The following is a 61,234-nucleotide window of genomic DNA, read 5'->3' as shown; positions in this document are numbered from 1 at the left end:
ACACCAGCCTCCTCCCACCCCTCTTCATCTCAGCCAGTCAACACCAGCCTCCTCCCACCCCTCTTCATCTCACCCATCAACACCAGCCCCCTCCCACCCCTCTTCATCTCACCTCATCAACACCAGCCTCCTCCCACCGCTCTTCATCTCACCCCATCAACACCAGCCTCCTCCCACCCCTCTTCATCTCACCCATCAACACCAGCCCCCTCCCACCCCTCTTCATCTCACCTCATCAACACCAGCCTCCTCCCACCGCTCTTCATCTCACCCCATCAACACCAGCCTCCTCCCACCCCTCTTCATCTCACCCCATCAACACCAGCCTCCTCCCAACCCTCTTCATCTCACCCCATCAACACCAGCCTCCTCCCACCCCTCTTCATCTCACCCCATCACCATATCCTTCTATTCCTTTCTCCCTCATGTGTCGATCTAGCTTCCCCTTAAATACTATTTGCTTCAACCACTCCCTGTTGGAGCGAGTTCCACATTCTCAACACTCTCTGGGTAAAGATATTTCTCCTGAATTTCCTATTGGATTTATTAGTGCCTAGTTTATATTTGATTTGCACCCCATCCACCACCTTAAACATTCACTCCCTCCACCACCGGCGCACCGTGGCTGCAGTGTGTACCATCTACAAGATGTACTGCAGCAACTCGCCAAGGCTTCTTCGGCAGCACCTCCCAAACCCGCGACCTCTTCCACCTAGAAGGACAAGGGCAGCAGGCACATGGGAACGCCACCACCTCCAAGTTCCACCTCCAAGTCACACACACCATCCTGACTTGGAGATATATCGGCTGTTCCTTCATCGTCGCTGGGTCAAAATCCTGGAACTCCCTCCCTAACAGCACTGTGGGAGCACCTTCACCACACGGGACTGCAGCGGTTCAAGAAGGCGGCTCACCACCACCTTCTCAAGGGGCAACTAGGGATGGGCAATAAATGCTGGCTTTGCCAGCGACGCCCACATCCCGTGAATGAATTAAAAAGAAAAATTGATGGTTCCTAATTCTTGTCTCGACCGCAGGTGGGAACATTAACTCGTGTATTTTAATCGGGTTAACGGCAGTAATCTAACTCCCGAGATACGCCAAAGAAAGTCTCCGGTTTTTAAGTTCTTTTCAATTTATTATGGTCTAGAAATTATTAGCATGTGAAAACGAGTGCATGTCCATCACCGAGGCCCGTGGTCTGTTAACTGTGAGCGCGAGTCTTTATAAAGCAGTGGTCAGTAAGACCCGACGGCAGCTGTCTGTCTGTGGTCTGGACCCATCGCAGGTACGGAGGTGAGACGTTAGTGTGAATGAGGTTCTCTGAACTCAGCCGTCCCTCCGGTCCTCCTCTGCCCTCTGCGCCAAGAGGCCATTGGTCCGTTTGTTCCCGGGCGGGTTTCCCTTTGCTACAGTCAAACCTAATCGTGCGGCCGCCTTCAGCCTCCGCCCGCTTTACGTCAGGGCTGCTTTCCCAGTGTCGGTTCTCTCCTGAGCCTTTCCCGGAACTGGGAATTAGGGTGTTCGGGGAGGTGCAACGTGACGACTTTAATGTGACTGGCGTGGATGGGGCAGAAAGGCTTAACACACCCCGTGCCCAGTGATACAGAGACACACCAGCAGAGGGCAATAGAGAGCGGAGTGACTGAGCACATTCAACCCCACAGCACTGGAATTGTGATTCAGCAAATATTCTGCTGAAAGAGTTAAGATGACTATCAGACACCAGCAGCAGCTCTGAATTTACAGCCTTGCATTGAGGTTTTAATATATTTCGCCAGCAAAAAGACAGCGGGGCATTGGGGTTAGTTTGGGATTGATACAGGGCTATGGGGAGAGAGCGGGGCAGTGTGATTAGTTTGGCGATTGATACAGGGCTATGGGGAGAGAGCGGGGCAGTGGGATTAGTTTGGGGATTGATACAGGGCTATGGGGAGAGAGCGGGGCAGTGGGATTAGTTTGGGGATTGATACAGGGCTATGGGGAGAGAGCAGGGCAGTGGGATTCGTTTGGGATTGATACAGGACTGTGGGGAGAGAGCAGGGCAGTGGGATTAGTTTGGGGATTGATACAGGGCTATGGGGAGAGAGCGGGGCAGTGGGATTAGTTTGGGGATTGATACAGGGCTATGGGGAGAGAGCAGGGCAGTGGGATTCGTTTGGGGATTGATACAGAGCTATGGGGAGAGAGCGGGGCAGTGGAATTAGTTTGGGGATTGATACAGGGCTATGGGGAGAGAGCGGGGCAGTGGGATTAGTTTGGGATTGATACAGGGCTATTGGGAGAGAGCGGGGCAGTGGGAGTAGTTTTGGTCTGGCTCTAACAAAGAGCCGGTGAAGAGACGAGAGGAATGGGGTGAAGGGTTCCTGTCTGCAGGAGATTGAGTGAGTCCATCAATCAGCTTGCCAAGAATTTGAGCGCACAGAGCAAGCTGGGATTCTCTCTCCCAGCGACACTCGCACCATCCAGCAGTCAAGGGGGGCTGTTGAGGTGACGCGTTCCGTTTAGAGCACAACTTTTAGAAAGACCAGCAAGAGGGTGGTGCCAATGGAGGCATTGAGCTGGGTGGAAATGCCAGCTTTGCTGGTGGTTGAGGGGAGGGGCGTGGTGGAGCGGGTGAAGTTCCGCGACTCAATGTTGCACAAGTTGTCCTTGCAGCAGTAGAAGGCGTTGGTCGGATAGACGCCGTAGATATTGAAAGAATCTGGTTCTCGGCAAACGAAATCAGAAGCACAGCCTTTGAAGACGTACGTCGATATGTCCACTGTTCATGAAAAAAGACAAACCCGTTGTTATGAACCTTATGATCGATGAAGAAAGACTCATGAAATAACACTGGACGGCCAGCTGGTGGCGCTGTCCAAGGAGTATAAATACTCGGGCGTGGGCCCAGCATGCCCAGGACATTTTGTAAACAGGAACTAGTGAAAGATAACTAGACCTCCATGTTTTGAAACAAGTTGATTAAAGCCTTGCTTTATACTCGAACCAAGTGCGTAGTGAGTTTTATTACATCACCCTTCATTTTAACACCTTCGTATCGATTGCATTCCATTGAGTCAACCGGCATTGCCACCATCATTTTCTACCTGTGCAGTTTAACCTTTCTCATCATCTCAACGATACAGTTGGCCACATAGAAACAGGAGGAGGCCATCCAGCCCCTCGAGCCTGTTCCGCCATTCAGTCAGATCATGGCCGATCTGTATCTTAACCCCGTCAACCCGCGTCGGTTCCAGATCCTTTAGCACCTTTTCCTAACAAAAATCTACCAATCTCAGTTTTGAAATTTTCAATTGATCCCCCTCCAGCCTCAACAGCTTTTTTGGGGAGAGAGTTCCAGATTTCCACCACCCTTTGTGTGAAGAAGTGCTTCCTGACATCACCCCTGAACGGCCTGGCTCTAATGTTAAGGTTCTGCCCCCTTGTTCTGGACTCCCCCCACCAGAGGAAATAGTTTCTCTCTCTCTACCCTATCGAATCCTTTAATCATCTCAAACACCTCGATTAGATCACCCCTTAATCTTCTAACCTTGAGGGAGGACAAGCCTAGTCTGGGCCAACCTGTCCTCATGATTTAACCCTTCTAGCCCGGGTATCATTCTGATTAATCTACACTGCACAGCTATGGAAATAGTGGATGCATTGATTGGTATCTTCCAAAATTCAATTGATTATGGAACAGTTCCTGCAGATTGGAGGGTGGCAAATGTAACCCCATTATTTAAAAAAGGAGGGAGAGAGAAAACAGGGAACTACAGACCGGTTAGCCTAACATCAGTAGTAGGGAAAATGCTAGAGTCTATTATAAAGGATGTGATAACAGGACACTTAGAAAATATCAACGGGATTAGACAAAGTCAACATGGATTTATGAAAGGGAAATCGTGTTTGACAAACCTACTGGATTTGCAGGTGACACAAAGCTGGGCGGGAGGGTAAGCTGCGAGGAGGATGTCGGGAAACTCCAGTACGATTTGGACAGGTTGGGTGATTGGGCAGAAACATGGCAAATGCACTATAATGTGGATAAATGTGAGGTTATCCACTTTGGCGGCAAAAACAGGAAGGCAGATAATTATTTGAATGGCAATAGATTGGGAGAAGGGGAAGTGCAAAGAAACCTGGCGGTCCTTGTGCACCAGTCGCTGAAGGTAAGCATGCAGGTGCAGCAGGCGGTTAAGAAGGCAAATGGTATGTTGGCCTTCGTAGCAAGAGGGTTCGAGTACAGGAACAAGGATGTCTTGCTACAGTTGTACAGGACCTTGGTGAGACCGCACCTTGAGTATTGTGTGCAGTTTTGGTCACCTTACCTGAGGAAGGACGTTCTTGCCATGGAGGGAGTGCAGCGAAGATTCACCAGGCTGATACCTGGGATGGCAGGAATGACGTATGAGGAGAGATTGTGTCGATTGGGCTTATACTCACTGGAGTTTAGAAGATTGAGAGGGGATCTCATCGAAACCTATAAAATTCTGTCAGGTCTGGACAGACTAGATGCAGGAAGGATGTTTCTGATGGCCGGGGAGTCCAGAACTAGGGGTCATAGTCTAAGGATAAGGGGTAAGACATTTAGGACTGAAATGAGGCGGAATTTCTTCACCCAGAGAGTGGTGAACCTGTGGAATTCTCTGCCACAGAGGGCGGTGGAGGCCAGTTCATTAAATATATTCAAGAAAGAGTTGGATATATTTCTTGAGGCTAAAGGGATCAAGGGATATGGGGAAAAGGCAAGGACAGGGTACTGAATTTTGATGATCAGCCATGATCACATTGAATGGCGGAACAGGCTCGAGGGGCCGAATGGCCTACTCCTGCTCCTATCTTCTATGTTTCTATTTTTCTATGTGGAGTTTTTTGAGGATGTAACTGGTAGAATAGATAAGGGAGAACCAGTGGATGTGGTGTATTTGGATTATCAGAAGGCCCACATAAGAGGTTAGTGTGCAAAATTAAAGCACATGGGATTGGGGGTAATATACTGGCATGGATTGAAAATTGGATAACAGACAGGAAACAGCGAGTAGGAATAAATGGGTCATTTTCGAAGTGGCAGGCGGTGGCTAGTGGGGTACCGCAGGGATCAGTGCTTGGGCCCCAGCTATTCACAATATATATCAATGATTTGGATGAGGAAACCAAATGTAATATTTCCAAGTTTGCTGACGACACGAAACTAGGTGGGATTGTGAGTTGTGAGGAGGATGCAAAGAGGCGTCAAGGCGATTTAGACAAGTTGAGTGAGTGGGCAAATACATGGCAGATGCAGTATAACGTGGATAAATGTGAAGTTATCCACTTCGGTAGGAAAAACAGAAAGGCAGAGTATTATTTAAATGGTAATAAATTGGGAAATGTTGATGTACAAAGGGATCTGGGTGTCCTTGAACACCAGTCACTGAAAGCAAACATGCAGGTACAGCAAGCAGTTAGGACGGCAAATGGTATGTTCGCCTTCATTGCATACCCCTTGATGCCTTTTGTGTCTAGAAATCTATCGATCTCCTTCTTAAATATATTCAGTGACTTGGCCTCCACAGCCTTCTGTGGTAGAGAACTCCACAGGTTCACCACCCTCTGAGTGAAGAAATTTCTCCTCATCTCAGTCCTAAATGTCCTACCCCGTATCCTGAGACTGTGACGCCTCGTTCTAGATCCCCCCAGCCAGGGGAAACATTCTCCCTGCATCCAGTCTGTCTAGCCCTGTCAGAATTTTATACGTTTCAATCAGATCCCCTCTCATTCTTCTAAACTCTAGTGAATACAGGCCTAGGTGACCCAATCTCTCCTCATACGACAGTCCTGCCATCCCAGGAATCAGTCTGGTGAAACTTCGCTGCACTCCCTCTATGGCAAGTATATCCTTCCTTCGGTAAGGAGACCAAAACTGCACACAGTACTCCAGGTGTGGTCTCACCAAGGCCCTGTACAACTAGTAAGACATCCTTGCTCCTGTACTCAAATCAGCCTAACCGTCTTCCTACCATCTACAAACTCCGAATGATATTGAGTTACTCTTCACAGAATGATATGCAATTTACAGCACAGAAACAGGCCATTTGACCCAACTGACCCATGCTCTACACCAGCCTCCTCCCACCCCTCTTCACCTCACCCCATCCACACCAGCCTCCTCCCACCCCTCTTCACCTCACCCCATCCACACCAGCCTCCTCCCACCCCTCTTCACCTCACCCCATCCACACCAGCCTCCTCCCACCCCTCTTCACCTCACCCCATCCACACCAGCCTCCTCCCACCCCTCTTCATCTCACCCCATCACCATATCCTTCTATTCCTTTCTCCCTCATGTGTTTATCCAGCTTCCCCTTAACTGTATCTCTGCTCTTCGCTTCAACCACTCCCTGTGGTAGCGAGCTCCCCATTCTCACCACTCTCTGGGGAAAGAAGTTTCTCCTGAATTCCCGATTGGATTTATCAGTGACTTTCTGATATTGATGGCCCTTAGTTCTGGTCTTGCCCACAAGTGGAAAGATCTTCTCTACGTCTACCCTATCGAACCCCTTCATAAGCTTAAAGCCCTCTATCAGGTCACCCCTCAGCCTTCTCTTTTCCAGAGAAAAGAGCCCCAGCCTGGTCAGTCATTCCTGATAGCTATAACCTTGCAGTTCTGGTTATCATCTTTGCAAATCTTTTCTTTGTAAAGCATCTTTGCCCAGAGAGTGAGATTGTGGAACTGGCCACCAGAGGGAGTGGTTGAGGCGAATAGCGGAGACGCAATTAAGGGGAAGTGCAGGAGGGAGAAAGGAATAGAAGAAAATGCTGATGAGGTGTGAGGAAGAGGGGTGGGAGCAGGCTGGTGTGGAGCATAAACACCGGCAGGGACAGGTTGGGCCGAATGGCCTGTTTCTGTGCTGTTAAATTCAACGTAATATTTCGTTTTTTGTCGGTGTTTCCATGTTCTTCACTAAGATGATGAGTAAAGACTTGAACCTACTCCATCTGAGTTGACCCGAATTGTGGACACAATGGTCTTGTTGTCCTCGACATTTAACTGGGACCATCGAATTTCTGCAACCGGCCTCAGTCAAGGTGAAACATCCAGCGCATTCCAGGCCATTGAGTGTGGCGTCTTCTTTCTCTGTAATGTGAACGGACACCGGCCATTAACGAGTCCCGTGCACTGAGGGAGTGCTGCACTGTCGGAGGGGCAGTACTGAGGGAGCACCGCACTGTCGGAGGGGCAGTACTGAGGGAGGGCCGCACTGTCGGAGGGGCAGTACTGAGGGAGCACCGCACTGTCGGAGGGGCAGTACTGAGGGAGCGCTGCACTGTCGGAGGGGCAGTACTGAAGGAGCGCCGCACTGTCGGAGGGGCAGTACTGAGGGAGGGCCGCACTGTCGGAGGGGCAGTACTGAGGGAGCACCGCACTGTCGGAGGGGCAGTACTGAGAGAGTGCCGTACTGTCGGAGGGGCAGTACTGAGGGAGCACCGCACTGTCGGAGGGGCAGTACTGAGGGAGCGCCGCACTGTCAGAGGGGCAGTACTGAGGGAGTGCCGCACTGTCGGAGGGGCAGTACTGAGGGAGCACCGCACTGTCGGAGGGGCAGTACTGAGGGAGCGCTGCACTGTCGGAGGGGCATTACTGAGGGAGCGCCGCACTGTCGGAGGGGCAGTACTGAGGGAGCGCCGCACTGTCGGACGGGCAGTACTGAGGGAGCGCTGCACTGACGGAGGGGCAGTACTGAGGGAGCGCTGCACTGTTGGAGGGGCAGTACTGAAGGAGCGCCGCACTGTCGGAGGGGCAGTACTGAGGGAGCGCTCCACTGTCGGAGGGGCAGTACTGAGGGACTGCTGCACTGTCAGAGGGGCAGTACTGAGGGAGCGCCGCACTGTCGGAGGGGCAGTACTGAGGGAGCGCCGTACTGTCGGAGGGGCAGTACTGAGGGAGCACTGCACTGTCGGAGGGGCAGTACTGAGGGAGCACTGTATTTTCAGAGGGGCAGTATTGAGGGAGCACTGCACTGTCGGAGGGGCAGTACTGAGGGAGCACCGCACTGTCGGAGGGGCAGTACTGAGAGAGTGCCGTACTGTCAGAGGGGCAATACTGAGGGAGCACCACATTGTCGGAGGAGCAGTACTGAGGCAGCGCCGCACTGTCGGAGGAGCAGTACTGAGGGAGCGCCACATTGTCGGAGGAGCAGTCCTGAGGGAGCGCTGCACTGTCGGAGGAGCAGTACTGAGGGAGCGCCGCACTGTCGGAGGGGCAGTACTGAGGGAGCACCGCACTGTCGGAGGAGCAGTACTGAGGGAGCGCTGCACTGTCGGATGGCCATATTTCCAGAATTTGGGATTGTGGCTGTTGTGAATGGTTGAAAGGAAATGGAATTGAGCGCAGGGCGAATGTGGATCCCTATCCATTCCGCCCACGCCCCCCGTATTGGTGCATATTGATGCCTTACCTGGCTCAATCTCATCGTTACACAAGTCGGAGTTGCAACACTTGGCGTGCAAGAATTCAGACAGCTGTCCACTATTGAAGGAAATGAGGCCAAAACAATGTCCACAGCCCTTCACAATGTACTCGGAGCGTGAGGTGCCTAGCAGAACAAGTCACATCAGTTTACATCACCAAAGTCACTGGGAGCTCATCGCCCCTGCCAACGTTAGGCGGGGAACGTTTTTTTTCTAATTCATTCTGGGGATGTGGGCATCGCTGGCGAGGCTGGTAGGCCTTCATCTTGAAGCACTGAGCAGTGGGCTTGACACAAACTGAGCAGCCATTTCAGCGGGGCATCTAAGAGCCAACCACGTTGGTGAGTGGGGCTGGAGCCACGTACCGGCCCAGATCGGGTAAGGAGTGTAGGTAGCCCCAATATCCCGCCACCAATGGGAACTGATGCATTACAACCATCCTCACCGCCGCTCCCCGAACTCTTCCCATCCCCGACAATGTATGTTTGAAGGTGGGAGGGTCCCAGGACCAATCGTAATCTGCCATGGGGGGAGGTGAAATACAACTTAGGCGGTGGGGATCTCGACACAGTCCGATAACTTGTCGGCCGCTTTCCTGTTTTCCTTGTCCCCCCTGACTGTTACCAGCCATTTCAGGGACACAGGAACAGGAGGAGGCCATTCAGCCCTTCGAGCCTGCTCCACCATTCAATGAGTTCACGGCTGATCTGCATCTGAACTCCATCCACCCGCCTTGGTTCCATAGTCCTCAATATCCTTACCCAACACAAATCTATCAATCTCAGTTTTGGCATTTTCAATTGAACTCGGCACCCTTTTTGGGGGAGAGAGTTCCAGATTTCCACCACACTTTGTGTGAAGAAGTGCTTCCTGACATCACCCCTGTAACCTCCTCCAGCCCCGACAACCCTCCCTATCTCTGTAACCTCCTCCAGCCCCTACAACCCTCCCTATCTCTGTAACCTCCTCCAGCCCCCTACAACCCTCCCTATCTCTGTAACCTCCTCCAGCCCCTACAACCCTCCCTATCTCTGTAACCTCCTCCAGCCCCTACAACCCTCCCTATCTCTGTAACCTCCTCCAGCCCCCTACAACCCTCCCTATCACTGTAACCTCCTCCAGCCCCTACAACCCTCCCTATCTCTGTAACCTCCTCCAGCCCCTACAACCCTCCCTATCTCTGTAACCTCCTCCAGCCCCTACAACCCTCTCTATCTCTGTAACCTCCTCCAGCCCCTACAACCCTCCCTATCTCTGTAACCTCCTCCAGCCCCTACAACTCTCCCTATCTCTGTAACCTCCTCCAGCCCCTACAACCCTCCCTATCTCTGTAACCTCCTCCAGCCCCTACAACCCTCCCTATCTCTGTAACCTCCTCCAGCCCCTACAACCCTCCCTATCTCTGTAACCTCCTCTAGCCCCCTACAACCCTCCCTATCTCTGTAACCTCCTCCAGCCCCCTACAACCCTCCCTATCTCTGTAACCTCCTCCAGCCCCTACAACCCTCCCTATCTCTGTAACCTCCTCCAGCCCCCTACCACACTCCCTATCTCTGTAACCTCCTCCAGCCCCTATAAGCCTCCCTATCTCTGTAACCTCCTCCAGCCCTCTACAACCCTCCCTATCTCTGTAACCTCCTCCAGCCCTACAACCCTCCCTATCTCTGTAACCTCCTCCAGCCCCCACAACCCTCCCTATCTCTGTAACCTCCTTCAGCCCCTACAACCCTCCCTATCTCTGTAACCTCCTCCAGCCCCCTACCACACTCCCTATCTCTGAAACCTCCTCCAGCCCCTATAAGCCTCCCTATCTATGTAACCTCCTCCAGCCCTCTACAACCCTCCCTATCTCTGTAACCTCCTCCAGCCCTACAACCCTCCCTATCTCTGTAACCTCCTCCAGCCCCCTACAACCCTCCCTATCTCTGTAACCTCCTCCAGCCCTCTACAACCCTCCCTATCTCTGTAACCTCCTCCAGCCACTACAACCCTCCCTATCTCTGTAACCTCCTCCAGCCCTCTACAACCCTCCCTATCTCTGTAACCTCCTCCAGCCCCCTACAATCCTCCCTATCTCTGTAACCTCCTCCAGCCCCTACCACCCTCCTGTTATGTTCATTAATAACTAGACATTCTTATTATGAACACAGCTAGCTTCTAGCTAGTTATTTATTCAGTACACGTTCTCTCGGTACAGTATCTGCAGAGGCTTCCATGTGTGCTCCTGTGTGCAGGCTGCCTTCTTGACTGTTGCCTTCTGGGTAGCCTAGTGCCTCATGGGTAATGTAGTCTTAAACATACAGCTATATACAGCTCTACACAGCTCCACCTAGTGTCCATTATAGAATGACATGCTATTGATCACTACATCCCCCTTTCTTTGAGGTTTAACAAAATCAATATCAATCAACTTTCAAGAAAACAATAAAGATAATATCAGTAACACTTTTGTTATTGCTCTATAAACATAACCATTTTCAAAACAGTCAACACATTTTCAAAGCTTTACATTGTACTCAAAGATTAAGTCTATCAGGCTCTTTTACTTCACGTGTGGATCTTCTCATGTGTCTTCATGAGATTGTTCTGGCGGTGAATGACTAGATGCAGTTGCGGCATTGTCATCAATCTGGTCTTGAATAGTCTCTTGTGTTTTTAGGAGGGAACGGCGGTTCCTCCTGAGAATCTGTCCTTCCTCAGTTCTAACAGTTTATGACCTTGGTCCTACTTCCTCAAGAACTGTAGCTTTCCTGTTCCATGTATCTGGATCCTCAATCCTGACAACATCATCCTTTGTCAATGGTTTTAGAGTTTTGGATGACTTGTCATAGTATGATTTCTGTTTCAGCTTTAACAGTTGAAGTCTCTGTCTCAGTTCCTCACTTTGCTGTTCTTTTGCACAGCAGGGTAGCGTGGTGCGCAACTTGCGACCCATTAGTTCAGCAGGTGAAGAACCACAGTCTAAAGGTGAGGCTTGGTAGCTCAGCAGGGCGAGATAAGGATCAGACTTGCTTTCTGTCACTTTCTTCAGTAGCTGCTTGAGAACTTGAACACCTTTCTCTGCCTTACCATTTGACTGAGCATACAAAGGACTGGATGTGATGTGCTGAAAGTCATAATGTGCTGCAAACTGTTGCCACTCCTTACAGTTGAAGCACGGACCATTGTCGCTAACGGCAATCCTGGGAATTCCATGTTTGGCGAAGATGGATTTCACATGCATTATGACACTGCTTGCTGTGGTGCTTGAGAGCAGTGCCATCTCAGGATAGTTAGAATAGTAGTCAATCACTATTAGATAGTCTTTACCATTTAAATGAAAAAGGTCCATACCAACCTTTTGCCATGCTGCTGTTGGTATGTCAGCTACTATCATTGGTTCCTTTTCTTGTTTGCTTTGGTGTTTCTGACATGTCTCACATTTGCCTATCATGTTCTCAATGTCCTTATTTATGCCAGGCCAATAAACAGTGTCTCTTGCTCTCCTTTTGCATTTTTCAATTCCGAGGTGACCCTCATGAATCCTTTTGAGCATGTCTTGATGTAGAGCCTGTGGAATGACTATTCTGTTCTGTTTTAGTAATAGTCCACTTGCGACACTCAATTCTGACCTTATGTGAAAATATTTTGGACAGGAACCTTTTGGCCAACCATCATGAATGTTCTCTATTACTGTTTGTAATACTGTACCTTTTACTGTTTCTTCTGCTATTTGCTTTGATTTTGTGTCTGACACGGGCAGCGCAGCAGTGACCATACTCACATGAACATCCACGTCTTCTTCAGTAGAGCTCACATGACTCATTGTGGGTGCTCGGAATAGTGCATCTGCTAACACTATGTATTTGCCTGGTGTAGATCAGTTCAAAGTCATATCTTTGCAGCTTCATCATGAGTCGTTGAATCCTTGGAGACATCTCATTCAGGTTTTTTTTTATGATGGCAACCAGAGGGCTGTGGTCTGTCTCAACTGTGAAGGTGGGAAGTCCATATATGTAGCCATGAAACTTTTCTAGTCCAACTACCAAGCCTAGACATTCCTTTTCAATCTGGGCGTGTCGACACTCAGTATCAGTCATACACCTGGAGGCATAGGCAACAGGCTTCCAATCTTTACCATCTGCTTGTAGCAAGACCGCACCTAGGCCATCTTTTGATGCATCCGTTGACGCTTTGATTCTTTCGGTTGGGTCAAAGAAGGTGAGTACAGGTGTGGTTGTCAGCACTGTTTTAAGGTTTATCCACTCTTGTTCATGTCTTTCTGTCCATGCGAACTCATTTGTTTTATGTAGCAGGTCTCGCAGACAGGCTGTCTTGGCTGACAAGTTAGGAATGAACTTTCCAATGAAGTTTATCATCCCCATGATGCGTAGCACTCCTTTTTTGTCAGTGGGTCGGGGCATTTTGAGTATGGCGTTTACTTTTTCCATATCTGGCTCTATTCCTTTACCAGATAGATTATCTCCTAGGAAAGTGACTTCCTGGATGCCAAACTGACACTTAGCTTTGTTGAGCTTCAGTCCATTCTGGCGTATGCTCTGTAGCACTTTAGTCAGTCTCTCATTGTGTTCTTTCAGTGTGGAGCCCCAGATGATGATGTCATCAACATAGACCCAAACTCCTTCCAGACCTTCAATTATGTGTTCCATCGCTCTATGAAAGATTTCAGATGCAGATACTATCCCGAAAGGCATTCTGAGGAAACAATACCTGCCAAATGGTGTGTTGAAGGTACAGTATTTGGTGCTCTCTTCATCCAGTTTTAGTTGCCAAAATCCTTGTGAGACATCGAGATTTGTAAAGTATCCGGCACCTGACATTTCACTGGTGATTTCTTCTCGCTTGGGAATCTGGTAGTGTTCACGTTTTATGTTTGCATTTAAGTCCTTTGGATCCATGCATATTCTTAGATCATTGTTCTTTTTCTTTACACATACCATGGAGTTAACCCAGTCTGTTGGTTCTTCGACTTTCCTGATGACTCCTAGTGTGGTCATTCTGTCCAGTTCATTCTTGAGCTGGTCACGCAGGGGTGCTGGAACTCTTCATGGAACATGTACCACTGGCTGAGCATCCTGCTTTAGTTGGATCTTGTAAGTGAATGGTAGAACTCCAAATCCTTTGAACACATCCTGGAAATTATTCACTACAGAATCCACCGAGTCATCTGGTCTGCTTATGGCACAGTTTATACGGTAGACTCTTTTGACCAGTTCTAAGTCCTCACAAGCTTTGTCACCCAGTAGTGAATCAAGCCTTTCAGCCACAACAGGAAACATGAGATGATGCACTTTGTCTTTGACTGTCACTTTAAGTCTGCATGCACCTAAGCTATCTATTTTCTGTCCATTATAGTCCTTCAGTAGTACTGACTTTTTCTGTATTTTGGGCTTTTCTTTCATATTGTTAATGTCACTCATACTGATTAAGTTTGCTTTTGCCCCAGTGTCCAGTTTCAATGTAACTAATGCTTCATTTATCTGCAGTGGGATCATCCATTTGTCCTCTTTTACTGCATTAACTTTATGTTCAGCATTGTCTATTTCTGAGGGCTGCACATTTTCTGTATCTTTTTTGATATCGTCACATGACACCATTCCTACAAAAAATGTTTCACTTACATCAGTGTCCTCAATCACATTAACTCGTTGCCCTTTCGTCGTTTTTACTTTTGAAAAGCATTGTTTGGCAAAGTGATTCTTTCCATTACACTTTGTGCACATTTTTCCAAACGCTGGGCATTGTCTTAACTGGTGTTTGTAACCACAGCGTTTACAATTAAAAAATTTCATCCTCCGATTGCTTTTCATTTCTGTTCTGCCCACGTTTCTTCCCCTTGTAGGACACAGCACCGACAGCAGCATTATCACTCATTACATTCGCATCATTATTGATTTCACTGAAAGTCTTCGCGTGCTTTCGAGCTAGCTCGCTGGCTTTTCATATTTTCACTGCATTTTCCAAATTTAGTTCGGTTTCTCTCAACAGACGTTCCCTGACTTTTTTATCATGAATACCAAACACAATCTGGTCACGAATCATGGATGCTTTGAGCTCAGAGAAATTACATGTCTGTGCTTTCAGTTTCAGATCAGTTATAAAGCTAACAAAAGTCTCATTTTGTTGCTGTGTCCGAGAACGGAAGATGTATCTTTCATAGGTCTCATTCTATTTGGGAGAGCAATGTGCATCAAATTTTTTTAGCACATCTTCTAATTTTTCTCTGTTCTCCGCTGGATTAAATACAAATGTATTAAATACCTCTATCGCCTGTGGGCCTGCAACTGTAAGCAGCAAGGCTATCTTCCTTGCGTCTGGCTTCGTACCGAATCCGATGGCTGCAATGTAGAGTTCGAATTGTTGTTTAAAAATTCGCCAATTGTAGTCGACATTTCCCTCGAGATTCAAACCTCCTGGTGGCTTCAAATTCTCCATGTTGCTTTTCACAATTTTCAGCAGATCTTCACCACCCTGGTACCATGTTATGTTCATTAATAACTAGACATTCTTATGATGAACACAGCTAGCTTCTAGCTAGTTATTTATTCAGTGCACGTTCTCTAGGTACAGTATCTGTCGAGGCTTCCATGTGTGCTCCTGTGTGCAGGCTGCCATCTTGACTGTTGCCTTCTGGGTAGCCTAGTGCCTCATGGGTAATGTAGTCTTAAACATACAGCTATATACAGCTCTACACAGCTCCACCTAGTGTCCACTATAGAATGACATGCTATTGATCACTACACCTCCCTATCTCTGTAACCTCCTCCAGCCCTCTACAACCCTCCCTATCTCTGTAACCTCCTCCAGCCCCTACAACCCTCCCTATCTCTGTAACCTCCTCCAGCCCCTACAACCCTCCCTATCTCTGTAACCTCCTCCAGCCCCTACAACCCTCCCTATCTCTGTAAACTCCTCCAGCCCCTACAACCCTCCCTATCTCTGTAACCTCCTCCAGCCCCTACAACCCTCCCTATCTCTGTAAACTCCTCCAGCCCCTACAACCCTCCCTATCTCTGTAACCTCCTCCAGCCCCTACAACCCTCCCTATCTCTGTAACCTCCTCCAGCCCCTACAACCCTCCGAGATCTCTGCACTCCTCCAATTCCGGCCTCTTGCCCATCCCCCGATTTCCATCACTCCACCATTGGCGGCCGCGCCTTCAGCTGCCTGGGCCCCGAGCTCTGGAATTCCCTCCCTAAACCTCTCCGCCTCTCTCTCTCCTCCTTTAAGACGCTCATTAAAACCGACCTCTTCCACCAAGCTTTTGGTCACCTGTCCTAATATCTCCTTATGCTGTGGCCCGGTGTCAAATTTTGTTTTATAACGCTCCTGTGAAGCACCTTGGGACGTTTTACTACGTTAAAGGCACGATATAAATACAAGCTGACATGCAGTAAAAGAAAAATACCAAAGATTACTCAGTACTTACCGAAGACTTCATTGGCAGTGAATGATCTGCATGTTGAATGCTGCGTTGTGTTGCACACGGTGGTATTTAGGGTACAATTCCCCGAAAAACTATTACATTTGTGACAGACCAGCGAGTAACCTGTAGGAACAAATGGGACAAGTTTATTTTTACTCATTCACGGGATGTAGGCGTCGCTGGCAAGGCCAGCATTTATTGCCCATCCCTAATTGCCCTTGAGAAGGTGGTGGTGAGCCGCCTTCTTGAACCGCTGCAGTCCCGTGTGGTGAAGGTGCTCCCACAGTGCTGTTAGGGAGGCGTGGTCAAAGCTTCGATGCTGGGGATGTTGGCCTGGGAAAGAACACTGATGTTGGTGCGCCCATCCTGCCAATGGATTTGCTCAATCAGCTCCGATGGACGGGTCACATTGTCCGCATGCCCGATACGAGACTCCCAAAACAAGCGCTCTACTCGGAGCTCCAGCACGGCAAGAGAGCCCCAGGTGGGCAGAGGAAACGCTTCAAGGACACCCTCAAAGCCTCCTTGAAAAAGTGTAACATCCCCCACCGACACCTGGGAATCCCTGGCCCAAGACCGCACAAAGTGGAGGAGAAGCATCCGGGAAGGCGCCGAACACCTCGACTCTCTCCGCCGGGAGCAAGCGGAAGTCAAGCGCAGGCAGAGCAAAGAGCGCACGTCAACCCAAGCACCCCACCCACCTGCCCCTTCAACCACTGTCTGCCCCACCTGTAACAGAGACTGTAGGTCCCGCATTGGACTCATCAGTCACCTGAGAACTCAGTTTTAACGTGGAAGCAAGCCATCCTCGGTTCTGAGGGACTGCCTAAGAAGAAGAAGAACAGTTAGGGAGGGAGTTCCAGGATTTTGACCCAGCGACAACAAAGGAACAGCCGATGTATCTCCAAGTTGGAATGGGGTGTGTGACTTGGAGGTGGTGGTGTTCCCATGCACCTGCTGCCCTTGTCCTTCTAGGTGGAAGAGGTGGCGGGTTTGGGAGGTGCTGCCGAAGAAGCCTTGGCGAGTTGCTGCAGTGCATCTTGTAGATTATACACACTGCAGCCACGGTGCGCCGGTGGTGGAGGGAGTGAATGTTTAAGGTGGTGGATGGGGTGCCAATCAAGCGGGCTGCTTTGTCCTGGATGGTGTCGAGCTTCTTGAGTGTTGTTGGAGCTGCACTCATCCAGGCGACTCATGTCAAGACACAACCGCAATTAATTACTACCAACGTGGCCTTTCAGTGGGGCAAGTTAATGGGTTGCGAATAACTTTTGGCAGAAATAGCACTCAGAGGAGTGGAATTATGGCGTGGGATAATTGTAGACAAACATTTAACACATTCTGAATAAAAATTCCAATTCTGTGTTTCAGGCGAGCAGCATAGATGCATTCAAGGGGAAGCGAGATAAACACACGAGGGAGAAAGGAATGGAAGGATATGTTGATGGGGTGAGATGAAGAGGGGTGGGAGGAGGCTGGTGTTGATGAGGTGAGATGAAGAGGGGTGGGAGGAGGCTGGTGTTGATGGGGTGAGATGAAGAGGGGTGGGAGGAGGCTGGTGTTGATGGGGTGAGATGAAGAGGGGTGGGAGGAGGCTGGTGTTGATGGGGTGAGATGAAGAGGGGTGGGAGGAGGCTGGTGTTGAGGGGGTGGGATGAAGAGGCGTGGGAGGAGGCTGGTGTTGATGGGGTGAGATGAAGAGGGGTGGGAGGTGGCTGGTGTTGATGGGGTGAGATGAAGAGGGGTGGGAGGAGGCTGGTGTTGAGGGGGTGAGATGAAGAGGGGTGGGAGGTGGCTGGTGTTGATGGGGTGAGATGAAGAGGGGTGGGAGGGGGCTGGTGTGGATGGGGTGAGATGAAGAGGGGTGGGAGGAGGCTGGTGTGGATGGGGTGAGATGAAGAGGGGTGGGAGGAGGCTGGTGTTGACGGGGTGAGATGAAGAGGGGTGGGAGGAGGCTAGTGTTGATAGGGTGAGATAAAGAGGGGTGGGAGGTGGCTGGTGTTGACGGGGTGAGATGAAGAGGGGTGGGAGGGGGCTGGTGTTGACGGGGTGAGATGAAGAGGGGTGGGAGGAGGCTTGTGTTGATGGGGTGAGATGAAGAGGGGTGGGAGGTGGCTGGTGTTGACGGGGTGAGATGAAGAGGGGTGGGAGGGGGCTGGTGTTGACGGGGTGAGATGAAGAGGGGTGGGAGGAGGCTGGTGTTGATGGGGTGAGATGAAGAGGGGTGGGAGGGGGCTGGTGTTGACGGGGTGAGATGAAGAGGGGTGGGAGGAGGCTGGTGTTGATGGGGTGAGATGAAGAGGGGTGGGAGGAGTCTGGTGTTGATGGGGTGAGATGAAGAGGGGTGGGAGGAGGCTGGTGTTGATGGGGTGAGATGAAGAGGGGTGGGAGGAGGCTGATGTTGATGGGGTGAGATGAAGAGGGGTGGGAGGAGGCTGGTGTGGATGGGGTAAGATGAAGAGGGGTGGGACGAGGCTGGTGTTGATGGGGTGAGATGAAGAGGGGTGGGAGGAGTCTGGTGTTGATGGGGTGAGATGACGAGGAGTGGGAGGAGGCTGGTGTTGATGGGGTGAGATGAAGAGGGGTGGGAGGAGGCTGGTGTTGATGGGGTGAGATGAAGAGGGGTGGGAGGAGGCTGGTGTTGATGGGGTGAGATGAAGAGGGGTGGGAGGAGGCTGGTGTTGATGGGGTGAGATGAAGAGGAGTTGGAGGAGGCTGGTGTTGATGGGGTGAGATGAAGAGGGGTGGGAAGAGGCTGGTGTGGAGCAAAAACACTGGCATGGACCAGTTGGACCAAATGACCAGTTACTGTGCTGTAGATACGTTGTAATAGTTAGTAATAAATCACCCCCCTCAAGGATTGGTCGATTAAAGCACCCCATAGTGTGGCACTGAGCTATATAACATTAGGAGGGTCCCAACTGCATCCTCGGTTTAGCTGGTGTGGACCATACATTTGACATCAATATCCCTCAGCTAGAAAGGAGGTGGAGATCAGCCTTTATTGCAAGGGGGTTGGAGAACAAGTGTAAGGAAATCTTGCTGCAATTATATAGGGCTTTGGTGAGACCACACCTGGAATACTGTGCACAGTTTTGGTCTACTTTTCTAAGGAAGGATATACTTGCCTTGGAGGCGGTGCAACGAAGGTTCATTGGACTGATTCCTGGGATGAGTGAGTTGTTCTATGAGGAGAGATTGAGTAGAATGGGCCTATACGCTCTCTGGTTTTGAAGAATGAGAAATGATCTCATTGACACGTATAAAATTCTTAGAGGGATTGACAGGGTAGATGCTGAGAGGTTGTCTCCCCTGGCTGGGGAGTCTAGAACTAGGGGGCATAGTCCCAGGATAAGGGCTCGGCCATTTAGGACTGAGATGAGGAGGAATTTCTTCACTCAGAGGGTGGTGAATCTTTGGAATTCTCTACCCCAGAGGGCTGTGGAGGCTCAGTCACTGAGTATATTCAAGACAGAGATCGATAGATTTTTGGACTCTAGGGGAATCAAGGGATATGGGGATCGGGCGGGAAAGTGGAGTTGAGGTCGATGATCAGCCATGATCGTATTGAATGGCAGAGCAGGCTCGAGGGGCCAAATGACCGACTCCTGCTCCTATTTCTTATGTTCTTATGTTCGGCCAGAGTTCCTGCCCCTGATCGCTTTCCAGTGACTCGATCTCTAGAAGCAAGTGAAAATAGGAACAGGCATAGGCCATTCAGCCCTTCGGGCGTGACGGGTACTGGGGAAGGACATGGCTGTGAGGTTGAAACCATTAATAGGCATGGCGCCTATTATCCAGATCATACTACATCTGAAAGGAACTGAAGAAGCTAGCACTGAAACAAAGTATTTCTCTTTGGGTCTCAGCCATCCTGCATTTAACCCATGCCAATTGTTGTGGAGTATTTTTAACCAACACTCGACACAAGGTTTCAGATCGATAGTCAAGTTGTCTTTATTACACCGGTGGGGAGACAGTCTGCTCTGTCTTTAGCCAGACTTCTCCAAATTGTTACAGCAAACACTACATTTTTATACATTACAATACACATGGCCAGCCCCTGCACAATTCATTCCTGCCACCTGATTGGATCTTGGCCCGCATGCACCTTCACGGATTGGTTACAAATCTTAAGGTAAACATGTGTAAGCTGCCTCCTCAGTTATTCACTCAAACTGCTGAACACTGATTAAAAGATAACTTGGAATGCGACCGAGATAATAAAGTTCTTACGGGCAGTTGAAATTCTAGACAGCCTGTCTCCACTTAATTACTTTTTGTTTAGCTTCCAAATGTCAGCTTATCTTGACCGCTTCTTTATGGATGTGGTCTTTCATGTTAGCCCCTGTCTTCCTTATGTGGCGTTGCCACATTGGGGAAACACTGTGTGTATGTAGATAAACCTGTATAATCCCCTTTTAACTGCTGTATTCCCCTCCCCCCGCAAGACAGTTGGAAGCTGAGAGGAATAAGGCATGTTCAGATTTGCCTGCTGCTGAGAGAAGGAAAACCAATCAGGTTCCAGCAGGTGACCAATCTGTGAGTCATCACAGGTTCGCGGGCTTTACGAATTCAGTACTGTATTGTGAGAGTTGGAGTAAAGACCTATTTCTTGTAGCTCGCTGTGTTGCCTATTTCTTTACGCGGGAGACCGTAGTCCCCCACATTGGTGACCCCGAATGTCGGCGGCCGAAGCCCCCGACTCACGTAGCCCTACAGAGGCCAGCAACGACCCGACGGCAACCAGCAGCAGCCCGATGTCGGCCGGCGCCGCGTCCTTGAAGCTCCCCACCTTCTGGGAACACCAAGCACCAGCTTGGTTCGCGCACACGGAGGCCCAATTCACCCTTCGCAGGGTTCAAGACGATGAAGAAAGGTACCTCCACGTAGTCTCAGCACTAGCAAGCTCCACCGCCGCCGAGATTCTTGACCTGCTGGGGAACCCACCATAGACCAGCAAGTACTCAACCATTAAGGGCCGCTTGCTGCAGGCTTACGGCCTGTCCAGGGAGGAGAGGGCCCGCAGGCTTCTCTCACTACCAGGCCTCGGCGAATCTACCCCGACCCAGTTGATGAGCCGGATGCTTGTGCTCCTGGGCTCTGAACCGCAGTGCTTCTTGTTTCGGGCCCTTTTCCTCAGCCTGCTTCCTCAGCAGGTACAGACTGCCCTCGCGGGGTCCCCAATTACGGACTGTGTACAACTGGCAGCCGCCGTGGACAAAGTCTTCGCCGTCGCTCAACTCGGCTGTGCAGCCGCGAGGCTCCCCGACACCACCGAGCGCGCGCCGCCACGCCAGGCCGCAGAACTATGCTACTACCATGCGCGTTTCGGCCACAAGGCCCAATGCTGCAGAGCACCCTGCTCTTTCGATCAAACCAAGAGGGCCACCCGGCCCAACGCACCAGGCCCGCGCCGCCGCCTAGGCCCGCTCGACCGCACCCCCGCCGCCACGATGGCCATCGGCACCGCAGGTAAACTGCTGTACATAACTGACTCCCTTTCAGGGCGCAGATTCCTTTGCGACACCGGAGCCCAATGCAGCATAATTCCTGCCTCCCAGCTCGATATCCAGGCAGGCCGCAGCGGCCCACCCCTCGTGGCGGCAAATGGCGCAGCCATCGCCACTTTCGGAAAGCGACGGGCCGAGGTCTGTTTCAACGGCCAGCGATTTACGTGGGATTTCGTGACGGCCTCGGTGGCACATCCCTTGCTGGGCGCCGATTTTCTTTGCGGCCATGGACTCCTGGTCGACGTCCGCGACAGGCGCCTGATCAACGCAGCAACTTTCGCTTCACTGGCCTGCCAGCAGAGCAACAGCCCGGCCCTCGTCGGGTCCTGCTCCGCCCCGGCGCATGACGACTACACCCGCCTACTCGCATATTTCTCGAGGCTCACACAACCGACCTTCTCGGCCGCGGCAGCCAAGCATGGGGTCGAGCACCACATCGCCACTACGGGACCACTAGTGTTCGCCCAAGCCAGACGCCTGGACCCAGCCAAGATGGCGGTGGCCAAGGAAGAATTCGCCACGATGGAGAAACTGGGCATCATCCGCCACTCGAACAGCCCCTGGTCGTCCCCCCTCCACATTGTGCCCAATCCGGGCGGTGGCTGGCGCCCCTGCGGCGACTACAGATGGCTCTGCACCCTCTCTAAGGCCTTCACATCCTTCCTAAAGTGTGGTGCCCAGAATTCATCATAACTTCCTTGCTTTTGTACTCAATTCAATTCAATTCAATTCAAATGCTTTATTGGCATGAAAGTTTACAGGGAACCATATTGCCAAAGCTTACATAACAAAAAGTACAGTTTTCCAACATTCTGTAGGTGTCAAACAATTTTGACCTTCGTTGGGTACATACAATATTACTTTAAACAATATTAATTTAAACAGTCTTTGTACATCAGTGGGTACATTCAGTATTAATTTTAAACAGTCCTCAGGTTGTGACATGTTGTTACATATTTGGCACCAAGGTATGGTCTGTCTCCTTCTCCCAGGACTAATCTTAATTTTGACAGGTCATCCAATTCCTTGAAATCTGGGGTTGTTTGGCTGAGCTTGTCAAATAATATGTTTCTTGATGTGTTGAATTTTTCGCATTTTAGGAGGAAATGCATCTCTGTCTCAACCTCGCCGGCCAGACATTGATCACATATTCTATTCTCTCTAGGCTGCCAGGATTTCTTGTATCTTCCTTTTTCAATTGCCAGTTGGTGGTCGCTTAGTCTGTACCTGGTGAGGGTCTGTCTCTGTTTTGTGTCTCTGATGGTCGAGAGATAGTCTGCCAGTTTATATTCTCTTTTTAGGGCCCGGTAACATTCTAATCTGCTTTGGCTTTTGGTTATTTTGTTCCAATGTTCCAGGTAGGTTTCTTTGCTTTGTTTAATGATTTGATTCACTCAGATTGGTGTTTGGACGGCAGTGTTGGTCTGGGACTGGTCAGGGTCCGGCTGAGTAGGAGTACTTAGTTTCAGTAGCAGCTGACTCAGGGGACTCTTTTCTGGGTTTAGCTCTTGGGTCTGGAAGGCTTTAAAATGAAGGGTGTCTGGGGAGCTAGATTTGAGGTGATTTAGGAAGTTTAGTGCTCGTTTTTGGATGTTTATTATCAGTGGGTATCTGCCTAGTTCGACTCTGCATGCATTTGTTGGTGTTTTCCTTTGGGTGCGAAGGATGCTTCGGCAAAATTCTGCATGTAGGGCTTCTATTGTGTGTTTTTCCCATTTAGTGTAGCTATGGTGATTGAGCGGGCCCCATACTTCACTACCGTACAGCGCAATCGGCAGGATTACGCTGTGAAATATTTTTAGCCAGATTTTGATTGGGATTTGGATGTTGTAGAATTTTCTTTTTATTGCATATAGGGCTCTTCGGGCTTTTTCTTTTAGTGCATTCACTGCTATGCTGAAGCTCCCTGATGCTGTAATGGTTAGACCAAGGTAAGTGTAGCTCATAGTGTGTCCTATGATGGTATCACTGAGCTATTTCTATTACTATGCCTCTATCACTATGCCTCTATTTATGAAGCCCAGTATCCCGTGTGCTTTTCTAACCACTTTCTCAACCTACCCTGCCACCTTCAATGATTTGTGCACACATACCCCCAGGTCTCTCTGTTCATGCACCCACTTTAGAATTGTACTCTTTAGTTTATATTGCCTCTCCTCATTCTTCCTACCAAAATGTATCACTTGGCACTTTTCTGTGTTAAATTTCATCAGCCATGTGTCCGCCCATTTCACCAGCCTGTCTATGTCTTCCTGAAGTCTAGCACTCTCCTCCTCGCTGTTCACGATACTTCCACGTTTTGTGTCATCTTGCTAGAGCCGTTCGAAATCATGAAGGGTTTAGATGGAGTAACTGAAGAATCAACAACCTGAGGCCATAGATTTAAGGTGATTGGCAAAAGAGCCAGAGGCGGCATGAGGAAATAATCTTTTTTACGCAGCGAGTGGTTAGGATCTGGAATACACTGCCTCATAGGGCAGTGGAAACAGATTCAATAGTAGCCTTCTGTGCTATATGGTTCCAGGAATAAACAGGAACAGTTACGCTGGTGATTGTAGAGACTGTGTGTCACTGTAAATGAAATACATGTACAGAAAAACACACATCCATAGATATAGTCACAATTATACATGCAAACATAATTAAATTCACAGGTATATATATATATATATATACACACATTCCTATGCTCACGCTATCTCTTGCACACTGATATACCTATCAATTCGTCCAATAAAAGGCGACGAGTTAGGAACGTAACTAAAGGTTTTTATTGACTAAATAACAGAGCCCACCCTCGTGGGTGATCGGGTCCAACAAGGAGGAATACCAGCCAGTCGACTACCTTTATACCTGGGCAGGTAGGTGGAGCCATGGGCGGAGTCGGAGGTGGTCAGCCCAGGTATAACAGCGCGACAAGAGGCGACCTCGTATCGTGATACAACGGTGATAACAATACAACAGTGATAACTATAGTGTAACGATAAAGTGGTTTACCACACACACATATACACACTCACATGTATGCACATGTACACATACCCCTACAGTGAGCTCAATCAAATCCCTGCTGACCACTCCTATGGCCCAGAAATTCGGGTCGGAGGCTTCCCGCGGGTGCAAGCCCCCGACCTGCACTTACCTAGCGCGCCGGCCGTTGTGCTGTGGGAATTCCGATCCTGGGCCTCCTCCAACTGCCGGCGCGCAGTGCTTGCATATCCCAGGGGCGCAGTTAGTTCGATGCGTCCCCTGGGATCACGTGGGCCATGGAGAGCCAATGGTAGCAGGGAATGCTTCATTCATAAGTTTGACAAGAACAGTTGTCAAAACTATAAATACCATAAGCCCCAAAACATCACTAAAACTTCAATTAAATTTTTTTTTTAAATCACATTTTTAAAATAACTAGAAATTACATAAAATAACTATTTTAAACAATAATTTAAATTTTTGAAAAAATTAATTACATTTTCTAACAGGGCTAAAAATAAACTTACCTTTCTTTAAAGTGTTTAAAAATAATAAACCTGTGGAAAAAATGTTTTAATTTTAATTAATTCACCACTTACCTTGTTAAAAGCAGGCCTTGCGCCTGCTTTTTAAAAGTGTAACTCCTGCAGACTTACCCTCCCGGAGAAACCTGGAAAGGAAACGTAAGTTCCAGGCGCACGCGCTGCCTCTCCGGCGCACGCGTTCGACCTCTGAACCCTTTCCTTTAAGGAAACGGAAGTTCCGGTTTCCCGCGTATGCGCAGCGCATGCACGAAACCGGCACTTCCATTGGGCTTACGGGTGAGCACCCAGTGCGTACTCACCCGTGGAGATCCGAATTTCTGGGCCATACGTTCCTGTGCCCTCTCGACCCACATTGATTGCATTTCCCCCAAATCATTGCCCAGTGTTCTGCGCGCCAAGCTAAGCGGTCCTAGGCTCCTCAATGTAAGCTCGAGGAACAGCACCTCATCTTTCAATCAGGCACTTTACACCCTTCCGGACTCAACATCAAGTTCAACAATTTCAGATCTCTGCCCCCTTTTTTTCAGATGGCAGCTGTTGATGATTCTGCCATTCCCTATTACACTTCTTCTAGACCCATCTTTAGTTTCTTTACTTCTCCCATTACCATCTCCTTTTTCTTTTGTCATTTAATCTCTCCCGCCCTCCACCTTATCGCAGACCCCTTTTGTTCTTTCCTCCCCTATCCTGTTTCCCCGCCTCTGCACTTGCTTAAAACCTGTTACATCTCCAACTTTTTTTCAGTTCTGAGGAAGGGTCATCGACCCGAAAGGCTGACTCTGTTTCTCTCTCCACCGATGCTGAGTGTTTCAGGCATTTTTCTGTTTTGATTTCAGGATTCCTCACTCCACGTTTGAATCCTCACTCGACACAAAGCCGACCACCATCGCCACTGATGGCGCAGGACTTGAACCCCAGGCACCTGGTGAAGTCTCAATCCCCCTGCTACCATCACTCAACACAACTCAGGAACACCCAGTTCCCAATGGGATACACTACTCGCTCATAAAAGACAGGAACACAAACTGCTTGCTGTAAAGGTTGACAAAATTGTCTTTTTCTCCCAAAAGACATTCAGAAATAAAACAAGCGCCCTTTGCCTGCAAACCTGGCACTATGCAATGTTTCTGCTATCAGAATAATCGACAACTCCTTGAGAGAATGAATAAATAAATAAATGAAGCGAGAGGCTGGGGGGGGGAGATTGATAATGCAATTTGCCCGCATAGACAAGCTTACCTTCAGTGACCAAGGCGATGAACAAGACTGCTCCAAGCAACACCTTCATTTTTCTCTCTGCCTCCTTCCAACTCTAGACTTCGATAGTTGGATCTGATCGATATTAAAGCAATCTTATTGAATTTATAGAGTTGGTGACGTCGACGAGAGAGAGAGAGGGGGAAAACCCTTGGAACAAGAACCAAATCATAGACGGTTCCGCCCCTTGGTCGGTAAGGCGTCTGCCTACCTGTCGACACATGGGCATCTGCCAAAGGTCCACTGTCATTTCTCAATGCGGGAGACGGCAATTAAACCCGGGGAAATTGGTGCTCAAAGAATGGACTGCACCTTCAGCGGGATGTATCTCCACACCGGACCCAGACCTCCTACATTGATCAAAATCTTCAGCCGTCGTGTCTGTCAAGATTATGGTGTGACTTCAAATAAAGCTGTTGGACTATAACCTGGTGTTGTGTGACTTCTTACACCTGTCAAGATTAGAGGGCGGGGGGGCTTCGATGGTCACTGAGCAGAAGCAACATAAATATGCTCAAGGGAATATCTTTCACTGAGCATTTCCTTGCCAGAGTTGACAGGTCTAACCAGGCATAGCAAGAGCCCACCTGAAGAAACAGCCGCTTATTTTATTGGGGAATAGGTGTTTCCGAGAGACCTCACACAATCCCTTGACCTCTTTCTTTCTTTCTCTGTCTCTCCTTCTATCTTTATTCTCTCATTTCTTTCCTTCCTTCTTTCTTTCTCTCTTTCACTCTTTCTTTCATTCTTTATTTCTCTGCCTCTCTCTTTCTCTCGCTTTCCCCTCCCTGGCTAGAAAGGGCGTGCGCAGTCACGAGTATGGGACAGGCTTACTCAAGTTCCTAGTGGGTATGGATCCACAGCACGAAGCTGCTCATAATTTATCACTAGCTCCACAATCCCACTCAGAGACGTAGCAGAAAAAGAATGGAGGAAGTAACAGTGGTGCAGCCAGAGTGCCCCTTCGAACCTGGGCTTCTTCAGCACTAAGTTTCAGATTGTCCAGCCATCTTCCTCTGGTGCTTCCTCTGCCCCTTGCCCACCTAGCCAAACCTCCCCTCCAACCCTGAAGCCACATCTACCTTTAGAATCTCTCCCATCTCCACTCATGCCTTCTCCAAGCTCACCTTGCCCATCAGACCCGCCTCCTGCTCCCTTGACTCCATTCCCACTAATCCGAGGATCATTCAATGACCCTTCCAGGCCCCCATGTGAGCTGACATTCTAAATAGTTCCCTCGCCTCAGGTACTGCCCCCACCTCCCGTGCCCACCACCCCCCCCCGCCCCCGCCGTCGTCACTCCGTTGCTCAAAAGAAACCACCTTGACCCCTCTCTCCTTGCAAACCACCGCCCCATCTCCAACCTCCCTTTCCTTTCTAAAGTCCTTAACATAGAAACATAGAAGATAGGAGCAGGAGTAGGCCATTCGGCCCCTCGAGCCTGCTCCGCCATTCAATGAGATCATGGCTGATCATCCAAACTCAGTACTCTGTCCCTGCCTTCTCCCCATATCCCTGGATCCCTTTAGCCTTAAGAAATATATTCAACTCCTTCTTGAATATATTTAATGAATTGGCCTCAACTGCCTTCTGTGGTAGAAAATTCCACAGGCTCACCACTCTCTGGGTGAAGAAATTCCTCCTCATCTCTGTCCTAAATGGCTTACCCCTTATCTTTAGACTGTGACCCCTGGTTCTGGACTCCCCCGCCATCGGGAACATCCTTCCTGCATCTAGTCTGTCTAGTCCTGTTAGAATTTTATAAGTTTCAATGAGATCCCCTCTCATTCTTCTAAACTCCAGCGAGTGTAAGCCCAATCGACCCAATCTCTCCTCATACGTCATTCCTGCCATCCCAGGTATCAGTTTGGTAAATCTTCGCTGCACTCCCTCCATGGCAAGAACATCCTTCCTCAGATAAGGCGACCAAAACTGCACACAATACTCAAGGTATGGTCTCACCAAGGCCCTGTACAACTGCAGCAAGACATCCTTGCTCCTGTACTCGAATCCTCTCGCTATGAAGGCCAACATACCATTTGCCTTCTTAACCGCCTGCTTCATCTGCATGCTTACCTTCAGCGACTGGTGCACAAGGACACCCAGGTCTCGTTGCACTTACCCTTCTCCCAATCTATTGCTGTTCAGGTTTCGTTAGCGAGTGCAAGTGCGATCCCTCCTATTGGGGATTGAGTATTCCTCCAATTCTGACCTCTTGTGCATCCCACACTTCCTTCGCTCCACCATTGGTGGCCGTGCCTTCTGTTGCCTGGGCCCTAAGCTCTGGAAATCCCTCCCTAAACCTCTCCGCCTCTCTCTCCTCCTTTAAGACACTCCTTAAAACCCACCCCTTTTGACTGAGCTTTAGGTCACCCCTCCTACTATCTCCTTCTTAGGATCGATGTCCATTTCTGTTTGATCACGCTGCCGTGAAGCACCTCAGGAAGCACCTCCCACTCCAAAGACTTCAGCACAAAAATGTAGGCTGACACTCCGGTGCCAGCACTGAGTGTTGTTTCAAAGCAGATGTAGTTCGCCCCGGTGTCCTGGGCCAAGTATTAATTCCACAACCAACATAACCTCAAAACAGATGATCTTGTTGCAGTTTGTGGGAGCTTGCTGTGTGCAATTTTTTGGCTGCCGTGTTTCCTACATTACAACAGTGACTACACTTGAAAAGCACTTCATTGGGTGTGAAGCGCTTTGGGACGTCCTGAGGTCAAGAAAGGCGCTACAGAAATGCAAGTCTTTCTTTCTAATCAGGCAAAAATGGACACCAAGCCAGAGATGGAGATAATTAGATGTGATGAGCACGAGCTTGGCCAAGGCGGAGGCGGAGAGGCGGAGAGGCAGTAATGACTTCATTGGCTGTTAGGTGCTTTGAGATGTCCTGAAGTTGTGAGGGTGCTACATAAATGCAAGTTAGTTAGTTAGTTCGTTCCTTCATTCATTCATTCATTCTCGCTTTCTTTCTTTCTCTCTCTCTTTCTTTCTCTCTCTCTTTCTTTCTCTCTCTTTCTTTTTCTTCCTTTCTTTCAGCAACAGGCGCTTTACAGCCTTTTGGACTCAATATTGAGTTCAACAATTTCAGACCATAACCTCTGCTCCCATTTGTTCAGACGGCAGCTGTTGGTGATTCTGCCATTCCCATACACACCTCCTCTTTTGTTTCTTAACTTGTCCCATTACCATCTCCTTTCCCCTCGCACCATCATCCCTTTTGTCATTTAATCTCTCCTGCCTTCCACCCCATCACAGACCTTCCCTTGTGTTCTTTCCTCCCCTCCCCCCCTCTCCCGGCCCCTACACTTGCTTAAAATCCGTTACATCTCTAAATTTTTCCAGTTCTGACGATAGGTCATCGACCTGAAACGTTAACTGTTTCTCTCACCACGGATGCTGTCTGACCCGCTGTTTCCAGCATTCGCTGTTTCTATTTCAGATTTCCAACATCCGCAGTAGCTTAACATAAGAACATAAGCAATAGGAGCAGGAGTCGGCCATTCGGCCCCTCGGGCCTGCTCCACCATTCAATCAGATCATGGCTGATCATCGACCTCATCTCCACTTTCCCGCACTATCCCCATATCCCTTGATTCCCTTAATATCCAAAAATCTATCGATCTCTGTCTTGAATATACCCAGTGACTGAGCCTCCACAGCCCTCTGGGGTAGAGAATTCCAAAGATTCACCGCCCTCTGAGTGAAGAAATTTCTCCTCATCTCAGTCCTAAATGGCCGAGCCCTTATTCTGAGACTGTGACCCCTGGTTCTAGACTCCCCAGCCAGGGGAAACATCCTCCCTGCATCTACCCTGTCAAGTCCTGTAAGAATGCAGCATGTTTCAATGAAATCACCTCTCATTCTTCTAAACTCTAGTGAATATCGGCCTAGTCTACTCAATCTGTCCTCATAGGACAATCCCCCCATCCCAGGAACCAGTCTGGTGAACCTTCGCTGCACTCCCTCTATGGCAAGTATATCCTTCCTTAGGTAAGGAGACCAAAACTGTCCACAATACTCCAGGTGTGGTCTCACCAGGGCCCTGTGTAATTGCAGGAAGACGTCTTTACTCTTATATTCAAATCTTCTTGTAATAATCTTGCTATTCAAGAAGGAGTTATATATATTTCTTAAGGCTAAAGGGATCAAGGGATATGGGGAGAAGGCAGGGACAGGGTACTGAATTTGGATGATCAGCCATGATCTCATTAAATGGCGGAGCAGGCTCGAGGGGCCGAATGGCCGACTCCTGCTCCTATCTTCTATGTTTCTATGTTTTCTTATTTAACAGTTGCCAGATACGTGAAGGAACCTGCTTCCTTCTAAAGCTCAGCTATGGGTTTTGGAAATCCCCAAAAACCTCTTGCGATTATATTTACTTCAGCAACAGTAACACCTCCCTTGACGGAGAATGAGGAAATGGTGATGTTTATTTCCTGCTCTTAAGTGCTGCACCATTCCAGCTCATTAAAAAAAAATACCCCCTTGCTAGCGTTCCGCGGTTGACTATCAATCCTCTTCCTTCACTGAGTTAGCCTCCTCTAATTCTGCCCTCTTGAGCATCACTGATTATAATCACTCCACCATTGGTGGCCGTGCCTTCTGTTGCCTGGGCCCCGAGCTCTGGAATTCCCTCCCTAAACCTCTCCGCCTCTCTACCTCTCTTTCCTCCTTTAAGACGCTCCTTAAAACCTGCCCCTTTGACCAAGCTTTTGGTCACCTGTCCTAATATCTCCTTATGTGGCTCGGTGTCAAATTTCTTTGTCTTAAAATACTCCTGTGATGCACCTTGGGACGTTTTACTACGTTAAAAGCGCTATATAAATACAAGTTGTTGTTGTTGTTTAACCAGAAGTGAGAGGATATACTTAACACAAAAGATTGAACAGGCTGGGGCCCTTTTCTCTAGAAAAGTGAAGGCTGAGTCTTTAAGATTATTAAAGGTTTCGATAGGGTAGACGTAGAGAAGATGTTTCCACTTGTGGAAGAGACCGGAACTAGGGGCCATCATTATAAGAGAGTCACTAATAAATCCAATCGGGAATTCAGGAGAAATTCTTTACCCGGAGAGTGGTGAGAATGTGGAACTCGCTACCACAGGGACTGGTTGAGGCGAAGAGCAGAGATGCATTTAAGGGGAAGCTGGATAAACACATGAGGGAGAAAGGAATAGAAGGATATGTTACATAGAAACATAGAAGGTAGGAGCAGGAGTCGGCCATTCAGCCCCTCGAGCCTGCTCCGCCATTCAATGAGATCATGGCTGATCATCCAAATTCAGTACCCTGTCCCTGCTTTCTCCCCATATCCCTTGATCCCTTTAGCCTTAAGAAATATATCTAACTCCTTCTTGAATATATTTAATGAATTGGCCTCAACTGCCTTGTGTGGTAGAGAATTCCACAGGTTCACCACTCCCTGGGTGAAGAAATTCCTCTTCATCTTAAGACTGTGGCCCCTGGTTCTGGACTCCCCTGCCATCAGGAACATCTTTCCTGCATCTAGTCCTGTTAGAATTTTATAAGTTTCAATGAGATCCCCTCTCATTCTTCTAAACTCCAGCGAGTATAAGCCCAATCGACCCAATCTCTCCTTATACGTCATTCCTGCCATCCCAGGTATCAGTCTGGTGAATCTTTGCTGCACTCCCTCCATGGCAAGAACATCCTTCCTCAGATAAGGCGACCAAAACTGCACACAATACTCAATATTGATGGGGTGAGATGAAGAGGGGTGGGAGGAGGCTGGTGTTGATGGGGTGAGCTGAAGAGGGGTGGGAGGAGGCTGGTGTTGATGGGGTGAGATGAAGAGGGGTGGGCAGAGGCTGGTGTGGATGGGGTGAGATGAAGAGGGGTGGGAGGAGGCTGGTGTTGATGGGGTGAGATGAAGAGGGGTGGGAGGAGGCTGGTGTTGATGGGGTGAGATGAAGAGGGGTGGGAGAATGCTGGTGTTGATGGTGTGAGATGAAGAGGGGTGGGAGGAGGCTGGTGTTGATGGTGTGAGATGAAGAGGGGTGGGAGGAGGCTTGTGTTGATGGGGTGAGAGGAAGAGGGGTGGGCAGAGGCTGGTGTGGATGGGGTGAGATGAAGAGTGGTGGGAGGAGGCTGGTGTTGATGGGATGAGATGAAGAGGGGTGGGAGGATGCTGGTGTTGATGGGGTGAGATGAAGAGGGGTGGGAGGAGGCTGGTGTTGATGGGGTGAGATGAAGAGGGGTGGGAGGAGGCTGGTGTTGATGGGGTGAGATGAAGAGGGGTGGGAGGAGGTTGGTGTTGATGGGGTGAGATGAAGAGGGGTGGGAGGAGGCTGGTGTGGATGGGGTGAGATGAAGAGGGGTGGGAGGAGGCTGGTGTTGATGGGGTGAGATGAAGAGGGGTGGGAGGAGGCTGGTGTGGATGGGGTGAGATGAAGAGGGGTGGGAGGAGGCTGGTGTTGACGGGGTGAGATGAAGAGGGGTGGGAGGAGGCTGGTGTTGACGGGGTGAGATGAGGAGGAGTGGGAGGAGGCTGGTGTTGATGGGGTGAGATGAAGAGGGGTGGGCGGAGGCTGGTGTGGATGGGCTGAGATGAAGAGAGGTGGGAGGAGGCTGGTGTGGAGCATAAACACCAGCATGGACCAGTTGGGCCGAATGGCCTGTTTCTGTGCTGGGCATTGTACGTCATTCTGTATAAATATAAGAACAAATGATTGCTTTGACTGCAATACACCTATGCCCTGGATGTTGGTGCGATGCCAATCTTAGTCCTTGGCACCAGGAAGACACCTTACAGTAGGTACAATAGTGGCATTGAATACAAAAGCAAGGAAGTTATGCTAATCCTTTATGAATCACTGGTTAGGCCTCAGCTGGAGTATTGTGTCCAATTCTGGGCCCCACAGACTTTTAGGAAGGATGTCAAGCCCTTGCAGAGGGTGCGGAGGGGATTTACCAGGACGATACCAGGGATGAGGGATGTCAGTGATGTGGAGAGACTGGAGAAGCTGGAGTTGTTCTCCTTATATCAGAGAAGTTTAAGGGGAGATTTGATCAAGGTGTTCAAAATCATGAGGGGTTTTGATAGAGTAGATAGGGAGAATCATAGAATCATAGATTGATACAGCAGAGAAGGAGGCCATTCGGCCCATCGTGCCTGTGCCGGCTCTTTGAAAGAGCTATCCAAATACTGCCCCTCCGACAGTGCAGCGCTCCCTCAGTACTACCCCTCCAACAGTGCAGCACTACCTCAGTACTGCCCCTCCAACAGGGCGGCGCTACCTCAGTACTGCCCCTCCAACAGTGCGGTGCTCCCTCAGTACTGCCCCTCCGACAGTGCGGCGCTCCTTCAGTACTGACCCCCCGACAGTGTGGCACTCCCTCAGTACTGCCCCTCCGACAGTGCGGCGCTCCTTCAGTACTGACCCCCCGACAGTGTGGCACTCCCTCAGTACTGCCCCTCCCACAGTGCGGCGCTTCCTCAGTAACGCCCCTCCGACAGTGCAGCGCTCCCTCAGTACTGCCCCTCCGACAGTGCGGTGCTCCTTCAGTACTGCCCCTCCAACAGTGCGGCGCTCCCTCAGTATTGACCCTCCGACAGTGCGGCGCTCCCTCAGTACTGCCACTCCGACAGTGTGGCACTCCTTCAGTACTGACCCCCCGACACTGTGGCGCTCCCTCAGTACTGCCTCTCCGACAGTGCGGCGCTCCTTCAGCACTGCCCCTCCGACAGTGGAGCGCTCCCTCAGTACTGCCTCTCCCACAGTGCGGCGCTCCTTCAATACTGCCCCTCCCACAGTGCGGCGCTCCCTCAGTACTGCCCCTCCGACAGTGCGGTGCTCCCTCAGTACTGCCCCTCCAACAGTGCGGCGCTCCCTCAATACTGCCCCTCCGACAGTGCGGCGCTCCCTCAGTACTGCCCCTCCGACAGTGCAGTGCTCCCTCAGCACTGCCCCTCCGACAGTGCGGTGCTCCCTCAGTACTGCCCCTCCAACAGTGCGGCGCTCCTTCAGTACTGCCCCTCCGACAGTGCGGCGCTCCCTCAGTACTGACCCTCCGACAGTGCGGCGCTCCCTCAGTACTGCCACTCCGACAGTGCGGCACTCCTTCAGTACTGATCCCCCGACAGTGCGGCGCTCCCTCAGTACTGACCCCCCGACACTGTGGCGCTCCCTCAGTACTGCCCCTCCGACAGTGCGGCGCTCCTTCAGCACTGCCCCTCCGACAGTGGAGCGCTCCCTCAGTACTGCCTCTCCCACAGTGCGGCACTCCTTCAGTACTGCCCCGCCCACAGTGCGGCGCTCCCTCAGTACTGCCCCTCCAACAGTGCGGCGCTCCCTCAGTACTGCCCCTCCGACAGTGCGGCACTCCCTCAGTACTGCCCCACCGACAGTGTGGCGCTCCCTCAGCACTGCCCCTCCGACAGTGCGGCGCTCCCTCAGTACTGGCACTGGGAGCGTCGGCCTGGATTTTTGTTTCTCTGTGAAATGCCTTGGGATGTTTCCTACTTTAAAGGTGGGATGTGAATGCAAGGTGTTGTTGTTTAACTGGAATGAAAATACTCTGAATATTTCACAAGCAGGAAGTCAGTGAAATGCACCTGAATGACACACACAAGGTTCCAATGAACAGGCAGTTGCAGGACAGGTTTCTTCCAAAACTCCTTTAATGCTGACTTCTCGATGAACCAACGTGTCATCCCTTGGAGAGGGTGTGGAGGAGATTCACCAGAATGGTTCCGGGGATGAGAGATTTCTGTGACGTGGAGAGACTGGAGAAGCTGGGGTTGTTCTCCTTAGAGCAGAGAAGGTTAAGAGGAGATTTAATAGAGGCATTCAGAATCATGAGGGGTTATGATGGAGTAAATAAGGAGAAACTGTTTCCAGTGGCAGGAGGGTCGGTAACTAGAGGACACAGATTGAAGATAATCGGCAAAACAAGCAGAGGGGGAGATGAGGAGAATTTATTTTACGCAGCGAGTTGTTGTGATCCGGAATGCGCTGCCTGAAAGGGCGGCGGAAGCAGATTCAATAGTCACTTTCAAAATGGAATTGGATAAATACTTGAAAAGGAAAAATTGGCATGGGTTTTGGGGAAAGAGCAGGGGGGAGTGGGACTAATTGTAGAGCTCGTTCAAAGAGCTGGCACAGGCACGATGGGCCAAATGGCCTCCTTCTGTGCTGTGTCATTGCAGGATTCTACAATTCGCGGTGGGCTGTAATCGTACTGCTCACACGTCAACGCACCCTCTTGCTCACTATTTCAACCAACTGATTATGGTTGAACCTGCACTCCAGATTAAAGTCTCTGCCCCCCACGCTTGCATTTGTGTTCACAGTGCAAAATAAATGTCCAAGGGCGGACAGACACCTTCCAGACTAACAGTAGCCATTTTATTGCACCTTAAGTAATGAGGGAAGGAAGTTTTGCTACAGCTAAACAAAGCCCTGGTTAGAACACACCTGGAGTGCTGTGTCCAGTTCTGCACACCACACCTTAGGAAGGATATATTGGCCTTGGAAGGAGTGCAGCACAGATCAGCGCAGGCTGACACTTTCAGTGCCCGTACTGAGGGAGCGCCACACTGTCGGAGGGACAGTACTGAGGGAGCGCCGCACTGCTGGAGGGTCAGTACTGAGGGAGCACCGCACTGTCGGAGGGTCAGTACTGAGGGAGCGCCGCACTGTCGGAGGGGCAGTGCTGAGGAAGTGCCGCACTGTCGGAGGGGCAGTACTGAGGGAGCACCGCACTGTCGGAGGGTCAGTACTGAGGGAGCGCCGCACTGTCGGAGGGGCAGTGCTGAGGAAGTGCCGCACTGTCGGAGGGGCAGTACTGAGGGAGCGCCGCACTGTCGGAGGGGCAGTACTGAGGGAGCGCCGCACTGTCGGAGGGGCAGTGCTGAGGGAGTGCCACACTGTCGGAGGGGCAGTACTGAGGGAGTGCTGCACTGTCGGAGGGGCAGTACTGAGGGTGAGCCACACTGTCGGAGGGGCAGTACTGAGGGAGCGCCGTACTGTCGGAGGGGCAGTACTGAGGGAGAGCCAGACTGTCGGAGGGGCAGTACTGAGGGAGCGCCGCACTGTCGGAGGGGCAGTACTGAGGGAGAGCCACACTGTCAGAGGGGCAGTACTGAGGGAGCGCCACACTGTCGGAGGGGCAGTAATGAGGGAGCGCCGCACTGTCGGAGGGACAGTACTGAGGGAGCGCCACACTGTTGGAGAGGCAGTACTGAGGGAGCGCCGCACTGTCGGAGGGGCAGTACTGAGGGAGCGCCACACTGTCGGAGGGACAGTACTGAGGGAGCGCCACACTGTCGGAGGGTCAGTACTGAGGGAGCGCCGCACTGTCGGAGGGGCAGCACTGAGGGAGCACCACACTGTCGGAGGGGCAGTACTGAGGGAGCGCCGCACTGTCGGAGGGTCAGCACTGAGGGAGCGCCGCACTGTCAGAGGGGCAGTACTGAGGGAGCGCCACACTGTCGGAGGGGCTGTACTGAGGGAGCGCCACGCTGTCGGAGGGTCAGTACTGAGGGAGCGCCGCACTGTCGGAGGGGCAGTACTGAGGGAGCGCCGCACTGTCGGAGGGGCAGTACTGAGGGAGCGCCGCACTGTCGGAGGGGCAGTACTGAGGGAGCGCCGCACTGTCGGAGGGGCAGTACTGAGGGAGCGCCGCACTGTCGGAGGGGCAGTACTGAGGGAGCGCCGCACTGTCGGAGGGGCAGTACTGAGGGAGCGCCGCACTGTCGGAGGGGCCGTACTGAGGGAGCGCCGCACTGTCGGAGGGGCAGTACTGAGCGAGTGCTGCACTGTTGGAGGGGCAGTACTTAGGGAGCGCCACATTGTCGGAGGGGCAGACTGAGCAAGTGCCGCACTGTCGGAGGGGCAGTACTGAGAGAGCGTTGCGCTGTTGGAGGGGCAGTACTGAGGGAGCACCTCACTGTCGGAGGGGCAGTACTGAGGGAGCGCCGCACTGTCGGAGGGGCGGTACTGAGGGAGCGCTGCACTGTCAGAGGGGCAGTACTGAGGGAGCTCCGCACTGTCGGAGGGGCAGTACTGAGGGAGCGCCGCACTGTCGGAGGGGCCGTACTGAGGGAGCGCCGCACTGTCGGAGGGGCAGTACTGAGCGAGTGCTGCACTGTTGGAGGGGCAGTACTTAGGGAGCGCCACATTGTCGGAGGGGCAGACTGAGCAAGTGCCGCACTGTCGGAGGGGCAGTACTGAGAGAGCGTTGCGCTGTTGGAGGGGCAGTACTGAGGGTGCGCCCCACTGTCGGAGGGGCAGTACTGAGGGAGCGCCTCACTGTCGGAGGGGCAGTACTGAGGGAGCGCCGCACTGTCGGAGGGGCGGTACTGAGGGAGCGCTGCACTGTCAGAGGGGCAGTACTGAGGGAGCGCCGCACTGTTGGAGGGGCAGTACTGAGGGAGCGCTGCTCTGTCGGAGGGGCAGTACTGAGGGAGCGCCGCACTGTCGCAGGGGCAGTACTGAGGGAGCGCCACACTGTCGGAGGGGCAGTACTGAGGGAGCGCCGCACTGTTGGAGGGGCAGTACTGAGGGAGCGCCGCACTGTCGGAGGGGCAGTACTGAGGGAGCGCCGCACTGTTGGAGGGGCAGTACTGAGGGAGCGCTGCTCTGTCGGAGGGGCAGTACTGAGGGAGCACCGCACTGTTGGAGGGGCAGTACTGAGGGAGCGCTGCTCTGTCGGAGGGGCAGTACTGAGGGAGTGCCATCTTTAGGATGAGGCATTAAGCCGAGGCCCCCATCTGCTCTCTCAGGTGGACATAAAAGATCCCAGGGCACTATTTCAAAGAGCAGGGGACTTATCCCCGGTGTCCTGGGGCCAATATGTATCCCTCAATCAACATCACTAAAACAGACTATCTGGCCATTATCACATGGCTGTTTGTGGGAGCTTGCTGTGTGCAAGTTGGCTGCTGCGTTTCCCACATTACAACAACGACTCCACTTCATTGGCTGTGAAAGCACTTTGGGATGTCCGGTGGTCGTGAAAGTGCTATAGAAATGCATGTGTTTCTTTTCTTTAGTGTGGTAAATTTACATAAATTATCCTTTCAAAATCCTGCTCAGCAAATCAAACCTGGTTCACCTCTTCAGACCTGGCCACCGGCCGTGAAACTCAAGGCTGTCTCCAGACGCGTTCACATATTGCCTCACTCATTGCCCCTTCCCTCAACAGACAGAAGAAAGAATTAACTTTGGAACGTAGCTAGTCAGCCTGAGCTGCATAAATTCACACGGCAGTTTCGTATGAAAGCAGATATAAAAAAACGTGCATTTCTCCAGCACCTTTCACGACCTCAGGACGTCCCAAAGCGCTTTACTGCAATGAAGTACTTTTTGAAGAGTGGCCACTGTTTTAATGTAGGAAACGCGGCACAATTAGCGCACAGCAAGCTCCCACAAACAGCAATGTGGTAACGACCAGATTATTATTATTTTTTTTTTTTTCATTCGTTTATGGGATGTGGGCGTTGCTGGCAAGGCCGGCATTTATTGCCCATTGCTAGTCGCTCTTCAGAAGGTGGTGGTGAGCTGCCTTCTTGAACCGCTGCAGTCCGTGTGGTGAAGGTGCTCCCACAGTGCTGTTAGGGAGGGAGTTCCATAATTTTGACCCAGCGACGATGAAGGATCTGTGATATATTTCCAAGTCAGGATGGTGTGTGTGACTTGGAGGGGAACTTGGAGGTGGTGGTGTTCCCATGCATCTGCTGCCCTTGTCCTTCTAGGTGGAAGAGGTCGCGGGTTTGTGAGATGCTGCCAAAGAAGCCTTGGCGAGTTGCTGCAGTGTATCTTGTAGATGGTACACACTGCAGCCACGGTGCGCCGGTGGTGGAGGGAGTGAATGTTTAAGGTGGTGGATGGGGTGCCGATCAAGCGGGCTGCTTTGTCCTGGATGGTGTCGAGCTTCTTGAGTGTTGTCAGAGCTGCACTCATCCAGGCAAGTGGAGAGTATTCCATCACACTCCTGACTTGTGCCTTGTAGATGGTGGAAAGGCTTTGGGGAGTCAGGAGGTGAGACACTCGCCAGCAGAATACCCAGCCTCTGACCTGCTCTTGTTGCCACAGTATTTATGTGGCTGGTCCGGTTAAGTTTCTGGTCAATTGTGACCCCCAGGATGTTGATGGTGGGGGATTCGGCGAAGGTAATGCCGTTGAATGTCAAGGGGAGGTGGTTAGACTCTCGCTTTGTTGGAGATAGTCATTGCCTGGCACTTCTGTGGTGCGAATGTTACCTGCCACTTATCAGCCAAGCCTGAACGTCGTCCAGGTCTTGTTGCTTGCGGGCATGGACTGCTTCATTATCTGAGGAGTTGTGAATGGCGCTGAACACTGTGCAGTCATCAGCAAACATCTGCATTTTTAGTGATGTTGGTTGAGGGATAAATATTGGCTCCAGGACGCTCAGGGGAGAACTCCCCCCGCTCTTCTTCCAAAAGTGGCCATGGAATCTTTTACATTTACCCGAGAGGGCGGACGGGGCCTTGGTTTAACGTCTCATCCGAAAGACGGCACCTCCGACAGTGCGGCGCTCCCTCAGCAACGCACTGGAGTGTCAGCCTGGGTTATGTTCGGATGACCCACGACCTTCTGACTCAGAGGTGAGAGTGCTACCCACTGATCCACGGCTGGCTCCTGCGAACTGTGAGGAGAGTACAAAGGGGAACAATTCGGTATCGACCATTTTGGTTGCGCTAACATCGCCTGGGCGCTAACTTAATTAGCGCCGGTGACCGAGAAATTGCGGCTTTCGTGCCCCAAGAGGGAAGTGGAAGGCTAAATCAAGCGCTCCACTCCCTTCTTAGGGCGCTACCGTCGGAGAGCGGGGCGGAGACCAGCGGCGCTGCACACTGGGTCGTGCAGCGCCTCCGCGTTCAACGGCTCCTTGCCTCCCTTAAAGGGAAGGTCCATCGCTGCAGGCTCTGCAATAGAAAACGTATCAGCCTGGAACACCAAGACAGCCGCGATCCTGCACGATCAGCCCGGCGCTCGAGCAGAGCGCCGGGCTCATCGATGGCGGGCAAGAACCCGCGAGAAAAAACTAGAACAGGAGAGGGTGAGTTTTTTTTCCACTTACCTCAGCCACCTCGCCTTTAATCGTCGCCCCATCCCCAAAGCAGCCGGCCGCCCGACGCGCGCCTCCCGCGGCTTGTCGGTGTTTTCGACTGCGCAGCCGTAGGGTGGGGCTGCTGAAGTCGATTCCAGGTCCAGGGTGATGACATCGCGATCTCCGGGCGAAGGGGATCGGGGCGCAACGCCGTAGCGCTGATGCAAAACCCCCGCCCAATATGGCGAGAGTCGATGTCAGCGCTGCGCCCGGTCGCAAAGCCACTCATGCCCCGTTAGCGCCCCCGGGAGGCGCCAAGGCAGCCAATTTCACCCCACCCCAGGGTTTTCAGGAGGAAAGTGATGAGGAGAGCGGGCAGATTGGTGGCAGATGCAGTTCGATGCAAAGAGCTGTGAATCAGCAACGTCTTGGGAAATAAGGACAAAAATGGACATCCTAAACGGCAATAATTTTGACAATGCTGAGGAACATGTGATCTAGGCACACCGATGATTCAAAGGTGAAATTGTGGGCAGAAAAGGAAGATGGGATTCAGGGATTTAAGCACAAACTTGTTGACTTTAACAACACGAGTTGATGTTAAATCTGTGCAAGACTATGGTCAGGTCAGAGTTGTACCATCTACAAGAGGCACTGCAGCGACTCGCCAAGGCTTCTTCGGCAGCCTCTCCCAAACCCGCAACCTCATCCACCTCGAAGGACAAGGGCAGCAGGCGCATGGGAACACCACCACCTGCTCAAGGGCAACTAGGGATGGGCAATAAATGCCGGCCTTGCCAGCGACGCCCACATCCCAGGAATGAATTAAAAAATAGACTATGTGCAGTTACGGCTCCCCATTAGAGGGATGATAACTTGGAGTGCATATCCGAGCACTTTTCAGCAAGCAATTAGGAAGCAAATGGGGGTTGGAGTATAAGGATAAGGAAGTCTTACTACAATTGTACGGGGTGAGACCACACCTAGAGTACTGTGCACAGTTTTGGTTGCCTTATCTGAGGAAGGACATACTTGCCTTGAAGGGAGTGCAACGAAGGTTCACTCGATTGATTCCTGGGATGAGATCGAGTAGACTGGGCCTATACTCTCTGGAGTTTAGAAGAATGAGAGATGATCTCAATTGGCCCAGAAATTCGGGTCTCCACGGGTGAGTACGCACGGGGTACTCACCCGTAGGCCCAATGAAAGTGCCGGTTTCGTGCATGCGCTGCGCATGCGCGGGAATCCGGGACTTCCATTCCCTTAAAGGAAGGGGTTCAGAGGTGGAACGTGTGCGCGGGAGAGGCAGCGCGTGCGCCTGGAACTTCCGTTTTTTTGCCGGTTTCTCCGGGAGGGTAAGTCTCCAGAATTTACAGTTTTAAAAAGCAGTGACAAGGCCTGCTTTTTACAAGGTAAGTGGTGAATTAATTAAAATTAAAACATTTTTCCACAGGTTTATTATTTTTAAATACACTAAAGAAAGGTAAGTTTATTTTTAGCCCCGTTAGAAAATGTAATAAATTTTTTCAAAATTTTAAATTATTGTTTAAAATAGTTATTTCATGTAATTTATAGTTATTTTAAAAATGTGATTTTTTTAAAAATTTATTTGAAGATTTAGTGATGTTTTGGGACTTATAGGCCTAGAAATTCAGTTTTGCCAGTTTTGGGGCGCTAACGTTAGCGCCCACCCGACTTTAGCGCCCGCCCCAAAGTTGCGCCCCCTTCGCCGAAATTCAGTCGCTTCGCCCTAAGAGGTTGCTGGAGCGCTAAAAGAGGCGTTACACGACTATCTTTAGGCGCTAAGCCGGCGGTGCAGAGGGATAGCGCCGAGGCGGGGCGCAGCGCGGGTGCGGTCATTTTTTGATTGACAGCAGACCCCGTGGCGCCGGCCAGCTCTTAAAGGGGGAAGGGACGATTTGGTCTGCTGCCACGCCCTGCACACTGCAGCTTTCAAACTAGGCCTCAACACTGCTGCTGAGCCCAAGGAGCCATGGCAACGCATGAGAAGGCCCGTGAGCGTGCCCTGCGCTTCTCAGAGCGTGATCTGGATATCATGCTGACAGCATTGGAGAAGAGGCGCAGGATCTTGTTCCCAGACACTGGCAGGAATCCCACCCACCGCGTCTACACCAAAGCCTGGAGGGAGATCGCCACCAGGGTGTCGTCCTACGGCGATGCCCCCAGGGACAAGGTGCAATGTCGGAAGAAATACAATGACCTGACCAGGATTGTTAGGGTGAGTACCCTTTCCACTCTCCTCCTCATTCTTGCATGTACACCTGACATGATGGGCAAAGGGACCTGAAAGGCCTAATGGGCAGCCCTCAGCCAGCAGCTTTGGGACAGTCATGAGCATCAATTGCACATTCTGCACTTTACACACTGGCCAAGCTATTCCACCATGGGAGGCAGTGCACACTAGATCAGGGCTACACTCTGGCCAAGCTATTCCACCATGGGAGGCAGTGCACACTACATCACGGCTACACTCTGGCCAAGCTATTCCACCATGGGAGGCAGTGCACACTACATCATGGCTACACACCGTACTTAGAGCCCGTCCTTTCTCTTGCAGGCTAAACTTGTGAATAATCACAAGCGCCGCGACATCACCGGGGGAGGCCGCCCCAAGTTCCAGAAGCTCACTCCCCTGGAGGAGCGCGTGAGTGGCCTCATGGGAGGTCGGGTGATTGTGCCCAGAGCGTGCGGAGAAGCCGACCCTCCGCTGCCCGGCGATGGTAAGGACCTCGCCTTTTGGCCCTCTCTCGTCGCACTTGCGCATCCGAGCTACCTCCTTTGCCACTGTGCCACCAATGCGCTGAATGCCACCAGTCATGACTCCCTCGCTGACGCCCTCTCCTCACTCTGAAGCTACTCTTGTGCCTTCCTGCTTTCAGCTGGTGACGAAGAGCTCCCTGAAGCTGCCAGTGACAGCCCCTCCGAACAGGAGGAGGAGGAGGAGGAGGAGGAGGAGGAAGAGCAACCCGGACCATCAGGGGAGGACTCAGGTCCCGCAGCAGAGGGCGAAGTGTTGGACACGTCTTCCCTGGACGAGAGCCTGGAGCAACTTTCGGAGGGGAGTGCAGCTGCTGGGACCAGTGGCGTCCAGCCACCCAGGAGGGCTGCGGGTGGGCCGCGGCCTTCCCCCCAGAGGGGGGAAGGATCGGAGGGGAGTGCAGTTGCTGCGGACATTCGGCGCCAGCAACGTGCCAAGGGTCGCCTAGCTCAGACCCCTGCTCCCCAACGGGAGAGTCCCGCCTCCAGTCCGGCCACCTTCACCTCGGAGGAGGCGCGCCAGCTGGACAAAATGGCCGAGGATTCGGACCGCCGCCACACAGAGCTCATGCAGGTGGTGGGACGGATGCCTGAGGCCATCGAGTCGCTGGCGACCAGTGTGCGGGAGTTTGGGGCATCAAATGCCGAGAGTGGCCGGATGATGGTGGAGGTAGTGGAACGGATGCCTCCGGCGATGGAGTCGCTGGCTGATGCCGTCAAGTCAGTGGCGGATGTGATGCGGGCGCAGACCAGGGCAACAGGGGCACTCACTGCTGCCACACGCGCTGCCTCAGCCAGGCATCGCCAGGACACCCGCCGCGCTGCAGCAGCACAGCGATCCGCCCTTCGGCTGATTGGTGCGGATCGTGCAGTGCGTGCCCGGGCGAGTGCCAGCGTGCGACATCACCAGCCAGCGCCTCCAATACGCCAGCTTGCCCACATTGCGCCATCCGTCGCCGCCACTCCCCCAGTGGAGCGTCAATGGCAAGCGGCTGGAGCTGATGGTGGGCAGGCACATGTGCGCCAATCAACAGCCGGCCCCTCGAGGCCCAAAGCCCGTGTAGGCCGCCCCCCAAGGCCATCTGGCGGAAGGACATCTGACCCTCAGGCGCCTTCCCCCAGCCTCGCAGCAGCCACTGGGCAGAGCTTGCGGAGGAGCAGCAGGCCGGGCAGGGGCGCCAAAAGGCTGGACAAGGTCTCGCCCTCGCGGGCCACTAAGTAGAGGGTGTGGCCAGCTTTCATTTTATATGGCGGTGGACATCTTTATTTTGGCCATGGTTGTTTTGTTTATGGGTATGTTTTTTGCGTTAAGGCCGAGGTTGAGGCCTGATTTGTTCAAATGTGGAGTTACTCCTCCCCAGGTTGTGGGAGTGAGTCGTTTGTTGCACTTTTTGTGGGGGCCGTTGATTGTTTTTGGGATTCATGTGGGAAGGGGTTTCATTTTTGTCAAACATAAATTTATCTTTATTCAGACAGTGTCCATGGTTGTCCTTGTTAGTCTTTGTTGCCTTCGCCGGCTGAGGGCTTGCGGAGCGGCTGCATTCATCTTCCTTCATGGCCACAAGGCATTCCCTGACAGGGGGCTTAGAAGTTACGTTCAATAAGCTGGCGACGGACGGCCCTTGGACCTTGTCGCTCCCTCCTGGGAACGTACTCCTCCTCCTCCTCCTCCTCCTCCTGCTCCTCCTGCTCCTCCTCCTGAGGTGGTGGTCCAACATCAGGTGGCAGTGCCTGAATCCTGCGGAGAGCCAGGTTGTGTAGCATGCAGCAAACTACGACAAATTGGGAGACCCGGTGTGGCGAATACTGCAGAGATCCGCCGGAACGATCAAGGCAGCGGAACCGCTGCTTGAGGACCCCAATAGTTTGCTCGATGATGTTTCTGCTCCTTTGATGGCTCTCATTGTATGCCTCTTCAGCAGCGGTCCTGGGCGCGCGGAGCGGGGTCATGAGCCAGGTACACAAAGGATAGCCTTTGTCCCCGAGTAGCCATCCTCTTGGGGGAGGCTGTGCCTCGAACATGTCATGCACAGTACTCTGCCGCAGGATAAAGGCATCGTGGCAGCTGCCTGGAAAGCGGGCATTGACAGCCAGGATGCGCTGCTTGTGGTCACACACCAGCTGCACATTGAGAGAATGGTAGCCCTTCCGGTTGCGATACTGCTCGCCATGCTCCAGAGGTGCCCGCAAAGCCACATGCGTACAGTCAATGGCGCCCTGCACCAAGGGGAAGGCCGCGAGTCTTGCAAATCCCACTGCACGCTGATGCTGGCTCTCCAGGGCCATGGGGAAGGAGATGAATTGGCGTCTCCTTCTGAAAAGGGCATCGGTCACCTGGCGGATGCAGCGATGCACGCCGAACTGGGATATGTTAGCTATGTCCCCAACAGCGGATTGGAAGGAGCCGGTGGCATAGAAGTTCAATGCCACCGTCACCTTCACTTCCACCGACAGAGACGTCCTGCACCTGAGCTTTGGACGCAGATCTCTGCGAAGCAGGTGGCAGATCTCTGCAACCACCTCCTTTCGGAATCTCAGCCTTCTTACACATCGCGCGCCACTCATGGTGAGGTAGGAGCGCTGCTGGCGGTATACCCTGACTGGGTAAGGCCTATGTTGCCGACGCCTGTTGCCCCCTCTGCCTCTAGCCAGGGCTGCCCCTCTGACCCCGCGTCTGCGAGCCCTACGCACATGGCACTGAAACTCCGCGTTGGCACCCCATGCAAGCCCCATCAAATGCTGGCAAACAGTCAAATTTCCAACAGGGCACTTGCAGCGCTTTGGCCTGAGTCCAAAAATACCTGAGCTATTGCTGCGCGAAACCAGTTAGCTCTCCTCCTTGTTGTGTGTCCAGAAATCCGTTGCACAAGAGTGTTTGCTGCAAAATGGCTGCCCTTTATACTGCAGGGTACGTGCCCTTTAATTTGCGCTCCCCGGGGCCCGCGTCGGCTGTGTTGCGTTCCATTTTACAAACGCTCTGGCCGCCAGCCGCACAATGGGGCGGTCCGACTGAAGTTTGGAATCGGGGTGCGCAAAGGGCGTTGCACGAGGATGTGATGTCATTTTCTGCGCTCGCAGCCGGGCGGGCGCTAAACTTTGCGCCGGCGCTAAGGGTCAACTTAATTTGGGGCGAGGCGCAAACTGCGCTGCGCCCGGGCGCTACACGCATAGCGCCCGAAATTCACTTCTCTTAAGGCGCTAACTGCTGGCGCAACCAACTGAATTTCTAGGCCATAGTATTTATAGGTTTGACAGCTCTTCCTGTCAAACTTATGAATGAAGCATTCCCTGCTCCGATTGGCTCTCCATGGCCCACGTGATCCCAGGGGACGCTTCGAACTAACTGCGCCCCTGGGATATGCAAGCACTGTGCGCCGGCAGTTGGAGGAGGCCCAGGATCGGAATCCCACGCGGGCCCACAGCTCAACGGCCGGCCCGCTAGGTAAGTGCAGGTCGGGGGCTTGCACCCGCGGGAAGCCCCTGACCCGAATTTCTGGGCCATTCAAACATATGAGGTTCTGAAGGGGATTGACAGGGTCGATGCTGAGAGGTTGTTTCCCCCTGGCTGGAGAGTCTAGAACTAGGGGGCATAGCCTCAGGATAAGGGATTTAAGAATGAGATGAGGAGGAATTTCTTCACTCAGAGGGCTGTGAATCTTTGGAATTTTCTACCCCAGAGGGCTGTGGATGCTGAATCATTGAGTATATTCAAGGCAGAGATTGATAGATTTCTGGACATTGAGGGAATCAAGGGATATGGGGATCGGGCAGGAAAGTGGAGATGAGGTAGAAGATCAGCCATGATCTTATTGAATGGTGGAGCAGGCTCGAGGGGCCGAATGGCCGACTCCTGCTCCTATTTCTTATGTTCTTATGATACATCCTATGGAATAGAACAACGAGGCTTGGGAAAGAAATTCCGGCATAGTCACATCCCAACAATAAACTAACAATAACTCCTAGTAACCAAGGGTTAAATGGGCAACAACAATTCAAAATATACAGAGTGGTTTCACCGGTTTTCTACGTCACAAGATGTAATCGCTAGAAGTGTTACGCATGAACTATCTACTTGCCTCTTGTTCCAGAAACGCCTCAATTTTAACATTCTCATCCTTGTTGTCAAAACCCACCATGGCCTCCTCACCACCCCCCCCTCCCACTCCCTATCTCTGAAACCTCCTCCAGCCCTATAAGCCTCCCTATCTCTGTAAGCTCCTCCAGCCCCTACAACTCCCCCTATCTCTGTAACCTCCTCCAGCCTCTACAACCCTCCCTATCTCTGTAACCTCCTCCAGCCCCTACAACCCTCCCTATCTCTGTAACCTCCTCCAGCCCCTACAACCCTCCCTATCTCTGTAACCTCCTCCAGCCCCTACAACCCTCCCTATCTCTGTAACCTCCTCCAGCCCCTACAACCCTCCCTATCTCTGTAACCTCCTCTAGCCCCTACAACCCTCCCTATCTCTGTAACCTCCTCCAGCCCCTACAACCCTCCCTATCTCTGTAACCTCCTCCAGCCCCTACAACCCTCCCTATCTCTGTAACCCCCTCCAGGCCCCTACAACCCTCCCTATCTCTGTAACCTCCTCCAGCACCTACAAACCTCCCTATCTCTGTAACCTCCTCCAGCCCCTACAACCCTCCCTATCTCTGTAACCTCCTCCAGCCCCTACAACCCTCCCTATCTCTGTAACCTCCTCCAGCCCCTACAACCCTCCCTATCTCTGTAAGCTCCTCCAGCCCCTACAACCCTCCCTATCTCTGTAACCTCCTCCAGCCTCTACAACCCTCCCCATATCTGTAACCTCCTCCAGCCCCTACAACCCTCCCTATCTCTGTAACCTCCTCCAGCCCCTACAACCCTCCCTATCTCTGTAACCTCCTCCAGCCCCTACAAGGAGGAGGGAGCAGCAGCGGAGAGCAGCAGAGCAGCAGAGGCCCGGCTTAAAAACCGGCGCCAAAGCAGAAGCCCGACCAGTTCGGGCAGGGAGCAGCAGCGGAGAGCAGCAGAGGCCCGGCTTAAAAACCGGCGCCAAAGCAGAAGCCCGACCAGTTCGGGCAGGGAGCAGCAGCGGAGAGCAGCAGAGGCCCGGCTTAAAAACCGGCGCCAAAGCAGAAGCCCGACCAGTTCGGGCAGGGAGCAGCAGCGGAGAGCAGCAGAGGCCCGGCTTAAAAACCGGCGCCAAAGCAGAAGCCCGACCAGTTCGGGCAGGGAGCAGCAGCGGAGAGCAGCAGAGGCCCGGCTTAAAAACCGGCGCCAAAGCAGAAGCCCGACCAGTTCGGGCAGGGAGCAGCAGCGGAGAGCAGCAGAGGCCCGGCTTAAAAACCGGCGCCAAAGCAGAAGCCCGACCAGTTCGGGCAGGGAGCAGCAGCGGAGAGCAGCAGAGGCCCGGCTTAAAAACCGGCGCCAAAGCAGAAGCCCGACCAGTTCGGGCAGGGAGCAGCAGCGGAGAGCAGCAGAGGCCCGGCTTAAAAACCGGCGCCAAAGCAGAAGCCCGACCAGTTCGGGCAGGGAGCAGCAGCGGAGAGCAGCAGAGGCCCGGCTTAAAAACCGGCGCCAAAGCAGAAGCCCGACCAGTTCGGGGGAGAGCAGCAGCGGAGGAGCAGTCAGAGGCCCGGCTTAAAAACCGGCGCCAAGGCAGAAGCCCGACCAGTTCGGGCAGGGAGCAGCAGCGGAGAGCAGCAGAGGCCCGGCTTAAAAACCGGCGCCAAGGCAGAGGCGAGACCAAATCAACATCAGAGGAGAGAGGTAAAAAATAATCAGAGTGTGACGTCACCAGGGAGCACGTAAGTGATTGGTTGGTGAGTATTTCTCTCTTTTCAGTACAAGCTTGAATTCTGTGGTGTTAAATTTCTCGGGATTAAGGTGTAGTGGGGACAGTTGGTAAATAAAGCGCCCTAGAGTATATCTGTAACTGGGGTATTGAATTAATTTTTAAATTAATTAAAGGAGTAAGTCATGGCAGGAGAGCTCAGACCCGTGTTCTGCTCCTCTTGCTCCATGTGGGAAATCAGGGACGCTGCCAGTGTCCCTGACGACCATGTGTGCGGGAAATGCATCCAGCTGCAGCTACTTGTAGACCGCATTGCGGCGCTCGAGCTGCGGGTGGATGGGTTGTGGAGCATGCGCGATGCTGAGAGGCTCGTGGATACCACGTTTAGCGAGTTGTGCACGCCTCAGGGTAGGGCAGCACAGGGAGTGACCATCAGGCGGAGCAACAAAGGCAGGCAGGTAGTGCAGGGAACCCCTGCGGACATCCCCCTTTCAAACAGGTATACCGCTTTGGATACTGTTGAGGGGGATGACTCACCAGGGGAAGGCAGCAGCAGCCAACTTCCTGGCACTGGGGGTGCTCCTGCTGCCCAGGAGGGGGGGAAAAAGAGTGGGAGAGCAATAGTGGTAGGGGATTCTATAGTAAGGGGAACAGATAGGCGTTTCTGTGGCCGCAAACGTGACTCCAGGATGGTTTGTTGCCTCCCTGGTGCCAGGGTCAAGGATGTCACTGAGCGGCTGCAGGGCATTCTGGAGGGGGAGGGTGAACAGCCAGTGGTCGTGGTCCACATTGGTACCAACGACATAGGTAAAAAGAGGGATGAGGTCCTGCATCAAGAATTTAGGGAGCTAGGTAACAGATTAAAGGGCAGGACCTCAAAGGGTGTAATCTCTGGATTACTCCCAGTGCCACGTGCTAGTAAGTATAGGAATGGGAGGATAGAGCAGATGAATGCGTGGCTAAAGAGTTGGTGTAGGGGGGAGGGTTTTACTTTCCTGGATCACTGGGCCTGCTTCTGGGAAAGGTGGGACTTGTACAAGTCGGACGGGTTGCACCTGAACCAGAGCGGGACAAATATCCTTGCGGGGAGGTTTGCTAGCACTGTCGGGGGGGGTTTAAACTAACTTGGCAGGGGGATGGGATACAGAGGGAAGCTGAAATAGGGGGGGATGTGCTGCCAATTATGGAGGAAAAAACAAGTCAGCTTGGTAGACAGGGCAAATATATAAGGGCAAGGCTGGATGGCATCTATTTTAATGCAAGGAGTCTTGCAAATAAGGTGGATGAACTGAAGGTGTTGATAAACACATGGGAGTATGATATTGTTGCTATCACGGAGACATGGTTGAGGGAGGGGCAAGACTGGCAGCTCAATATTCCGGGGTACAGAATCTTCAGGCGAGACAGAGGGGGAGGTATAAGAGGAGGGGGTGTCGCAATATTAATTAAGGAGTCAATTACTGCAGTAAGGAGGGATGATATATTAGCAGGGTCCTCTAATGAGGCCATATGGGTGGAGCTTAAAAACAAAAAGGGGGCAAGCACTTTGCTGGGAGTGTACTATAGGCCTCCAAACAGTCAGGGGGAGATAGAGGAACAGATATGTAGGCAAATCTCAGAGAAATGTGCAAATAATAGGGTAATAATAATGGGGGATTTCAACTTCCCCAATATTAACTGGGATAGTCAAAGTGTGAAAGGCTCAGAGGGTGTAGAATTCTTAAAGTGCATCCAGGAGAGCTTTTTGAGCCAGCATGTAGAAAGTCCTACAAGAGAGGGGGCGGTACTGGACCTAATTCTAGGGAATGTGGCCGGCCAAGTGGAAAAAGTGCTAGTAGGTGAGCACTTTGGTGATAGTGACCATAATATGGTAAGATTTAAGGTGGTCATGAAAAAGGACAGGGATGGGCCGGAAATAAAGGTTCTAAATTGGGGGAAGGCCGATTTTAATAGGATAAGGCAGGATCTGGCCAAAATGGACTGGGATCAGCTACTTGTAGGAAAATCCGCATCGGAGCAATGGGAGGCTTTCAGAAGGGAGATTGAGATCATACAAGGGCAACATGTTCCCATAAATGTCAAGAGTGGTTCCAAAAACCACAGGGAACCGTGGATGTCAGGGGATATACGGGAATGGATTAGGAAAAAAAGGAGGGCTTTTGGTAGATACAAAAGGCTAAAGACGGAGGAAGCCCTAGAGGAGTACAAAAAGTGCAGGGGGATACTTAAAAAATAAATTAGGAGATCAAGGAGGGGCCATGAAATAACACTGGCGAGCAAAATAAAGGAAAATCCGAAGATGTTTTATAAGTATATTAAGGGTAAAAGGATAACTAGGGAAAAAATAGGGCCCATTAGGGACAAAAGTGGCAATCTGTGTGTGGAGCCGGAAGATGTAGGAGGGGTTCTAAATGAATTTTTTGCATCTGTTTTCACTATGGAGAAGGACGATGTAGACATAGAAATAGGGCGGGGGGACTGTGATATGCTCGAACATATTAACATCGAGAGGGAGGAGGTATTGGCGGTTTTAGCTGGCCTAAAAATGGATAAATCCCCAGGCCCGGATGAAATGTACCCCAGGCTGCTGTGTGAGGCAAAGGAGGAGATTGCGGGGGCTCTAACACATATATTCAGGACCTCTCTGGCCACAGGGGACGTGCCAGAGGACTGGAGAACCGCTAATGTCGTACCATTATTCAAGAAGGGTAGTAGGGAAAAACCGGGGAACTACAGGCCAGTGAGCCTAACATCAGTGGTAGGAAAATTACTGGAAAAAATCCTGAGGGACAAAATTTGTCTCCACTTGGAGAGGCAAGGATTAATCAGGGATAGTCAACATGGCTTTGTCAAGGGAAGATCATGTCTGACTAATTTGATTGAATTTTTTGAGGGGGTGACTAGGTGTGTGGATGAGGGTAACGCAGTGGATGTGGTATACATGGATTTCAGTAAGGCCTTCGATAAAGTCCCGCACAGGAGACTGGTCAAGAAGGTAAGAGCCCATGGAATCCAGGGTGCCTTGGCACATTGGATACAAAACTGGCTTAGTGGCAGAAGGCAGAGGGTGATGGTCGAAGGTTGTTTTTGTGACTGGAAACCTGTGGCCAGTGGGGTACCACAGGGATCGGTGCTGGGTCCCTTGCTGTTTGTGGTCTACATTAATGACTTGGATATGAATGTAAAGGGTATGATCAGTAAATTCGCGGATGATACTAAAATTGGTAGGGTGGTAAATAGCGAGGAGGGTAGCCTCAGTCTGCAGAACGATATAGATGGGTTGGTCAGATGGGCGGAACAGTGGCAAATGGAATTTAACCCGGAAAAGTGCGAGGTGATGCACTTTGGGGGGTCTAACAAGGCAAGGGAATACACAATGAAGGGAAAGACCCTAGGCAAGACGGAGGGTCAGAGGGATCTGGGTGTGCAGGTACACAGATCCCTGAAGGCGGCGGAACAGGTGGATAAGGTGGTAAAAAAGGCATATGGGATACTTGCCTTCATTAGCCGAGGCATAGAATATAAGAGCAAGGAGGTTATGATGGAGCTGTATAAAACACTGGTTAGGCCACAGCTGGAATACTGTGTGCAGTTCTGGTCGCCACACTACAGGAAAGATGTGATCGCGTTAGAGAGGGTGCAGAGGAGGTTCACCAGGATGTTACCAGGGCTGGAGCGCTTCAGCTATGAAGAGAGACTGGGCAGATTGGGTTTGTTTTCCTTGGAGCAGAGGAGGCTGAGGGGGGACATGATTGAGGTGTACAAAATTGTGAGGGGCATAGATAGGATGGATGCTGAGGAGCTTTTCCCCTTAGTAGAGGGGTCAATAACTAGGGGGCATAGATTCAAGGTAAAGGGCGGGAGGTTTAGAGGGGATTTGAGAAAGAACTTTTTCACCCAGAGGGTGGTTGGAGTCTGGAACTCACTGCCTGAAAGGGTTGTGGAGGCAGAAACCCTCACAACATTTAAGAAGCATTTGGATGAGCATTTGAAATGCCATAGCATACAAGGCTACGGGCCAAATGCTGGAATATGGGATTAGATTAGACAGGGCTTGATGGCCGGCATGGACACGATGGGCCGAAGGGCCTCTATCCGTGCTGTATTACTCTATGACTCTATGACTCTAACCCTCCCTATCTCTGTAACCTCCTCCAGCCCCTACAACCCTCCCTATCTCTGTAACCTCCTCCAGCCGCTACAACCCTCCCTATCTCTGTAACCTCCTCCAGCCCCTACAACCCTCCCTATCTATGTAACCTCCTCCAGCCCCTACAACCCTCCCTATCTCTGTAACCTCCTCCAGCCCCTACAACCCTCCCTATCTCTGTAACCTCTTCCAGCCCCTACAACCCTCCCTATCTCTGTAACCTCCTCCAGCCCCTACAACCCTCCCTATCTCTGTAACCTCCTCCAGCCCCTACAACCCTCCCTATCTCTGTAACCTCCTCCAGCCCCTACAACCCTCCCTATCTCTGTAACCTCCTCCAGCCCCTACAACCCTCCCTATCTCTGTAACTCCCTCTAGCCCCTACAACCCTCCCTATCTCTGTAACCTCCTCCAGCCCCTACAACCCTCCCTATCTCTGTAACTCCCTCTAGCCCCTACAACCCTCCCTATCTCTGTAACCTCCTCCAGCCCCTACAACCCTCCCTATCTCTGTAACCTCCTCCAGCCCCTACAACCCTCCCTATCTCTGTAACTCCCTCTAGCCCCTACAACCCTCCCTATCTCTGTAACCTCCTCCAGCCCCTACAACCCTCCCTATCTCTGTAACCTCCTCCAGCCCCTACAACCCTCCCTATCTCTGTAACCTCCTCCAGCCCCTACAGCCCTCCCTATCTCTGTAACCTCCTCCAGCCCCTACAACCCTCCCTATCTCTGTAACCTCCTCCAGCCCCTACAGCCCTCCCTATCTCTGTAACCTCCTCCAGCCCCTACAACCCTCCCTATCTCTGTAACCTCCTCCAGGCCCCTACAACCCTCCCTATCTCTGTAGCCTCCTCCAGCCCCACAACCCCCGCCGAGAACTCTGCGCTCCTCCAATTCTGGCCTCTTGCGCAACCCCCCCGATTTCCATCGCTCCACCATTGGCGGCCGTGCCTTCAGCTGCCTGGGCCCCGAGCTCTGGAATTCCCTCCCTAAACCGCTCTCCACCTTGAAGGGGGCACATTTACTGGGCTTTGGGGAACGAGCAGGGGGGGGAGGAAAGCGGGATTAATTGGGATAGCTCTACTAAAGAGCTGGCACAGGCATGATGGGCCGAGTGGCCTCCTCCTGTGCTGCATCATTCTGTGATTCTAAATCGCTCCTTCTACCTCTTTGACACAGATTTTGGTCGCCCGTCTAAACATCTCTTTATGTGGCTCGGTGTTAGAAATTTGTCCGATAACACTCCTGTGAAGCACCTTGGGGCGTTTTACTACGTTAAAGGTGCTATATAAATGCAGGTTGTTACTGTTGTCATAGTCCATTTGCAACAGAGTGTCAGCTGTGGCTCAATTGGTAGCACACTGTAGGTGGGAGGGGCTAGGAGTGAGCCAGGGGTGACTGGTTGCCTAATTGCAGCTGGGTGTTGGAGGGAGTTTTGTAAAAAGTTGGTGGAGGGTTTTGGGGTGTTGTTTCCAGGTTTTAGGGCCTTTTTGGCCCACAAAAAACAGCCAGATGGCTGCTGAGGGGTCCGGAGTGCCGGGCCCCTCAGAGGACAATATTCCCGAGAGGAATTTTATTAGGGGAGAAACTGTGGTGGGAAGGGGGAAAAAAAGGCCCAAAGATTTGGGCCGGGACCTCAGGAGGTTTGGTAAAGAAAATACGGTGGTGGTGCAATGTGAAGATAAGAAGATTCGAGCCTGGGATATAATCCAGGCGGTTCATGAGGACTGTGGTGAGGGAAGCTGTTTTGCCTGCCGACCAAAACCAAATGTGGGATTTGAGGTGACGGTCAGTGGCCGTGAGGAGGTGGAAAAACTGCTGCTCAGTCTGAAAGTTGGGGAGAAATTCTTGGAGGTGACTCTGCTATATTCAGAGGAGGTGGTGGTTTCATTTTTGAACTTGCCTGTGTACATCGAGGGCGAAGTGCTGAGCAAAAAGTTGGAGTCGTGGGACATTAAAATCTGTTCCGAAATAAAGAGGAGGTCCTATCCGGGAACACGGGTAGCAGACTGAACCCGGTATGTAAAGGTGCGGTTCCCAGGGGGGGTGAGGTCTTTGCCTTACAGTATGAAGTTCGAGACACTGGAAGGAGTGCAGTACTTTCGTGTGCTGCACGATAACCAAGTAAAGGTGTGCTATTATTGTCTGGGACATGACCATCTCGTAAGAAACTGTCCTGATTTGTATTGTTACAATTGTGCTGAGTCGGGACATATCGCTCGGAGCTGCAAGGCGGAGAGCTGTGGGGTGTGTCGTAAAGGCCCCACCCGCTGTGAGTGTGTGGCAGAAGGGGGCGATATGAGTGATGAGGAGATGGGAGATGGAGCAGGAGAGGAATGTGGAATGGCCGGAGGTGCGGTGCAGTCGGAGGACACAGCCGGTAAAATGAAGGAAAAAGGAGCACAGGAAGAGGCAGAGGATGGCGGAGAGGAGATCGAGAGGGAGATGGCGGAAAACACGGCGAGTGCTATGGAGGGGAACAAAGACAGCAGCGGGCAGCAAGGGTCGAGTGCAGACTCGAGCCTTAGTGCAGTTCGGCCCCCCCTGGGGAGTCTGGTGTCTGCGGGGGGAGAGGAGGCAGGAGCGGGGTGTATGGTGGAAGTGAGTGCTCCAGGGAGAGGCGGGGAGTCGGATATTTTGGTGAGAGGGAGGGGGCAGGGCGGGGAGAGGGTGCAAGAGGCAGGAGCCTTAAAGGGACAGCAGAATGGGATCGGCGAGATAGAGACGTCAGAAGGGAACAATTTAGGTGCGCCATTGTCCCATGGAGTGAGGGAACAAGGTGCAAGGGTCAGAGGTAGAGACGTGGTCGAAGGGGACGGCACAGTGGGAGAAACTGCGATAGCAGGAAGACTCTCTATGGGAGATGAAGTATCTGACGTGGAGCAGGATTATGTATCTGACGGGGAGCAGGCACAGGGGGTTGCAGAAGAGCTTGAGTGGGAGGAATTAGAGGGGGACAGAGACATGGAAGTCGGGGATGGGGTGGCATCATGTGGATAGGGAAAGGTTAGTGAGGGGCAGAAGGAGGGAGAAAGGGCAGCTCCTGGGTCCAAACTTAAGGCAAGGAAGAGGCTGAAACAGCAGGGAGGGGTCAAACAGGAGGTGAAAAAGAGCCGGAGGCTGCAGGAAAAAGCAACAGCTGCCCGAAAAGTTGAGAAGGAGCATGAGAGGAGGGAAGAGCCAGACGTTAAATGATGGGGAGATTATTGGGCATACTTCCCTTCTTTGGAGCCATAATTACATTGGTCTCGATCAATGTGAATGGACTGAGGGGTGAGAAGAAATTGCAGCAGTTGTTGCAGGGTTTTAAAGGCACGGACTTGTTGTGTCTGCAAGAAACCTTTTGGGATGAGGATATTCTAGAAAGAGTTCAGAAGGTTTGGAAGGGAGAGGTGTTTGCAAGTTGTGCAAACAATAACCGTAGAGGGGTAGCTGTTTTGGTGAATCCGTCCATAGAAGAGAACGTTGCCTTGGTGGACAAGGACACTGAGGGGAGATTTTTACGGCTAAGGGTAAAATTGGAGGGATTTAATTGTGATCTCTTTAATATCTATGCACCGAACGACCATTGCAAGCGTCGCGAGTTTTTTGGGGGGTTAGTCACTGAAGCGGCAGAGGTGGAAAATCCTTGTATATTGGGGGATTTTAATGTATTTTTACCTCGGATGGACATTTCAGCCCAGATGACCTTTAAAGATGATAACTCCAGAGGGATGATTATAATAATGATGGCAAATTTAAATTTGAGAGACTTATGGAGGGACCGGAACCCCATAAAAAGGGAGTTCTCCAGAGCAGGTTGGGTGGGTGATGTTTTAAAACAGAGCCGAATAGATTTTGTGTTAATGCGGGAAGGGTTAAGTTCGGAGGTGATGGAGATTTATTATAAAAAAGTATTTTTTAGTGATCACTCGGCTTTGGTTCTTAGAATTAGGAACAGCAGAGTTAAGATCGGTTCAGGGGTGTGGATTTTAAACAATCAATACCTGAAGGAAAGTGCTTATAGAGAAGGGATTATAAATATAATAAAGAATGCTCGGAAGGAACTTTTGTTCTTGGAAAGAAAGAAGAGTTTGGTGGGACAATTTCAAATATGAGGTAAAAGTTTTTTCGGTACGTTATGGGAAAAAGAGGGCGGCAGCTAACTGGCATCGAGAAGAGAATATAAACAAAAGATTTACGGATGTCTGTAAAGCAGTTGACGGAGGGGATAAGGGAGCTGAGACTAAGTTCCGGGTGCTAAAGGAAGAGTGGGAATTATTGCAAGCTGAAAAATGCAAGGGGGCCATTCTCCGTGCAAAGGCTAGAGATGCATTGGAGGGCGAAAGATGCACTAGATATTTTCTAGAGCAAGAGAAGCTGCGACAGAGATTATCGTTAATTGAGGAGTTGAAGGTTGGGGAGAAGATCACTCATGAAAGTGAGGAGATTTTGGAGGTGGTTAGCAGCTTTTATCAAGAGTTATATACAAAAGAAGACATTTCCAATTTGGCGATGGAGAAGGTTACTGCTTTTATTGAAAAGGGTTTAAAGGAGGATGAGAAAAGCATGTGTGATAAAGAAGTAGGATTAGCGGAAATAAAAATAGCAATAAGTGGAATGAAGGGGGGGGAAAGCCCAGGGTCTGATGGACTAAGTGCAGAATTTTATAAGGAATTTTTTGAGATTTTAAGTCCATTGCTCTTAGGAGTTTTTAAGGAAATTAACATTGAGGGAAGCCTGGCCCCATCTATGAGGAGAGGTATCATAAGCTTAGCTTATAAAAATAAAGGGGATAGACAGGATCTGAAGAATTGGAGGCCCATCACACTATTAAATGTGGATTATAAGATCTTGGCGAGGGTTATGGCAAATCGTTTGAAGGAGGTGTTACCGGAGATAGTTTGGCCCTCTCAGTCCTATGGAGTCATAGGCCGGGACATCGCAGACTCTGTGGTCTCAATCCGAGATGCGATAGAGCTCATGGAAGAGAGTGGGAGGGAGGCTTATGTATTAAAGATAGATCAAGAGAAAGCCTTTGATAGGGTCTCTCATGAATTTTTATTGAAGGTTTTGGAAGCATTTGGTTTCAAGGAAAATTTCATTCAGTGGATAAGGATTTTTTATTCAAACATATTTAGCTGTGTTAAATGTAATGGTTTTTTATCTAAGTATTTTCCGATACAGAGATCAGTGAGACAGGGTTGTCCCCTGTCCCCACTGCTGTACACATTGGTAGCAGAACCATTAGGTTACATGATGCGAAAGAAACAAGGTGTAGTTGGGATTGTGGTACCCAGTTCCGGGCTGGTGTCGGTGATACACCAATATGCAGATGACACAACCTTAACATTGAGAAATGGGGAGTCAGTAAGGAAAGCTATGGAGGTAGTGGAGGAATATTGTAGAGCTTCAGGAGCCAGAGTGAATTATAGTAAGTCCCAATGCCTGGTTGCAGGGAGGGGTAGGGGGGAATGGTTGGGGGAATGTCCCTTTAAGGTGGTGGAGGTTTTGGAAGTTCTGGGGGTGCATATGGGGTGCAAGAAAGACAGGGAAGAAGTGGATCGATTAAATTGGGAACCGAAGGTTATGAAAATTAAAAAGATTTTGGGAAGATGGGAAAGAAGGTGGTTGAAAGTGCAAGGAAGAGCGACAGTGGTGTCTGCTCTCCTGCTATCTAAGCTATGGTACTTATTGACGGTGGAGGATATTCCTGAGTGGGCAGGAAAGTCCATCCGAGAGGCTCGTGTGAGGTTTTTATGGGAAGGGAAACCAGCCTTGGACGGAGAAATCAGGGAGGACTCAATTTCCCAGATATAGATTTGAAGAAAAAATCCTTTAGAATCAAATGGGTGAAGAGATTTCTTCAGAAGTCAAATACAAGTTTTTGGAAGAGTTGTTTTGAGCATTTTTTAAAACGAAGTGGGATAGGAGGGCAGGGGATATTGTATATGGAATACAATAATATGTTTTTGAAATCGATTAAACTTCTCCCTAGGTTTTATAAGGGGGTTGTAGAGACTTGGACTCAATTTTTAAAAAGTGTGCAGTTTATGCCCAAGGGAGCTGAGGAATTTTTAGAACAGCCCTTATTTTGGGACAGGTGGGTCAACATCGAAGGAGAGGTTTTATTTAATCAAGCTTTTATAAAAGCTGGGATTATATCTGTGAAAGATGTATTACACGAGGTGATTCCAGGTTGGTTGCCGGAAGCGATAGTGAGGGACATGGTGTGGGAGGAGGATCAGGAGGTAGAAGGAAAAGCAATAGGAATCATGTATGAGAAGATTGTGAGGGCAGTGCCACAGGTTTGGAGGGAAGAAATAAATGCGGAAATCTCCAAAGGAAGTAAAATGCGTCCTGCTTTTCCAAGCTTTGTACTGGAGAAAGGGGGAGAGTTAGTCCAATTTGACATCTGTAACACTCGAGATTTCTATGAGGTATTCAGAGAATGGAGATTCAAGACACCTGCTGGTCAGGAGTTTTGGCAGAGTATATACCCACAGCTGGACTTCAGCAGGATTTGGAAGGGAGTGTGGGCGAATTTTAAATGCCCAGAATGGATTGAACTGGATTTCAAATTGGCTCGTAACCGGATTTTTACCATGACGGTCTTGTGAAAGATTGGACGAGTGGAGGCGGCAACTTGCCCAGTGTGTGGGACACAGGATGAGACTCTCTCCCATTTACTGGTGTTATGTCCGCAGTTAATGACTTTAAGTACTATGTTCGACAGTTGTGTGAAGCTTTTTTGCTGGGTGGGGACCGAACAGCGAGAATGGGAATCCCGTGGGACTCAGTTTTGAGATGGGGATTGCAGGAGAGTCTGCCAGAATCTAGCGGAGCGGCAATTAATTTAATGTTCAGTTTGGCTAGATTCGTGATTGTGCAAAGAAGGAATGCTCTGTTTTTTAAGGGGAGGAGAATCAATCTAAAAGAGTATTTTAAATATAAGCTAAAAGACCATTATAAGGCCTGTGGATGATTTATTCAGAAAGGAATTTAAGGACAGTATTTTACAACCACTTTTTAAACTACAATCGATTAATATATGTTACAGGTGACAAATTAAACTTCAGGTTTTGATGTTAAAATGTGGTGGCGGAATGGCTGCGGGGCGGTGGAATTGATTTGTATCATACAATGTATTGATCACAATGTTGTAAATGTTCTTAATGTTCAATAAAGTATCATTTAAAAAAAAGTGGATAGCACACTCGCCTCTGAGTCAGAAGGATGTGGGTTCAAGTCCCACTCCAGGGATTCAGCACAAAATCCAGGCCGACACTCCCCAATGGCAGTACTGAGGGGGCACCGCACTGTCGGAGGGGCAGTACTGAGGGAGCGCCGCACTGTCGGAGGGGCAGTACTGAGGGAGCACCGCACTGTCGGAGGGGCAGTACTGAGGGAGCGCCGCACTGTCGGAGGGGCAGTACTGAGGGAGCACCGCACTGTCGGAGGGGCAGTACTGAGGGAGCGCCACACTGTCGGAGGGGCAGTACTGAGGGAGCGCCGCACTGTCAGAGGGGCAGTACTGAGGGAGCGCCGCACTGTCGGAGGGCCAGTACTGAGGGAGGGCCACCCTGTCGGAGGGGCAGTACTGAAGGAGCGCCTCACTGTCGGAGGGGCAGTACTGAAGGAGCGCTGCACTGTCGGAGGGGCAGTACTGAGCGAGGGCCACACTGTCGGAGGGGCAGTACTGAGCGAGGGCCACGCTGTCGGAGGGTCAGAACTGGGGGAGCGCCGCACTGTCGGAGGGGCAGTACTGAGGGAGCGCCGCACTGTCGGAGGGGCAGTACTGAGGGAGCGCCGCACTGTCGGAGGGGCAGTACTGAGGGAGCGCCGCACTGTCGGAGGGGCAGTACTGAGGGAGCGCCGCACTGTCGGAGGGGCAGTACTGAGGGAGCGCCGCACTGTCGGAGGGGCAGTACTGAGGGAGCGCCGCACTGTGGGAGGGGCAGTACTGAGGGAGGGCCGCACTTTCGGAGGGGCAGTACTGAGGCAGTGCCGCACTGTCGGAGGGGCAGTACTGAGGGAGCGCCGCACTGTCGGAGGGGCAGTACTGAGGGAGCACCGCACTGTCGGAGGGGCAGTACTGAGGGAGCGCCGCACTGTCGGAGGGGCAGTACTGAGGGAGGGCCGCACTGTCGGAGGGGCAGTACTGAGGCAGCGCCGCACTGTCGGAGGGGCAGTACTGAGGGAGCGCCGCACTGTCGGAGGGGCAGTACTGAAGGAGCGCTGCACTGTCGGAGGGGCAGTACTGAGCGAGGGCCACACTGTCGGAGGGGCAGTACTGAGCGAGGGCCACGCTGTCGGAGGGTCAGTACTGGGGGAGCGCCGCACTGTCGGAGGGGCAGTACTGAG

At 51.4% G+C, this 61,234-nt stretch overlaps 1 protein-coding gene across 1 annotated transcript; it reads right to left on the bottom strand.

Annotated features, from left to right (window-relative positions):
* Positions 1–1,117: 1,117 nt before the first annotated feature.
* On the bottom strand, positions 1,118–26,371 carry LOC147109987 (phospholipase A2 inhibitor gamma subunit B-like). The gene is made up of 5 exons (XM_086003984.1): positions 26,130–26,371; positions 15,866–15,985; positions 8,424–8,561; positions 6,959–7,102; positions 1,118–2,764 (listed from the first exon to the last, which is right to left on the bottom strand). The coding sequence occupies exons 1-5, from the start codon at positions 26,176–26,178 to the stop codon at positions 2,505–2,507; spliced, it is 711 nt and encodes a 236-aa protein (XP_085860110.1). The 5' UTR covers positions 26,179–26,371; the 3' UTR covers positions 1,118–2,504.
* Between the last annotated feature and the right edge of the window lie 34,863 nt (positions 26,372–61,234).

This window comes from Somniosus microcephalus, chromosome 12, assembly GCF_052327205.1.
Source record: "Somniosus microcephalus isolate GS21.2 chromosome 12, FLI_Smic_1.0, whole genome shotgun sequence".
In the NCBI taxonomy this organism is placed as follows: Eukaryota; Metazoa; Chordata; class Chondrichthyes; order Squaliformes; family Somniosidae; genus Somniosus; species Somniosus microcephalus.
The sequence above is the reverse complement of the archived record's forward strand: the minus strand, read 5'-3'. Positions and strand labels throughout refer to the sequence as shown.

What these genes read in the sequence shown, in the direction of transcription:
- LOC147109987 (XM_086003984.1), bottom strand. Translation starts at nt 26,178, where the DNA reads ATGAAGGTGTTGCTTGGAGCAGTCTTGTTCATCGCCTTGGTCACTGAA. An exon ending in CATCGCCTTGGTCACTGAAG is followed by an intron (nt 15,986 to 26,129) that starts GTAAGCTTGTCT and finishes TTGTTCCTACAG; the next exon opens with GTTACTCGCTGGTCTGTCAC. An exon ending in CACTGCCAATGAAGTCTTCG is followed by an intron (nt 8,562 to 15,865) that starts GTAAGTACTGAG and finishes TTGTTCTGCTAG; the next exon opens with GCACCTCACGCTCCGAGTAC.